General features: G+C 41.3%; 2 protein-coding genes across 2 annotated transcripts; both read right to left on the bottom strand.

Moving 5' to 3' along the window:
- Nucleotides 1–19,374: 19,374 nt before the first annotated feature.
- On the bottom strand, nt 19,375–20,046 carry LOC147419389 (uncharacterized). Its single transcript, XM_086506207.1, has one exon. It carries the CDS (start codon nt 20,044–20,046, stop codon nt 19,375–19,377), a length of 672 nt encoding a protein of 223 aa, XP_086362333.1.
- Nucleotides 20,047–40,624: 20,578 nt separating this feature from the next.
- On the bottom strand, nt 40,625–44,772 carry LOC147419388 (serine/threonine-protein kinase D6PKL1-like). The gene is made up of 2 exons (XM_086506414.1): nt 43,151–44,772; nt 40,625–41,678 (listed from the first exon to the last, which is right to left on the bottom strand). The coding sequence occupies exons 1-2, from the start codon at nt 43,885–43,887 to the stop codon at nt 40,793–40,795; spliced, it is 1,623 nt and encodes a 540-aa protein (XP_086362540.1). The 5' UTR covers nt 43,888–44,772; the 3' UTR covers nt 40,625–40,792.
- Nucleotides 44,773–72,089: the final 27,317 nt, after the last annotated feature.

Raw genomic sequence — 72,089 nt, 5'->3', positions numbered from 1 at the left:
ACATATGTGTTCAAGATGTTTGCTGCTGAGGACAGGTTGGATGGGGACAACTACCCTATGTGGGCTTATATGATGCAACATGTTCTTGTTTCAAAAGGTGTCTGGAACATTGTGCAGGGCATTGATGTACGTCCTGGTTCTGAGGATGTAGGCGATGTTGAGGATGTTGCAGGTCTTGCTGCAAGGATTGCAGCTGTTAGAGTTGTTTTGCCTACGGCAGAACAAGCTCGTTGGGATGTTAAGGATGCACAGGCTCATGCATTGATTGCGTTGTCTATAAAGCGCACCATTGTTCCTCACATCCGTTCAGCAAAATCTGCAAAACAGGCTTGGGATATTCTAGAAGGTCTTTATGCAAGCCGCAATGAGGCTAAAATTACTTTGCTGCGTAAAGAGCTGGAGTCGAAGATTATGCATGAGGAAAATGATATGGACACTTTCCTTGCTAGTGTCAAGGATATCAATGAGCAGCTTATTTCTGCAGGTGAAGTCATTTCTGACAGTTCCCTTGTGCAGACTGTTCTTGATGCCTTACAAGATTCTTACCAGACTTTTGCTAGTACTTGGAGACTGATGACCCAAGGAAATCCTGAAGTTGTCAAGTTTGATGCATTATGCACATTGTTGTTGCAAGAGTCACTTTCTAGAAAAAACAGGACTAGGCAGCGTGCAGTTGGACAGGCCTTTATTGCTTCTCAAAGAAAGGGTGGTAACAATAATGCAGCCACTTCTTATGGTTCTGCTGCGAGTGGAAAAAATTATGTTCCCAATGCTTCTGCTGGCAGTACTTCGTCTGGAAATTCTGGTAATAAGGGAAAAAAGAAGATGCGTTGCCATTATTGTAAAGCCAATGATCACTTGATCAAGTCGTGTCCTAAGTTGAAGGCCAAAGAGGCTAAGCAGAAAGAGGGTGGTTCCACTGCAAATGCTGGTTCCACTACAAATGCAGCCATTGTTGAGTCTTCTGTGAAAGGAGACTGTGTTGCTGATGTTGATGCAGAATGGGCTTTTAGCGCAGAGTGCACTTAAAATCCTGTTGTCCATGATGCATGCTTGTCAGTTGCTGCAGATTCGCATGTGTGGTATTTCGACAGTGGTGCTACAAAGCACATTACCTCACATCGTGAATTGTTCACCTCTCTCGAGTCTGTCCCTCATGGGAATTCAGTCACTTGTGCCAACAACGCCTCTTATGCAGTTCAGGGAGTTGGAAAGATTGTGCTCACTGCTGCTAATGGCAGTTCCTTCACACTTGTTGATGCACTTTATGTACCTGGGATCAAGAAGAATCTCTTGTCTGTATCCGCACTTGCTAGACTTGGACTTGTAGTCAAATTTGTGGATGACAGATGTACAGTTCATGATCTCAGTTTTGGTGATGAAATTGTTGCATCTGGCCTTTTGTGCCGTGGGATGTATAAGCTCACTTTGTATGACAAGTGTGGACAAAATTTTGCAAATGCTGTTGCAGATTCAAGGGCTATTTCAAATGCAAAACTTTGGCATGCACGTTTTGGTCATCTGAATTTTGCCAGTTTGCTGCGTTTGCAGAAATCTGATATGGTTGCTTCTTTGCCGCCTCTTGAAGCACATATCAAACATGTTTGTGAAGGCTGTATTTTGGGTAAGATGCAACGTTCTAAGTTTCCAAAGGATGGTTCAGTTCGGGCCACATGCAGGTTGCAGCTTGTGCATAGTGATGTTTGTGGGCCCATGCAAACTCCGTCCTTGGGCAATTACCTGTACTTCGTGACTTTCATTGACGATTACTCCAGGCATGCATGGGTATTTCCACTTAAAGCGAAGTCCAAAGTTTTTATGTGCTTCAAACAATTTCTGGCTATGGCTGAAAATGTCTCGAAATGTACTATGGGCACCCTCCGTTCCGATCGAGGGGGGGAGTATATGTCTCATGAATTTAATGCATTTCTGGCTAGTCGTGGGATAAAACACCAATGTACAGTGCCTTATACACCTCAGCAAAATGGTGTTGCTGAGAGGAAAAACAGGTCACTGACGGAAATGGCACGATGTACGGTCAAAAGTCAAGCTTTGCCGCATACTTTTTGGCTTGAGGCCATTATGTGTGCCACTTATGTACTTAGCAGGTGTCCTACGAAAGCTTTGCAGTCTATTACTCCATATGAAGCATGGCATGATAGAAAGCCTTCTATTGAGCACATGAGTGTTTTTGGCTGTTTTGGCATATGCTTTGGTGCCACAAGTCAGCGAAGAAAATTGGATGATAAGGCTGTCAAATGTATTTTTGTTGGTTATAGTGCTGAAAGCAAAGGTTACAGGTTGTATCATCCGCAAACAAAACGTATTCTAGTTTCTCGGGATGTAGTGTTTGTGGAAGATTCTGTTCAGCCCTTGTTGTCATGTACTAGAGACAGTAATGTAAGCTCACAGGACATTTATGACACTTTGTTGCCTCTTTTCAGTGGTGGAAATACGAATGTAAGTTCCAATGAAGCAAATGTACAGCCTATGGGGGTTTCTGAAAATGTTTTAGATCAGCCTATTACTGATGCAGATGTACATGATGTACTTGATGAGGAAAGGGCTGAAAATGAGTAGGCTAGAGGTATGCCAAAATGGCTGGTGCACACTTTGCGTGACAGTAAATTGGATGAACCTTTGTCTAGTCGTACTCGTTCAGGCTCTCGCCATGCATCTTATGCATCAGATTGTTATGCTTTGGATGTGTCTAGCTTACATGATGTTGAGGAGCCTCTGTCTTTTGATGAAGCACAGAATTCAAAAAATTGGATGGCTGCCATGCAATCAGAATATGATGCACTTATAGAAAATGACACATGGACTTTATGTGATTTGCCTCCTGGCAAAAAGGCCATTGGTACAAAGTGGGTTTACAAGTTGAAACGCAAGCCGGATGGTGAGATTGATCGCCATAAGGCTTGACTTGTTGCAAAGGGTTATGCACAGCAAAAAGGCATAGATTATGAAGAAACTTTTGCTCCCACTTGTCGTATGACTACTGTGCGTTTTCTATGTGCATTGGCAGCTCATTTTGGTTGGGATGTACATCAATCAGACATTGTTACTGCTTTCTTGAATGGTGACATATTTGAGGAAGTTTATGTAACGCAGCCTCGCGGTTTTGTCAGAAAAGGACAAGAGGACAAAGTGTGCAAATGTAACAAGTCTTTGTATGGGTTGAAGCAATCTCCTCGTGCTTGGTATGAGAAAGCTATCACTCATTTGGTCAAACAAGGCTTTCGTAACAGTCCAACAGAAAGCACATTGTATGTAAAGCGTGAGGGTGATGTATTTCTCGTCGTGGTTCTTTATGTTGATGATTTGTTGATCACTGGACCAAATGAGAGACATATTGCTGAATTTAAGGCTGATTTGAATGCTACTTTCAAGATGAAAGATTTGGGGCTGTTGCATCATTACTTGGGTATACAGTTTAAGCAGTGTGATGGTGGTATTGCCTTGTGTCAGAAAAGTTACATAGAGACATTGCTATGTAAGTTTGGACTTGAGGATTGCAAACCTATTGCCACTCCCATGGAAACAGGTTTGAAGTTGAGTCTACATGATGCTGGCGATCCTGCTGATGTCACTCTTTACCAAACTGTTGTTGGCTGCCTCATTTATGTATGCAACACGAGGCCAGATATTCAGTTTGCAGTCTCACAGGTCAGCAGATTTATGCATAGCCCAGGGTCTAAGCATTGGCAGGCTGACAAGAGGATTTTCCACTACCTTAGTGGCACTTTACATCTTGGTTTGTTTTATCCCAAGGGGGGATCATTGCCACCAGACTTACATGCTTTTTCGGACTCAGATTGGGCTGGTTGTTTTGACACGCGAGTGTCCACAAGTGGTTTTTGTTTCATGCTTGGCAGTTCATGTATATCATGGTTGAGCAAGAAGCAACCTATTGTGGCCACTTCGAGTTGTGAGGCTGAGTACAGGGCAGTCTTCACAGCTACGGTTGAGTGTGTATGGCTTAGACGCCTTATGAATGATTTGGGTGTTGGACAGGACACTGCCAACACTATCTACACTGACAGTCACAGCACATTGGCAGTTGCGAGGAACCCAGTTTTTCATGCTCGCACAAAGCACATTGAGGTGCATTACCACTATGTCAGGGAGAGGCTCTCAGTAGGAGAGATCAGCTTGGCTTATGTGCCAACACAGGACAACCTTGCAGATCTTTTCACAAGGCATTGTCTCATGAGAAGCTTGAAGCTTTCTGCAAAGCTTTGGGCTTACTCCCCTTTACTCATGTGCCAGCTCTCATTCACCGCATCACTCCAGGGGGGATTTGTTACCATATACATGTGGTGGTGATGTGTGTGAACACACTAGGACCACCGGGGCATTTTTGCCCTCTTTAGGAGGTTTTTTCCCCCGTGCATTATATATACGCCCATCACTCTATTACTATCTATCTTTCCATTGCACACTAAGTAATACACTCTCTATTGTGTGCCTTTAGCTTCCTTCGTCTTCTCCAAGCTGTGTGTGTTTCTCTGCAACCCTAATTCCAACATTCCTTACACATTTTCAACCTCTCAGTCTCTACCTCAGCATGAGGATATTTCATCCCACGTTGCTCTAGGGTTTGGTTGGGTTTCAATCTAGCCTCATATGTTTCCAGTGTAGCATCTAATGGCTCTAGGACTTTGTCTACCAACACAGATCCTCCGGAAGACGCCTTCCTTGGTTTCTTATCTCTCACCACCGTTTTGTTTTCCCGTTCTTGTTTTAACTGCTCCTTTGTCTCTTGTAATTCTGTTTGTAGTGCACTTTGATTTGTAATTGTTTTTGCTTTAATTCTGTCTCTTTTGGCTTTCCAGGATTTTCTCCCAGTCCTCACTGACACACTAGTTATTTCCCCTTGTTTGGGTTGTTGATCTTTCTCCTCATTAGCTTGGTCCTCAGCATTTTCTTTTGCTTGGGCTCTAGTCACTACCTTCACAGGAATTTTGGGTTTTGCCTCTAATCCACTTGGAGAGGGTAACACTCCCACAACATTCATTGTTGTTTTCCCCTGTTTGTTTGGGTGTTTTGGACAATTTGGAACAACGTTTGTAATGGCACACTCCACACAATATCCAATTATCTCTACACGAGAAAAATTCTTGGCCCAATGGTTACCTCCACACTTGTCGCGTGGTCCATCTTGTTGAGTCACTGGTGGCACAATTGATGGTTGTTCTTGCTTAGCCAGAGTGGTCTCTGGTCTACACTCTTGATTGGCTATGAACATCAGAGTGTCCTCATTCAATGAATAGAGTTTTCTCGTAGGTTCTTGTCCTAGCCTACGTTGTGATACCTCAGCTCTTTGTAAAGCCCTTGATACAACCCTATTTTGAAATAATGGATGATTTGGTAAAGGCATTTTTTTTTCTATTTGATGTCCAAATAGTGTCCCCCTCATGTAGGTTTGATTATAGTAGCACTCACTCATCTCATGATTGGTCCATTTTTGCTCAATGGCACACCATTTTATTCGTTGTGCTACCTGCACTGCTAGCTCATCTAGGTCTAGGTTGGTCATTAATTGAGACATAACCAATTTCCTTGTGTTGGTTTCACTAGATGCTAGAGGAGCATTATCCATAGTGATCTTTGTATCACCAATTTCCTCGCCATAGGCTTTACAATTGTCAACTAGGTATAACGCTTCTCTCGTGACTTGTGCAAAGGAAGTACATCCTTTTAAGTGCAAATCTTTCTTGAGAGTTTCATTTTTCAAACCCTCTATGAAGAGAATTGACAATCTTTCATCCTGTGGTAACTCGCGTTCCGGACATCTCTCTGTATATTGTTTGAAGCGTAGCGATGCTTCCTTCACTCTCTCATCTTCTTTCTGCTTGAATGCATAGATTTGTGACACTGTGCTATGCTTGATTCCCCTTTTAGAGAACTCCACAACAAATTGCAACAGTTGTTCAACGTTTGAGAAGGCATTTTTGTCCAACGGTTGGAACCAATTCAATGCTATCCCTTCCAAGGTTAAGCCAAATCCCTCATACTGTGTATGAAAATAAAATACTTGTTCAGCTCTTAACACTTGTTTGAACAAGGATGCATGTACGTATGGATCCCTTAATCCATCATACTTCTTCTTGACACATTTGGCCAATTGATATAGTCTCATTGGTTTTGGTTCAACCATGTATCTTAGCGTGTTGGGGTCTCTCACAAAGACATCCTTGGTTCCTTCTTCTCGTCTTGGAGCAAATCCTGGTGGAATCCCCTTTGATATGCGCTCTGGCATCATTTTTGGTTGAAAGTAAGTAGGAATCGGAGTACCCTTGTATATGTATCTCTCTAACTCACTTGGGCTGATAAGTTTGTACTCTCGTCCATACTTATCTACCATTAGAACTTGCACTCCTTGGTCATCTGTGTATGTGAAGGCATATAGGTTCTTGTAGTCTGTCAACTCTTCAATGATGGAATTTAAACATCTATAGAAGTTGTTTTGATCCCCAATAGGTAACCTATAAAGGCCATCATAAGGGTAATCCGTTAGAACTCTCGTGGCTTCATTGGTTTTGATGAACCTCACGTTGGGTTTGTTGACTAGAGGATGCTTCTCCTCTAAGTCTCTAGCAATTTCCACTTTTGCTCTTCCAAACTCCCGCATTTTAGTTGATTGGTTTGGCTTCCAGTGAGCTACATGATCACTTGACAAATATCCATGAGCAATGCCTTGAGGTTTGGCTTGATATGATTGATAAGCCTCATGGTCTTGTCTCAACCCTCTTGTTATAGGTGTTGCAGTATTTCTGGTGGTTTGTGTAGGTGGCATAGATATGAGTTGAGTGGGAAACCCTAATGATGGATGAGTTGTCATGTTTAAGCCTCACTCAATACTTTCATGATGATCCTTGATAAGGACACCTTGGCTTAGTGCACACAATCCCTTTTTGCCCCTGGTCAAGTCTCTAAAAAGGCAGGAATTTGTGACTTTTTGGTCTCTGGAAATTGGTTCTGGGTACCCTAAAATTTTGGATTTAGGAAACCTAGTAAAATTCAGCTATTGCCCACAAGCTTTCTTCCTAGCTATACCTGACTCAGTTTGGAGTTGTGTGTCAAGAGTTTAAGCACTTTTAGTGAACTGCACTTGAAACAGCACTCAAAACAGTCTCAGGACCAGAACACAAGAACTTTTGTGCTTGTATCTTGGCCTCCAGAGGGTATTTTTCACTCAAACTTGAGATTTGGGATGTACTCAAGTAGATCTACAAACTTATGAAGTCAGATACCCTCACTATGTAGAGGTACACCGATCGCGATCGTTGACCCCATGTCACAGATTTGGAAGATTTTTTCACAGTAGCTAGACCTTGATGTCTTGATACCAAGTGTCTTTGTATTTTTGAATTTGGAGATGTTTAGACCAATGAAAACCCAAATCCCATGTGGTTTTGCGGTTATTGGCCTGATTGTGTAACTGGGACTTTTGACCACTTTCTTTTGCTTTTTTGACCTTGCTCCTTTTAGAAAATATGTTGCACTAGCTGTCAGCTACCTACTCATAAATTTTCAGTCCAAAATGTCACTAGGGTACACCGATCGCGATCGTAGTTCCAACCCCTTTTTTGCATGAAATTTTAGGAGTTTATAGACATGGGTATGATTAGTCTATTCCCAAACCCACTTTGCCTTTGGATTACAAAAACTTGAATTTTCTCAAAATTTTGGTCTGAAGGATCAGTGATCAGTGTTTGCCCTATTTGACAACTGTCTTTTGGTTTTTTGACCATGGTTCTTTTGAGAAAGTTGTTTGTCTAGTCATCAGCTACCTACTCCCAAGTCTCAACTCAAAATGTCAGTATGGTACACTGATCGCGATCGTACTTTTGAGCCCAAATTGGATGAAACTTGTGGATATGGTAGACAATGATGTGTATAGTCTACTCCCCAAATCTTTTTGAATTTGGACAAGAAAAAGTCAAGTTTTTACCAGATCTTGGTCTGCTGCAGTGGTTTTCTGTCTGTCTGTTATTTTTGGCTATTTTGGTCACTTTTTTGAATTTTGAAAACTTCCGGTATCTTATATAACCTAAGTGTATGTGTGGGTAAAGTCTAGTCAAAATCTGGGACTGAGGTACACCAATCGCGATCGTAGTTTTGAGCCCAAATTGGATGAAACTTCACCAGCTTGTTCACTAGGCTATTATAAGACTACGTGCCAGACACTTTTGTATTTGGACTCAAAAAAGTCAAGAATTTGCAGTTTCTTAGTCTGAAGTGCCTGATTTCCCTGCATCTGTCAATTTGACTTGATTTTGATGTTTGTTTTTGGATTTGAAAGCTATTTGGGGTTGTCCTGTGTACAGGCTATCCCTCTGTATACTTTCTTCTCAGTTTTGATGTGTTTTGGTCTACTGAAAGTCAATTTCTATGTCAATTTAGCATTTTTTCACTTGGATCTGTATTCAGTGGTCCTTTAGAATTTTATGTTTGTATACACCTGAGGATCCCACAGATGAAATCTGGTCAAAATCTGGCACTTAGGTACACCAAATGCGATCGTAGTTTGGAGCCCAAATTAGACCAAATTTGGCATGCTTGTAGACACTGATGTTTTAAGGCTATCCCCCAAGTCTTTTTGCATTTGGATCACCAAAAGTCAAGATTTTTCACTTTCTGGGTCTGTCAAGCTGGTTTTGTCCAAGTGGCCTGATTTTCTTGTTTTTTGATGTTTTTGGGTGTGGTTGCTTTAGACAAACTTGTTCAGAATACTATCAGGAAGGCACATGTCAAATCTTGTACAGTTCTGACACTGAGGTACACCGATCGCAATCGTAGTACCATCTCCCTCTGACAAGTGTTTCCCAGTGTTTGGTGCTACCACTTTGTGATTTGAATCAATTCCAGCTCTGTTTGGTCAGATTTTCTAATTTCAGAGTCTTATGGCCCTTTTGCCAAAGTTATAGTTTTTCTGGTTTTTTGGCTCTGACTTTTGCCCCAAATCTGACTGGAATGTGATTTACTTATCCTACTCCTAAGTACAGAAATGAAAGAACATAAGAAAATGAATCAAACAAAACAAACGGGATAAAAAACGGATGATGGATCAGTACTCAATCAATACAAAGAAATTTGAAGAGAAAAAATGCTTAAAGCAACCTCACTCACAACTCCCTATATCTCTCAAGAGTAGATCTAGCCAATCCACCAACCCTAGACTCCACTAAGCACTAAACCCCTGTCTAGATGCTTCACTGAAATGTAAATGGAATGGAAATTATCTTTTGGAACAATAAGAAAACTCTGAATACGCACTCGGTCACTCATCACCTAAGATTCATTCCCCGGCAACGGCGCCAATGTTTGCGGGTCGCCGCGACGGACGTCCATAGCATAGCTCTCAAGCATCAACATAAAATTATTAATACAGGGGAAGCGATTCGGATGAGGCATGGAAACTCACTAGGGTGTCAATCCTAATGAAGTGAACTCGAAGAGATGCAACTACTAACTCTACAAGCAAATCGATCGCACTAAAGCCAAGTAATCTGCCTATGTCCTTCTACACAGCTCTACAGTCATCACGCCCGTTCACCATGCAAATCATATCAGAATCGCACGAAACTTGAAGGGAAGCTACAGGGGACTATCATGAACATATCCTATCACTGTCACAGCATTCTGGAGAGGTACAACGATCGCAATCGTTCGTCCCACAGTACACAAAAATAGTAAACGAATGATCCTAAAGGGTCGTTTTTAGGTCCCTAAAGCCTCTCCTAGGGTCAAAACAACATAAAATACGCATATAAACACTCAAAACATCGATTTAAGGCCTAAACGGACGCGTTTGAAACCTTCACCGAATCTTGAATGCTTACACTTGAATGAAAGAGCAGAGTAAGAGGAACACAATGCAAGAAACAATACTGAATTTGGATTACCGTAGCCACAGAAGCGATGATTACAAGTTGGAGCAAAGAGGTAGCTCTCTGTACGTAACGCAGTAGTCCCTTATCTTCAAAAAATAATCTCCCTTTCCCACTAACCTTAGTGTATTATATACATAGGGCTTTCTAAAGTGGCCGGCGGCCAACTTCTCATGGACCTTTACCTACATCATTGGAAAAATTACATCTTTGACTTAGACTTGACATAGACAATTGACATTGGCTTTTACAGGGTTTTATGTATTAAACATCGAAAAAATAATGTGACCACATCAAAACTTTGGCCGGCTGACTCAACGGCGCCTTGGCTAGGTGGGCACTTGTATGTTGTTATCACCTCCAAACACGCAGAGAGAGTAATTCTGATTAAAAAACAGTTTTCTCTACGTGTATTTGGCATTGGGTATGGTTGCCAGGCACTCAGAGCCCCATATTTCATGTCCTACATAGCTCAGGCTCTCATTGCAGGGGTTGAAGACCCGGAAATCTTAGATCCATACAATAAGCGGCTGTTTCTGAGGAAATGAAGACGCATGATGCTCGTAGGGATCTTGCCATCAACAGAGGAACGAGCTCGTCTACAGAGCTTGCACATTGAAGAGGTACAAAGTGAGGAGGAAGGAGGTGCATCGAAGAGGATAAAAACGACGGGCTCAGGTCCATCTTCTCCCGCTCCTGACTCGTGACCGGCGCCACCTCGCATGGCGCTCCGCCGCATTTGAAGCTCCCCAAGCCATCTGTTTCTTCTCTTTGCGGATGTGTTGTAAAGATCGTGTACTTTCTGAACTCTTAAGAAGTTCCTTCTGCCTTGCTCTATGAATTAGTCGTCTATAAGTCCATTGGTGTAACTCTAATAGGCTATTGGCTTTTCTTTTCCTCCCCCATGCCAAGTGTGCTAAGAATAACTTATTCTTTCCATGTAGTGGGTTTTTTCCATGCCTTGTGTGGACCATATTGATAGTGAGCCGTATTTCTTGGCAAAATATGGACCATGGTTGAACAGTATGTGCTGCATTGAAATAAAACAAAATGGTCTGTTGAGTACAATTTAAAATTTTGTTTTGTATACGTAGAATGCCAACCTACCATGTAATGTGTGATATGTTGCCCACCCCACCCTATAAGGTAAGCCTTTTTCCAATCCACCAAGGCTGCTTGAAATGATGTGAGCTTACTTTGGTCCCAAGAATGTTGCTCAAGGTAGTGGAAAATTTTATCTAGTGATTTCCACACGTTCGCTTTGTGATTCTGGATTGCCCCACCACCAGCATTGTCTTTAACCACTTTATGTAACTATTTCCATTTGTTGAACAGGATTCTCCTTTTTTCTCTATCTGAATCTTTGAGGCTAAACCCAAGAAGCCTTCTTTCCTTCACTCCGCCTATCGATGCTTTCCTCGGTACCTTGTACCGACTTTGAGACATCTTAGGGTCCTCTTCGATTTTGACATTGCCTCCATGCAAACCAATGTCTGAGAGCACTCCCTCTAATGCTTTGATCACTCTTTTCGACTCACTCTCTGGCTTTAATGTCCATGCAAAACATATGTACAAATGAACCACCTTTTCAATTATTCGACAAAGTGCATGAAGTGTACAGACGTGAACTCTACTCAGAGGAATATCAAGCATTGGTTTAAAAGTTTTATCTTGAAGATGTCTGTTGGGAGCTCTAATCCATTGCACACTCTCAAGTGATTGTGCATCAGCCATGCAATATAAGCATGGATTTGCCACAGCTACTCCGTGTGTTATGTTGTACATACACTTAAGAGTCTTTAAGTCACCTACCATGTGCCATTCCACTGTGTAGTCGCCAAATCCTTCCACTGAAAGAACGGCTCCGTTTCTTTGTTCACTGATGATAGAAGGAATTTGGGTTTGACTAGAAACCCAATCGACGATTTCAAAATTTTCCTTATCAACCTACAGTGAAAAATGAAAACACAAAATCAACAACCAAATAATCAATATTTTTGTTATCGGAGATTGAACGAAGTATACCTGAAATGATCCTAGAGATAGAATGTTGTTTTCTGATTGCACGCTGAAGTATCGTGGATCCTCTTTCGTTATTGATGGATCCAGAGCTTTGTTCATGAGGGTAATGGTGACTCTCTCCAACTTCTTGTTCTTCAAGACCTCGCACTCGTCGAGCTTCAAAACAAACTTGAGAACCCCACCGCACTCGTCTCGACTGATGTCAAAGAAGTGAACTGCATACCTTTGCAATGCTTCAAGATCAACGAAGAGGTTGTTGTGCTCGTTAAACTGTACCTCTTTGCCGCCCTTGCCTAAGAACGTTGCTTCAATATGGAATGGTGACCCAAGTTTCTCAAACACCTCATCGTTTACGTGCCGGCGAGCAGCCTTTACATGTGATGGCTTTGGCAGCAATGATCCTCTCTGTAGTTTATTTTGAGATTTTTTAGCTAATGCTTTGAAGAGTGCCCTATATCCCATCTGCGAGATGCCACTCTCATCAAGTATTGCTTGCACTTCCATTGGTTCCAGCTGATTCTCGTTCATGAAGGAGGTAAGTAGCCTCCCTTTCAACTTACGAAATTTTTTCTGAGTTATCATCTCTTCAACTACTTCTTTTGGAACTAGACGGCTGTAATGCACTCTGGCATTGAAGCCTGCACCGTTCGAGTTTGGATGCAGTAAAACCTACCAAAAAAGCACAATGCGTTATGATCATGTATAGGAAAGTAAGTGTATCCACTTCTTAATGAAGCACATTGAAGAAACAAACTTTGAGTTACCTTAAAGCTCATATTCGTTTTTTGAGGCCACCACTACCAACCTTCATGTTCTCAAGGTTGCACAGATCTCGTTTTCTTTTCTGACTACCAAGCACGGTGTCTTTCTCTTGCAAACTTGTGATCTTCTTCTCAAGGCCTTGGATTGTCTCTTTGTTTGATGAAATCTTTTGAGAGCATGCTTCATTAAGTTTCTTCAGCTGCATGTTCTCCATTTCCAGGAAGTTTCTTTGCCTTTCCACATTCAATCCTCTCATTTCCAAATGTTCGGTGTATCCCAATAGCCCATCCTTGCCATCACCTGTGAAATGTAAGAGGTTAGTGATATTAGCAAAGGGAGGTGGCGCATTTGTCGTAGGATCCTTTGGATAAATAGACCCATCGGTCCACAAATCCAAATGATGTTCCTTGTTTGTCCTTCTAAGTTCTTTCTCCCGTTGAGATAAGAAAGACTCCCTCCTACGTTTCTGCAACGGTGCGTACTCTTGCAATACATCAACATGAAGGTGATGTGTGTTCTTTCTTTGGGTAGGTGTTAAAGATGAAGGGGCCGAGGATTGTAAGTTCAAATTAGTGTTTTCATCAGGAAAAGATGCGTTCTCCATTCCTAGAGTTGATAGAGAAGAAGACGGAGAAATATCTAAGGTTTTGGGAGGGAAAGCCATATTCTCAAGTTTAGAGTTGATAGAGTTCGTGTGGCTTATGTTTCTAGAGGGAACGCTTGTAAGTTGGCATTTCAAATCATTAGTCATACGGTTAGTTGGATTCTTGACAAGAGAACGAAGGATAAGAATGATAAAGACGGCGGCTACCTACCAAAGAATGTCATTTTGGCTTTTTGTTGCGCAGAAAAGTATCACATAAAATGCACAAGTTAACATTTTCATTTTCTCTCTCTAAGCCGACGTGGCACTTCTTACAGGGCCCAAAAGTGAGTCCAACTTTCTATGTCACAACAATTCAACAAGCATTCGGAAGTACTTTAGGGTGAATGGCATTGATGTGCCTTATCATGTTGCCTTCATCATACCATTTCAATAATAGTTTGGAAATAATTTATCTATGAGTGGCATTGTTATGCCTTCTCTTAATTGTATCTCATGAAGCACTTTAAAGTTTTTGCATTTGTGAGAATTTCTACCATTAACTTCTCGTCATGTTATTTTGTGAATCATAATGCTTCCTAAAACACCTCAGTGACAAGTAAAGGATCTGCAGAGCAAGATTGAAATCTAGCTTGCTCATTTGATTCTTTTGTCTTTGTTTTTGGTTTTGTATATGAGAGAAATGATATTGGCCAAGACCTAGTTGGACATGTGTGTACGGTGTACCATGCAAAGTGATCATAATGCATAGGGGTTCTTCACCAAGCCGTATCATGAAGCAACTTTTGAATGCTAGTTTAAAACATTGGTTGAGCTCAATTGACACAAAATATAATGTAAAATCTCCCCTCACCAAGCATTATAAGAAGGACTCTTACAATCTCATATGACAATTTAACACTCAAGAGTGACATTATGACATAGTACTTGTAGACATAGCATACAATGAGCATTGATTTCCCACAAAATTTCTATAAACAATATAATGTGTTCAATTTTTGCATCCCTTTATTTCTTTGCTCGCTTTTTGTCCCTCGCTCGCTTTTTGTCGCTTGTTAAAAGATAGCACCCCAAAAAAAAGCAAGAATGGAACAAAGCCTTAATTGTCTTAGCCAAGATGTACAAAATTTAACGTGACATGTCAATCTTTTATTAGTGCAGAGGACTCACATAAATCCCATGGTTCTCTATTTGGAGTTAGTCCCTACATCAAAATCATAGGCGTCTTCCTCTTCTCAATGTCCAGTTCGCTACAAAGATTTTGGTGGATGGAGTGGCTTTTACACATTGGCATGTTGCCACTATTATCATCTCATTTTATGAATTAGACTAATGTAAAAGAGTAGCCGATGTGTAATTTATTCTCAAATTTCACAAGGAGTATATTATATGGTGGGAATAGCAAATAAATTCAAGCAAGCTTGACAAATCACCCCCATTGTAATTATAAATCTATTCACTATTGAAGAAGAATACTTGAAACACCACATTTCACAGCAATAGACATTGTAATTTTGCCTCAAATAAACAATTGATACAACAAAAACATGTTCAAGAATATAAGGTCCAATTACACTTTACATTTTCAATGTTAGCTCATCTTATGGTGAATCTGTACAGTCAATATTTTAGTCTGAGTCCGAGCATTGTTTGTTTCCTCTGCTGAATTGTCCATACCTATCATGAGATTCTTTTCTATTTCTGCTATCATACACTGAGACACACCCACATTGAACTCACCTTCATCTTTAATTTGACAATCATAGACCCAACTCGGCATTGCTTCCTTGTAGTAGCTAGCACTTTCAATATTATGCAATTTCTTTTCATTGCAAAATATGTAAAGTAATTTTTTAGCTCTGTCTGCTGCTATACACATACTTGCACATACTCCAATTTCTCTCAGAGCTTGAATTTGCTACACATTGTGCCAAAACTTTCATTTCAAGAGGACATATAGTTGAGTGATGCTCCCCACTATTCATCTTCCACCACTTCCATGCAGGTTGATGTTTTGCCATCAATTGGACAAAATTCATTTGCAAAAGGTCCTTCCTTTAGTCTAAATGTACTCATCTTTTCTATGCAATTAATTTGATCTTGAACATTGGAGTAGAACATATTGACTACCTGATAGAAATTCTTGACCATATCTGTATTTGACATCAAGTCTAAATTTCAATACTCAGGGTCCAACATGTAAGCCACACCATGGAGTGGACTATGATCACTCTTCCACCTTGCATGCAAGTACTTAGACAAAATTATGGTATTCGCCACTCCTTCTCTACACATACTCTTTTAACTCCTCATCCACACTTTGCTCAGATTTGGCACCTTCTAATTTAGTTTTGCAAACCGTAAAGATAACGTGCAACATTACATGGTATGCATCCATTACACTCCTCCACCAAGCAAGATTATTTATGGATCCATGTAAACTCGTAATGTTCTCTTTCACTCATTCAGATTGGTCAAGCTACCATTCTTCAAATTTTGTGCAGTTGAAAGTATCAATGACAACACACTTATTATGTATGAGTGATCCAATGTGTAATAGTGCGTGCAAAACCGAGTATCAACAAATTATTTCAACATAACTGACATGCACATTCTATACAAATCAATCACTCTTTGTGGTTTTCACAACTTGTTGTGCTACATCAATTATTTTTGCAAATTATATAGTTTCTTCACTACTATAACAATCTTTTAGCACCAAGTTGAAACCGCGTGTATTGCAACCGTTGACGTCTCTCTCCTTGGAAAAAGAAACATAACACTAACCAGTGATTTTCTATCAATATTTAACCAACTATTACTAACAATTATGCATCCTAAAAGCGATATATTTCCAAGAATTATTTTGGAAACACGCTCTTTTACTTATGCATAACATTTAGCCAGTAGATCATTTTGTATCGTGTGATACGAAGGGGCTGAAAATCCTAGACTGAACTCACCGATATTTTTCCATGCATGTTTCCAATGGTTTTTGTCAATCATGACTAATGCACTCAAGTGCATTTTGTGCATCTTCTAGCATTTGTTTTTGAAAACTTTTATGCAATGATCTTTGTCGCATTTGCCTAAGACCAACCTCATTGCAGTTAGAAGTAGCACTATTTGGTACTATATCTCCTTGCATATATTGTTGTGTAGTGTTCGTTGGTGTCACCACATGATCACTATGACTGGTAGTTGGCTCTGGATGCTCTTGACATGCATGCATATTACATTTCTCTACCCTTTGTTTCTTGCCATCCTTCTTTGTGATCTCTTCTTTCAAACACTTTGCAACTGTAGGTGCCAGAGGATGAATTTTCGACAATTCTTTTTACAGCTACCCAAAAAATGATCCTTAATTCGTGGAGCCCCATCTAATTTTGTGATGAAGCAAAGTTTACATTATCACTCCTATTGACCACATATGTTGTGAGAAAATTCTCACTCTTTGCCGTTTTTTTACTTTATACCACTTGTGCCGGCATTTTGGTCCATTTCTTGTATTATTAGTTGAAGATATAAGAACTTCATATTCAGTTATGAAAATAATTCTCTATTTTTAATATATATTAAAAGTAAAATCTTTATTAAGAAAAAAATTAAATTTATGCATTATGCAATTTGCAATGTACTCTCTATCTAACATTATGCATAAAACAAAAGTATGAATTTTTCAATGAAATTACACACTGGAGCCTTACTTTTACGTACTCTACGATTTGTAGACAATAAGACACATTTGAAAACATCACATTGTCTATATGTAGTGGTTTATGGTTTTTTCTTTACTTGTTTTCACATGCAACATATAATAATCAACTTTAACATTGGAACGATGATAATCATTTGCAAAACACAAAGAAAAGTAACAATATGAATGATTTCAAACTCATGCACCAATACTCTTTTGCAATGCACAATGCACTCTCTATCTAAAATAATGCATCAAACAAAACTATGAAATCTTCAATATGATTACACACTTGAGGACTATAGTTACCCAATCAATGATTGTAGCCCCCTTATGCATTTCAATTGAAAGAATAAAATCTATTTTCACCCAATTAAGGATTGTAGCTCTCATATTGTGTAGCGACACATAATATACATCCATTAAAACATACGATGGTGTAAAATGCAAGACTTCAGGGATCTTTAGATACCTAGTACACTAGTACATGGCATCCAACCCTTAACTATCAACTCATTTTTGAAATATACTCATCTTCTATAACCAACTTTAGCCCCTTTACAGACTAGTGGCTTTGTCACAATGAGCATGAATTTTAAGAGATTCCATTTTTTTGTCATTGTAGCCTTTTCTTTTGGTTAAGTATTTTAAGTTTTGTAAGAAGTGGTTACCGTATTAAGAATCATGCTTCACCCAGAAATATGACGTCTTGTGACTCAGGAACCTTAGGTCAACTCACCAGGAGAAATAATTGTACCCGGCTTACGATACACTCCCTAGGGATTTTCCTAGTCAAAATTCCATAGTAGAGTTTTTACTATATATAGAAGATCCTACTAGGATTTTGTATTTTCTTGGTAGGCTTGTTCAGAAAATAAAAAATCATGATGAATTTGCAAGGAAAATAAAAAAACCCGATGGGTTTACTAGTGTAAAGGGCTTTTGCAGGTTACCAAGAGGGTTATATTAATATTTAACACAATCACGTGATTTTCATGTGTGATCACTCAATGATATTAACGTGTTTATGAGTTTGTGATCACGTTAATGAAAAGTTACTGCTACCAATCCATGGAATCTTCAAACCCACCTACTTTCTTACGGGACAGTTTTCTTAAGGTTTCTACAAGTGTTAAGGTAATATCTACCTTGTTTCTACCACTTGTCATTTTCTTTCAAGTAGCTCATAATGGTCTCTTCCAACAATTAGATTTCTACCATGTCCAAAATGGTTTCTATTGGTTCCAAAAAACAATGTCTTGGTATGGTTCCTAGACTAGTTTCTATGAGATTACTGGTTTTTACCCTTTCCTTCACTACTTTTGTAGTGCAAGGAATTGTGGTTTCTAGCACATCTGTTGGTGCTTTCTACTTATACAAACCTTATGGTTTATCATCCCAAGGATCATTTCTAGCAGGTCCAATGTGGATTCCACCAATGCCATAATGGTTTCTACCATTGCATGGGTGGTTTCTACCAATTAAAAAGTGACTTCTATGTCATTAGGTGCTCCCCCCACTAATTTTTAGGTGCATTCTATTGGTTTCTACCATTACAATGGTAGAAACAATGTCTTAGTATGGTTCCTAGAGTAGTTTCTACCAGGTCACTGAACTTTAACCTTTCCTTCACTGCTTTATAGTGCATGCAATTGTGGTTTCTAGCAGGTTTGCTTGTGCTTTCTACTTATCCCAAGTTTATGGTTTCTCATCCCAAGGATCATTTCTAGCAGGTCCAAGGTGGATTCCACCAATTCCACAATGGTTTCTACCGCTCCATGGGTGGTTTCTACCAATTAAAAGGTGATTTCTATGTCACTAGGTGCTCCCCCCGCCAATGTTGAGGTGCATTCTTCTACCTTTTAAAGCAAGACAAGTTTGCAATTGAACGTACTAGTTGAGACTTCTTGGCAATTAAGGGTGGGCACATTTATCGTGCAACACTTGATTGCAGCTACTAGACATGGACGTATCTCAATTTCCACACATATGTGCAAAGCATAAGAGGTGGTAGGGTGTTTGCATTGAAGCATACAAACACCCACTTTACCTCATTGTTGTGAGGAAATCCCAAGCCACATGATGCACAAACATCATCGATGATGAGACAACTTGAGTTGTGACTGTCAGACAATGGAAATGGATGAATTGTGTATACATGATTTTGCCTTAGCTTTTTAAGTATGTCTTTGCAAAACTCAAGCCTACGGACATCCTGCTCAAGCAATTATTACACCCTATCCGTCTCTATCTACACATAAGAAACCACAATATATGGAAGTACTTAGACCCCCTTGAATACGAACAAAGCATTTTTCAAGAACACGCAAGCAAATGTGGCAAGTTGTCCCACGCTTCTCATAGTCAGGCAACTTTAAAGCTCCTAGAAGCTATAGAACTTCCTTCACATCTTTAATGTCAGCATAGAGTCTTATGATTTCCTTCGTGTTTGCAATTTCACCCACTGTCTGTATTGCTTCCAATTGGCACTGAGAATCTGCTAGCTTCTTTTGAAATATAGATCCTCCATTTAAGAGACCTTCCTCTCTGCACACGTCTACCTCTGCTGCCTCCAACTCTACATTCATTCTCTGCAGCTGCTCTTTCTTCTCGTGAACCCTCTCACTGAAGGTGCTAACCATTTTCTTTGCTGCCAAGATATGGTCGTGCAAATCCACATTTACGATGGAAACTTCTTCTACCTCATGCTTCCCTTCAAGCTTCACATTGAGTAGAGGTGATGCCACAACGTGTGTGGCCCCATTGGCCTCTCTCCACCTATCAACTTTCTGGGCAAGAGTGTTTTTTTTAATGACATTGGCCACATATTCTTTAGTGAACATGGCCCAAGCAATAGGTTTTCTTTCCCAGTCTTTATTATTTGTTGGGCTCTTCCGAGTTGTGTTATTGGCTTTACAATTTTCTAGAACAAAAGCACGGGCATAGGCAATAGAGACAATGTAATTTATGGGAGGCTCCTGGTATACCTTATGGTGTTGCAGCATGAATGCCTCATAGTACTCTGGCTTCAATGCTTTATTACAATGTACCTCTTTGAACATTGTAACCCATAGGCCATGTTCCTGATGGAACTGTTCCTTACTGCAATAAAACGTTGATTGGCGTGAATATTCAATTTTGGGGGCATGCCAATGACCACCTGCTTCACACACAAAATACCTCACATGCAACCCGTAAACTTGCACCACAAAGTCACAAAATGATCCATGTAGATGTCGACGTAATGCTCTTCTTTATTATGATAGTGGAATTTACTTAACCCTAAATCTTGTCTCCCCTGTTGTTCAAGGTCCTAATGTTTTTTGCACCTCAGCGCCTAATTCTTTAGGCAACATGTTTCTCAACATCCATGGTGATTTTGTTCTTGTGAGAGCCATCTTCTTCAAGCTTGCAAAGATCCTCTCTCTCGCACTCTGTGGTTCTCTCTCTCTCTCTCTCTCTCTCTCTCTCTCTCTCTCTCTCTCTCTCTCTCTCTCTCTCTCTCTCTCTCTCCACTAGTGGCATGATAGTCGGGCTGCGTCCCCTTTCGTCTTCATTGTTTTCCCTCAAACCCTACAATATTCTCCACATTTAAAATTTTCAAGGTTTGCAAGTGCTAAAAGAACAAGCATTCCCACTTTGGTTTTAACCACAAAAAGTGTACCACCTTAGCATGCATTGACCCTGCTAAGGTCCAACATGTCCTAAAGAACCTCCCTTCCCTCCATGTTGTCCCATGGAGTGCTCTGACTATAAGGTATGCTCAGAAGGGGAAAATTTCAAGGGAAATAGGCCCTAGGAAGTTTTGAATGGATCTAGTGCATGGTCTTGTTTGAATCAGCAATGCCTACTTAAAGCATATGTTGTGATTAGTGCTTACATATCCTAATTTGTAGTGTAAATTTCCCGGTTGAAAATGAAAAATATCGGTTGTAATATGGTGGAACCTTTATTCTCAAAGTAAAATATTGGGCATTTTAGTTGTGAATTTTGGTGAATATCCTATATTTTGGCATAAATCCAGGTTGTCCAACTAGTTTTCCCTCAAACTAGTTTGAAATCCACATGCATCCTTGAAAGGCAAAGATCCTTATAATCTTTATTATAACATTGAGAGGGGCAGTAAAAGAATCTAGATATTTAATGTACTCAACCAATGATACTTAGTGTTGCCTTGTACCACCAAGGGTCCACTACACTTGGATCCTTAGTCCATGCCTACACAAGGCTTATTCAAAAATGGTTATCACGGTTGCACCATTTATGGATATGGAGGCTGAGTGTTGTTATTTTCAAAAGCCTACAATGTGTTGAGCTGCTTTCTAAGCAAATTTTGGTCATTTGGAGCTCAACTTTGAGAAAGATGGTTCGATGCAATATGAGGGCTTCCCATGCAAATGTACCTATGAAAGTGGCAAAAAAACTCATCAGAAGGTTGCTAGGGCACATGAATTATTGCCAAAAATGACACTGTGTTTGGCAATTTGTAGACATGGATTCCATGTGTTATTCTTGTAAAACCATTGAAATTGCAAGCTTAGGAGTCTTAAAAGCTAGAAAAGTGTAGGCTACAAAAGATATTAAACATATAATGGGATTCATAATGCTGAGAGGTATGGTATGTGTATATTCTGGAATATCAACTCTTGGAGTGCATTAATTGTAGGGCATATGCCCGACAGGAGAACGATCGAGGAAGACTTTCCACCACCGACTAACCAATTGGCCATTTTCCGACCACTTTTCGGCCATCGTCCAGCCATAATATTTTGGTAAAAAGGAATATCTTGGGAGTGCATTGATTATAGGATATGGCCGGTAGGGTTAGGCTTAGGTTTTAGTTGCCAGGTTGCTTTTAGATGGTTTTAGGACAATGCAAAATGAGGGCTTTTAGTTACCTATGCTTGCGTTGTGTAGGCATTGGCTTACATAGAAAAAGACATGGGGAAAGATTTCATGAGAAGATTGCTAGTCCGGGGTTGTTGGTAAGAGACATTCTTGGCAACCAAATTTGGTAACCTTGTAGAAGCATTAAATGCTATTGACGGGTTGGCATGTAGAGCCTCAAATTCAAAGACATTCCTTACAATAGAAGTCAACGGATTAGTGATGGAACCTTCTTCAAATAAAAAGCAAGCAATTCAGTGGAAATTCCTTGAATGAAAAATAGAAGGTAGGCGGCTTCATTATGGTAATTTCCTAGTATTTGCATTCAAAAGGTGATATTTTTTGAGTAGGAGTGACGTATGTGGCTCCAGCGAATGCCCTTGAAGATTTGTAACATCAAGGGCATTCGCTAGTGCCACGTAGGCACTAGAGCTTGAAATTTAACCTGATGAAAGAATTACCATGCTTAGAACCTTGTCACACTTCATGTCTGGGATGTCTTTGCTTGGAGTGCATTGATGATGGGAAGGCTAAGAAGCTCACAGCTATTTTTAGCAAATGGAGGGGGATTTAGTCTCTTGTAATACAATTAGACGGGTATATGCATCTCCTCACATGTAATCACTCTGACTAAAGTCAAATGTAATCACTCCTCACATGTAATCACTCTGACTAAAGTCAAATTTTGTGGATGAGGGCCAAATGTAATTTGATGACAGGAGCGAAAATATGGCTTTGCACTTGGACAACAGTAGTTAACTTGCATGATGGTTGATCTTTTGCACATTTTGAAAAACCTAGGAGAGTAATCCGGATGATACCAACATCTCATTATCTTCAAGTTGGGTTTGCTTTTCTAGGTGCTTGTCCAAAATGGGGAAATGTGAAGCTTGGAGAATTTGCACCTTTTTGCCGACTCCAAAAAGGCCTTGCTTTCAAATCCCATCTAGCCATTGAGATTACTCAAGTGACATGTTATGTACCATGCAAATCCATGCCATGACCTATGATCCTCATTGGAAATTCTCTTGAATGGATTTTGTCAAGAGAGCTTAAGTTTGGAGCGGCAAATGAGGACGCATTCATGGTAAAAAGGTAGGCAACCTATCTTAATATATGCATGAACATTGCCTCATCTATTTGACTCATGTTATGGGTATGACATCAGTACTCTAGATTTCACTCTCCAATAAAAGCATGATTGTGCTGGATGAGTTACAATACAGCCTTTTGAAGAGCTGCATTTGATTTCAGCAATCTAGCTCTGTTGCGCGAAGCATGTCATACCCACACTTTGTAGATGGTTTGATGATCATGTAACATTTCCAATGAAGAAAATATTGAGCTCATTTCTCAGATACAATTTCCTCTCATAAGGTTCTTGGTGTAAAAACCTTGTTAGTTTGCAATATGTGGGAAATTAGATGTCTAATCAGTAGTAATTATAGGCTCAAACTACAAGAAAACCTCAACAAAACCCCTGTGTACCTCCTGCCCACCCATAGTTTATTAGCTTAATTGAAAAGGGCATAGTGCTTGTTTCATTGGTAATCAAAAGTTGAAAGAGGAACGTTGAAGTCTTCCTTGAGGAAAGAATAGATCCTCTGTTCAGCAACCGCATCATCATTTGAAGATATTGCAAGCTACTTAAAAAGTCCTTTGGGTTCCTTCTATTCTTAAATTCTCTATTTGCTAGTCTATTGAAAGATCCTGTAGAGGTAATGGATGAGGAGGATCTACCACCTAATGAACAAGATAATGAGGGCTTGGAGTCTAATGAGGTTCCTGAGATTGAGGAGGATATTAATCTTGAGGTAGAGACTAAAGAGGTGCAACAAAGCAAAATACTTACATCTAAAACATCTGATATCAAACTACCTTTAGATGTCTCTGGCTTTAATGAGAAACAAGCCACATTGATGCTTCCTGGACTACCACACTTCAAATTTGGTGAGAGATCTTACATTTTCCTCCATGACATTCAAAGTATATTTTCTTTAAGGGCGGACTTTGCACTTGCAACCCTCTCCAAATTTTAAGAAGGGAGAAGTGGATTTGTATCTGATGACAGTAGTGACGACAAGGCAATGGAAACCTCTAGTAACCCGATGGAGTGCCTCAAGCTTTGCTTTGAAAAGGTAGAAAAGTATAGAGAGACACTCCCAGATGAGGCCACATTCCAAGCTATTAGAAACAACCTCATGCCATCAACCAGTACTCAGGAAGTAGAGTACTGGTTTACGCATCCCGCACAAGGGTCCACGAGGTCAGTGGACCTATGGAAGGATGACTTATATATGAAATATGAGAGCTACATGGTAAGCCCCCCGGCCCCACAAAATTAAAAAATTAAAAATCTAGCTATCATTATCTTTCTCTAACTCATTCTTTTATGTACAGTCATGGATTGCTGAAAAGGATGACTTTATTCGCCATCTAACAAGAGAGTATCGTGGGAGGGATGCAGCACTAGGACAATACTTTCCCAGACTATGTGAGGCACCCATACTAGTATTTCACAATGGAATGTCCCAAGAGGGAAGTACTACAACATTTGCCCTCAAGAAGGTCATGCTTCCTAGGTGGACCAATGCTACCACAGAATGCAGACAAAGTTATCCTCGTCGACGATAAAGTTTTTGCTACAGAATGTTTTGGATATTGTCCGGGGTACACTAGTGGTCGTGGAGCCTATTATTACACATACACAGCAATGGCACTCACTTTGGGGAAACAAAACCCAAATGAACTATTAGATTATGGCAAACATTTAATGATCTGATAGAAGGGTAATGTGCCAAAAGATATCCACAATCTGTCATCAAGTTGAGAGGCTTGTGACTTGTATTGTATCTAGTAGCTCATTAGGCATCTTTTGCACATGTTAACCTAAATCAAAATCTCTTGATCCACCTATGGTTACCATATTGCATTGTCTCTGTCCACTTTCTCTAGCCTTCACGAGCATTGGAATTGTTGAATGCCTCTACTCGTTTCCGTTTCTTTTGTTGCAAATGCCTAATTGATTGTTTTGTTGCCAAACAGTTTAATACATGTTTTTGCTGCATCCGATGAAGGATTCTGTGATAAAATTATTGGAGCAAATCTTTCAAATTTTTTGCCTTATCTCGAGAGCCTCCATTACGTGTGTATCTGAAAAATGTATTCCTAGCCATGTAATGAGACTTTTCCAACCCTTGGGTGTTCCATATGCCTGGGTTTCCATACTTTTGAATGAAGCATGGTAAGTGTTTGAAAATGATGTGTTGCAAATAAAACAAGTTGTCAGGAATTTTAAACAACCTTTTAGTCCTTATCATTTAAAAGGTTTCATTAACAATACCATGTAATGAGTAATCTGAGTTTTAGTCCAAGCTGACCTAAATGCTTTCTTTAGTAGCTGAAGGATCTCCTTAAATTTGTTTAGATCATTTTGTGTCCACTCATCTTTGTCACACATCTGAAAGATCACATCGATGGAACGCCACACTTCACCCTTGGCATTGCGAGTTGTGGGTTCCCGGTCCTTCACTGCCATATGGAGATTTTTCCATTGTTGAAACTCAATTTTGCTGACATAAGTAGACTGATATATCCTTCCACGCTTGGTTAGCTTTTAATCTTTGACGCTTGTTGGATTTGATAAAAAACAATGTGCCTTGACCCCACCAATAGATGGTTTGCAAGGTACATCTTTATCATTGGTTTACCTCTTCTCATCCCGCTGGATTTTCACATTGCCCCCATGGAGACCCATCTCTGACAAAACTAGTTTGGGCGCCACTACCGCAACCTTCTGTTCTTTTAAGTTCTTGATTTTCCAAGCAAACCCAATGTACGGATACACCAACTTCTCCACAATTCTGCAAAGAGCATGCATTGTACAAATGAGGACATTGGCTGTTGGTAGAAGTTTAGACTTGCTGCAAAAGGGTTTTTTGGTCATTACAATGCCAAGTAGAAAGTTGTATAATCTCATTTTCTTGATGGTGAACCATGCTTTTCTAAATTTTTGATTTTCCAATTAGAGCTTTGTAGTAGCCAAGTAAACCATTCTGTCTGTCACCTGCAAAGGTCAATAAAGTAGTCGGATTTACAAATGTAGGGGATGCATTGGTCATAGGATTCAAAGGATAGAGGGAGCCATTTGTCCATAAATCTATGTGTTTTGCTTCTTCTACTCTGAGTCTTGCTTTTTGTGTTTGTGTTACTGTTGTGTTTGTTTTATTTTGCTTGCATAGAGGCTCATATTCAGGACTCAAATCAACGTGTAGATGATATTTATGATGTTTAGTGAGAAGGTTTGAGGTGGTGGATGAAGAAGCCATGAATACACAGTCAAGAAAATCAAGAAACGGAAGAGTATAACACCATTACTCCCTAGACTACCTACTGCATACATTGTATAGAAAAGAAATTCCTTCCTATATGACGAGGTGCATTCAATATAACTGAAAAGGGACATTCTACCAATCATTACGGCCATTATGACTCTGTGAAAAGAATCCACTTTGAAGTACACTTTTGAACGGTTGATGAGGACACCTTTTCTTTTACCACACAATTTTCTAGAGAGAGAAGGAAAAAATTGTATTATTTTAGAAGGCCCTCCAAATGACCTCCCAAATTTCCTAATGTCTCTCCTCTAACTGCTTCCGTCTCTCTCACGTTCTCTCTCTACTAGTTTTCGTAGAAGAAATCATTGGATTGGAAACACACGTCATACATATTTCCATTTGAATATCATCAAAGATTTGCAAGAAAATAATTGCATGAGTGCCTTAAGAAGAGGAGGATTTTAGGGAAACTTTGAGATCATGGCATACCCAGTTGACAAGGGGGGTATTTGATGATGATTCCTTTAGTGAGAAGGATGACACGATGACCGTGATGAACATAGGAATGGTAGGAATGGGGTGGATCTTGGAACAAAATTCTACCATATATATGTGGTAGTGATGTGTGTGAACACACTTAGGACCGTCGGGGCATTTTTTCCCTCACTAGGAGGTTTTTTCCCTTGTGCATTGTATATATGCCTATCACTCTAGGGCTAACTTATCTTTCCATTGTGCATTAAGAAATATATTCTCTATTGTGTGCCATCAGATTCTTCATCTTCTCCAAGTTGTGTGTTTTTCCTTGCACCCCTATTTCTAACAATTGGTATCAAAGCAGGTTGCATCCTCCCGGGCATAGTTGCCAGCATTGCTAGCACATGCCTACTTACTTTCTTTAATTTTTACGAGCTTTGGTGAGCATCAGTAGGTTGACATATACCTCGGGAGATCTTGTACAACTTGGTGTGCTCATAATTTTCATTCTTGGCTCATTTTGGCCTCCGTTTCCACTACAAATAGTACTGCACAAGCAATTTTATTCTTTTGTGCATAATTTTTGTTAGTGTATTTTTTCCCAAAATAGGTTCCTTACAGTCCTCTTTAGATTGTGTTGCATAGAATGCGTTGGTCCTACTTTGTTTTACCTCTTTTTGGGTAGTTTCACATCAGATGCCATCACTTGCCATGGCTGACAACAACATAGATGTTTTCAAGATGTTTGCTAATGAGGATAAATTGGACGGGGATAACTACCCAATGTGGGCTTACATGATGCAACATGTTCTTTTGTCAAAGGGCATTTGGAATGTTCTACAAGGCATTGATGTGCATCCAAATTTTGTGGATACAGACTTTGTTGAGAATGTTGTAGGTTTTGGTGGTAGGAATTTAATCCCAGAGCTGTTTTGCCTACCGCTGAGCAGTCTCATTGGGATGTTACAGATGCACAGGCTCATGCATAAAGAGCTGGAGTCAAAGTTTATGCATGAGGAAGATGACATGGACACTTTTCTTATTGATATCAAGAATATTAACGAGCAACACATTTCTACAAAATGAAGTCATTTTTCATAGTTCACTTGTGCAGACTATTCTTGATGCATTGCCAAATTCTTGCCAGAATTTTGCTAGTACTTGGAGACTTATGACCTAGGGAAATTCTGATGTTTTCAAATTGATGCATTATGCACGTTGCTATTGCAAGAGTCACTTTCAAGAAAGAACAAGGCTAAACAACATGCAATTGAATAGGCTTTTGTTTCTACTCAAAGAAAAAATGGCAACAACAATGTAGCCACTTCTCATGGTTCTTCCACGAGTGAAAAATCACATGTTCCTAATGCTTCTACTGGCAGCACTTCGTCTTGGAATTTTGGTGAAAAGGGAAAAAACACAAACACAACCAAAATTAGATCCATATCTACAAACCCAAACAAGAAAAAGGGAACCACCTAGTTAATGGGTGCAAAATAGGACACAAGAGACTTTCCCTTTATGGAACACAACCAAAAAAGACACAACAAAACACACACACACACACACACACACACACACTCTTGGTCATGACATTTGACTATGATAGCTACATCTAGCTGCATTCACATCTATACTTAACCTACTGGGGTTGCTACTTGAACTATTAGCTTCATCCAACTTCACACACACACACACTCTTCTGGCAATTGAGAGGCTATGAAACTATTACAACATGCTTACTTCAGGCTATGAGTGGCTTATTCTGAGCATGATAGAACTGGTTGTTATATTGTTTTGTAGGGTTTACCATGAGTCTCGTCCTTTTACTTCCCTCAATAATTGATTGCTATGCATTATTGAGCTGGGGAAGTTATTGATTTATAGGCGTTTACCATTTGTCTCTACTTTGCAATCCCCTCCCGGGTAACTCTACTCTTGGCATGTTATTAAACTCCTATGGTTGCTTGTGGGATCAATGATTTCCCTTAATTGGGTGACTCCCCTCCTGCCCCTCACTGAACTCACTTTTTTAATGAGTTGGACTAAACCAAATTAGTATCATTATATGGTGCTCTTCCCTCGCTCTCCTATCTTATTGTATCGCATGCACGTGTGGTCAAAGTGTGTCAAATACATAAATTCTTTCTATGAAAATGTGGTGTGCACCATGAGGAAATTGAGCTGATAGGCCATCGTTGCTACTGTGGGTGATCTTCAAGGGTCTGGGGGCATTGTCGACTGGGAACTACCTATCTAGGGGTGTTTCACATGCTAGAGATTTGGCAAGGATCTCTGTGTTGGTCGAGCCCGAGGTGCATGTATGTGAGTATATGGTGATTTCCGAGGTTTAGTGGGTTGTGTCTGGGTGGGGGTGCCCTGAGCCTCATCAACGGGATGTTGTGTTTGTGGAAGACTCTGTTCAGCCCTTACTGTCATGTACTAGAGACAGTAATGTAAGCTCACATGATATTTATGACACTTTGTTGCCTCTTTTTAGTGGTGGAAGTACGAATGTAAATTCCAATGAGGCAAATGTATAGCCTATGGGGGATTTTGGAAATGTTATAAATCAGCCTATTACTGATGCAAATGCACATGATGTACTTGATGAGGAAAGGGGTGAAATTGAGCAAACTAGAGATATGCCAAAATGACTGGTGCATACATTGTGTGATAGTAAATTGGATGCACCTTTGTCAGGTCGTACTCGTTCAGGTTCTCGCTGAAGAGCACGTGCAAGAGTGTGTGTGTGTGTGTGTGTGTGTGTGTGTGTGTGTGTGTGTGTGTGTGTGTGTGTGTGTGTGTGTGTGTGTGTGTGTGTGTGTGTGTGTGTGTGTGTGTGTGTGTGTGTGTGTGTGCGTGTAGCAATGGAGAAAAGAGGAGACACAGGTTTGGGTGGACTCCAAACACAATAGTGTTAGGGTTATGAGTCCTTATTCTTTTATGTAGAATGAATGGTCAGTGTTAGTTCTCGGTAGTCTCAAGCCGCCCAACACTTAGGCGTGGCACATTGGGCTTTACCACCCCAACAACCTCCCACTTAAAGGACAATGTGCCTTTAAGCTAGGGTGACAATGTATATATATATACAATACAGGTAGACAATGACCATGATCATCTACTCAATGCCCATGGATGCCCGAAAATGTGCAAACTGCTCTGAAGATAAGCCCTTTATTAGAAGATCAACAGGGTTTTTAGTGGAGTGAATCTTGGCAAGCTGCAATCGCTTGTCCTCAAGCACCTCACGAATGAAGTGATACTTCACATCCACATTCTTTGTCTTTGCATGAAACACTGGATTCTTTGCCAATTGTATAGCACTTTGGGTATCACGATGTAACACATACATCTCAACATTGATTCCCAAGTCTCACACCAGTCGACCAAGCCATATAGCTTCCTTGCAAGCTTCTGAAGCTGCAACATATTCAGCCTCTGTAGTAGACAAGGTAACACAATCTTGCAAACAAGATCACCATGAAACTGCACCTCCAGTGAATTCAAAAACATAGCCTGAAGTGGACCTTCTCTTCTCCAAGTCTCCTGCATAATCTACATCCGTGTAACCAATTATACATGCTTCCTTTCTTCCAAACCAAATGCACATGTCTTTTGTACCATTCAAATATCGCATAACCCCTTTCGCTGCCTCCCAATGTTTCTTGCCTGGATTTGACATATATCTGCTAGCAACTCCCACTACGAAAGCAATATCAGGACGTGTAGCAATCATAGCATACATCAAACTCCCAATTGCAGATGAATAAGGTACTTGTGCCATTTCAGCCTTTTCCTCTTCAGACTTGAGGCAATCATTTTTAGAAAGTTTCACATATGGAGGCAATGGAGTACTCAATGCCTTCCCCTTCTCCATATTGAAACGCTTGAGCACATCAGCAATGTACTTAGATTGAGACAAATAGACCAATTTCTTGCATTTGTCTTGCTTAATGCACATGCCAAGGATATGGTTTGCTTCACCCATGTCTTTCATTTCAAAGTTTGCATGTAACTTTGACTTCAAGGCTGAAATCTCATCCCTGCATTTCCCGAAAATTAACATATCATCCACATAAAGGACCAAAATCAGCAAACTACCATCATTAGCTTGCTCAGTGTAGAGGCAATGGTCCATATCGCTACGTTTTTATCCTTGAGAGCATGAACGATTAGAATTTATGATACCACCCCCTTGATGACTATTTTAAACCATTCTAACTGACACACCAAGTCTTCATTGCCCTTCTCAACAAAACCTTCTGGCTGTTGCATATAAACTTCTTCTTGAAGATCACCATGCAAGCACGCTGTCTTGACATCCATTTGGTCAAGTTCCATGTCGTCTTTAGCAACCAACGCAAGTACACACCACAGAGTAGTCTTCTGGACAACCGGAGAAAAGATCTCATCAAAGTCAATACCCTGTTTGCTGCTTAAATCCTTTAGCAACAAGTCGTGCCTTGTACTTGGGTTTATTATCATGAGGTGTAATTTTTTGCTTGTAGGGGCAATCAACCAACTTCCAAGTTTGATTCTTATGCAACAAGTCCATTTCTGATTGCATAGCTTTCTCCCACTTTGCCTTGTCATCCAGTGACATGGCTTCCTTATAGCAGGAAGGCTCTCAACAATCTGTCAACATAATGTAGTCCAATGAGGGAGTAAATCTATCAGGAGGCCTTGAAACTCTTGTAGACCTTCTAATAACTGCTTGAGCCGGTTGTCCCTCAGCAACATCTTGTACTGCAGGAGGAGTTTGTGCTTGTTGTCTGACATTAGGCACTTCAGCTGTATAGTGGACAATTCCATCTTCTTGGAAGATAACTCTCATAACCTCCACTGTATGCACAGGCTTCTTATGCATCTTTTCCTCATTGAAGTATACGTCATTACTGCGAACTGTCTTTTTAGCTTCAGGATCCTATAACCGAAATCCCATCTTGCCAGGATTGCCATAGCCAAGAAATGTGTATTTCTTTGACTTAGGAGCCAACTTGCTTCAAAATTCCTTTGGAACATGGCAATACGCTTCACATCCAAACACTCTGAGATGCTTGTAAGAAGGTGGCTTCCTAGACCAAAGCTCTTCAGGTACCTTCAGGTACCTTCTCATCTAAAGCCTTGTTAGGATATCTATTAATAAGATGGACAGCAGTTGCTAACGCTTTCGCCCAAAATCCATTAGGCAATTATGCATTGGACAACATGCTACGTAACTTCTCTTGTATGGTACAGTTCATCCTCTTAGCAACACCATTTTGTGGAGGGTTATATGGAGCAGTCAACTCTCTTTTGATGCCTTTGGAATCACAAAAATTTTGAAAGGCTTTAGTGACATACTCACCACCATTGTCTGACCTCAAGCACTTTACTTTCTTGCCAGACTGATTCTCCACTAATGCCACAAAATTTTGAAATTTTGAAATAACTTCATCCTTCTTCCTGAAAGGATATACCCACACTTTCCTTGAGAAGTCATCAATGAATGTAACAAAGTACAATGAACCTCCCATGGATACGTTAGGCATAGGTCCACAGACATCACTATGCACTAACTCTAATGGCTCACTTTTTCGAGTGCTTCCCCTTTTGTGTGGTGATTGTGTTTGTTTACCATAAAGACAATGCTCACAAACTGAAAAGTCTGAGAAATTGAAGCCAGGCACATAACCAAAACAAGATAATATTTTCATTCCCTTTTGAGACAAATGTCCTAACCGGCGATGCCACAAAGAAACACTTGGCTCCTCAGTTACACAAATTACATGGTTTTTAACATTGGATACATGTAGCATGTACAAAGTCCCAGATTTTGAACCATGTGCTACCACTAAAGAACCTTTGGTGATCTTCCATGAACTATCACCAAATGTGCAGTAATATCTTGCGTCATCCAATTGTCCTGTACTAATCAAGCTTTTGGTAAGCTTCGGCACATGTCTCAAATTCTTGAGCATGATCGAAGAACCATTCTAAAATTTCAGCTGCACATCGCCGACACCAACTATGTCGCAGGCAAAATAATTGCCAAGACGAACATAACCTTTACGGGCTGCATCATATGTACTAAACCATTCTCTGTGAGGAGTCACATGAAACGATGCACCTGAGTCAATTACCCAATCCTGTAAAGCATAGTCATTAGTGGCAACCAAAAATGTTGAATCCATGGCAGATGTGAGATAAATATCTCCATCAGAATCTTCAGCAAAAACATTGTTGATCTCTTCAATGTTTATATTGCTTTCCTCAGTCTTGCCTTCTTCTCTTTACCTTTCTCTTGTTTCCACTTTCAACAGTCTTTCTTCATATGACCCTTTTTGTGACAATGATAGCACTCAATGTCTTTTCGGCCACGTGATTTGCTACGAGATTTTCCTCTATGATTTTGCTTGCCCTTTTCTTGTGATCGACCACGAACAATGAGAGCATTGCTAGTACCACGAGAAGTATCAAGATTCTTCGTGCTAACCTCTTCAGTAAGCAAACTGCCCTCAATATCAACACATGTTAAACCATCAGGAGGTGTTGAGTTACTTATGGTTGTGTGAAAAGTATCCCAACTTTCTGGCAGCGTAACTAGCAAGAACATTGCTTTGATCAAATTATCAAAATTGACTCCCTGCGCAGAAAGCTTACTGAAAATTATGTTGAACTCATTTAGATGGTTGCACATGGGTGTGCCCTCATCCATCTTCAAATCAACTAACTTTTCCAGCCAATAAACATGTGATGCTGCACTTTGATTCTCATACAGGTCACATAACTTCTTCCACAGCTCATAGCTAGTATTTTCCATGTTCACATTGAAGTACACATTCTTTGACAAAGTCAACATGATGCTGCACTTTGCTTCTCATACAGGTCACATAACTTCTTCCATAGCTCGTAACTAGTCTTTTCCATGTTCACATTGAAGTACACATTCTTTGACAAAGTCAGCATGATAGTGGACCTGACAAGCTCATCCAACTCTTGCCAATCATACTCATCCATATCCTCAAGCTTTATCCCTTTCATCTTTATCGGCCGGATCTGCTTCTTCTGTACTAAGACATTGTGAATTTGTTCCTTCGAAAATGGGAAGTTAGTGCCATCTAACTTCTCGATGTTGAACAAATTGTTCTCCGATGATGAATCCATCACTCGACAAGGAACAAAAGTGATAGATCCGCTCCACTAAAGAAGATGATAGAAAACCTGAAAAATTTCAACAGAGTCTCCCCTGCAAAACTGACTTCTGAACCCAAAACAAATGTGTACAATGACTGAAATGTTGATCAAAGTGGCTAAACTAGCAAGATAAAATCTCAAAGAACTGTCACTTCAATGTCTTCGACTCTAGAAGAGTGTCTCTGACCAACTGAACACTGTCAAAGGCATACGCATAAAGATGACAGCAATGCCAACAATGGCGGGTCAGCAGATGCACACCAATATTGCACTAACCGCATAAATGTACATCCTATGTCGATGTCGAAACTATGGGGATGTCGGGGCTCGCTCCAAAACCCTGTATCACCGAAAGGATCTCCACATTTGAAAATCCCCCAGCTCAATAAAACCTTACCACGACCCTCAACAATAGGCTTTGCATATTTCCATCATAATACATAAACCGCATAAGATCTTACATCAACCACAAAAACCCTTTTCTGTAACCGTTGTGGCGGTTTGTCTGATATAACAGACCCTCAAGACTTTACACCAAATATGCATGTGACAGACATTGCAGAAAGAGTCTGCAACAAAAACTTGTACGCATAAGAACCGACGAGGGTAGACCACCCTGCTATCTGAACTAAGTATCTCTCAAATTGTGCAAAATTTGCAAAAACTTCCTTCTGCAAAGTTGTATACCATGAAAAAACAATAGGGGATCGTGAAAATGGACTTGAAATAAGCTGTTTTTACAGATCAAAACAGATTTGTAAACATCTACAGCTTCTACTTCATGACCTACAGGCAGTCTGAGTGACATATCTCAAAATTGGTGAAGATTTTGAGAAAACTTTCTTCTGCAAAGTTGAAGAGGACAAAAAACCGGTCGAGAACTTAGAGAATCGGCTTAAATAAAGACGTTTTGATAGGCCAAAATAGATCTACAAAAACGTGCTGCAATTTTTAATGCTTCTCCGCTTGCCTCCCCGCTGAGCTCCAATGGTGTTCCCAATCCTTGAGCTCTAATACCAGTTGAAGAGCACGTGCCAGAGCGTGTGTGTGTGTGTGTGTGTGTGTGTGTGTGTGTGTGTGTGTGTGTGTGTGTGTGTGTGTGTGTGTGTGTGTGTGTGTGTGTGTGTGTGTGTGTGTATGTGCAACAATGGAGAAGAGAGGAGACATAGGTTTGGGTGGACTCCAAACACAATACTGTTAGGGTTATGAGTCCTTATTCTTTTATGTAGAATGAACGGTCAGTGTTAGTTCCTGGTAGTCTTCGGCCGCCCAACACTTAGGCGCGGCACATTAGGCTTTACCACCCCAACACTCGCCATGCATCTTATGCATCAGATTGTTATTCTTTGGCTGTGTCTAGCTTACATGATGTTGAGGAACCTCTATCTTTTGATGAAGCACAAAATTCAAAAAATTTCATGGTTGCCATGCAATCAGAATATGATGCACTTATAGAAAATAACACATGGACTTTGTGTGATTTGCCCCCTGGAAAAAAGGCCATTGGTACAAAGTGCGTTTACAAGTTGAAACGCAAGCCAAATGGTGAGATTGATCATTATAAGGCTCGACTTGTTGCAAAGGGTTATGCACAACAAAAAGGCATATATTATGAGGAGACTTTTGCTCCCACTTATCGTATGACTATTGTGTGTTTTCTATGTGCATTGGCAACTCATTTTGGTTGGGATGTACATCAGTCAGACATTGTTATTGCTTTCTTGAATGGTGACATATTTGAGGAAGTTTATTTAACGCAGACTCGTGCAAGAAAGGACAAGAGGATAAGGTGTGCAGATGTAACAAAGCTTTGTATGTGTTGAAGCAATCTCCTTGTGCTTGGTATGAGAAGGCTAACACTCATTTGGTCAAACGTGGCTTTCATAACCGTCCAACAGAAAGCACATTGTATGTAAAGAGTGAGCGTGATGTACTTCTCATTGTGGTTCTTTATGTAGATGAATTGTTGATCACTGGAGCAAATGAGAGACATATTGCTGAATTTAAGACTAATTTGAATGCTACTTTCAAGATGAATGATTTGGGGTTGTTGCATCATTACTTGGGTATACAATTTAAGCAGTGTGATGGTGGTATTTCCTTGTGTTAGAAAAGTTACATAGAGACATTGCTATGTAAGTTTGGACTTGAGAATTGCAAACCTATTGCCACTCCCATGGAAACAGGTTTGAAATTGAGTCTTCATGATGTTGGTGATCCTGCAGATGTCACTCTTTACCAAATTGTTGTTGGATGCCTCATTTATGTCTGCAACACGAGGCTAGATATTCAATTTGCAATCTCACAAGTCAGCAGATTTATGAATAGCCCAGGGTCTAAGAATTGCTAGGATGTCAAGAGGATTTTCTGCTAGTTGAGTGGCAATTTACATCTTGGCTTGTTTTATCCCATAGGGGGATCATTTCCGTCAAACTTACATGCTTTCTCAGACTCAGATTGAACTAGTTGTTTTGACACGCAAGTGTCCACAAGTGGTTTCTATTTCATGTTTGTTACAGTTCCTGTATATCATGGCTAAGCAAGAAGCAACCTACTATGGCCACTTATAGTTGTGAGGTTGAGTACAAGGCAGTCTTCACAGCTACGATTGAGTGTGTATGGCTCAGACGTCTTATGGTTGATTTGGGTGTTGGACAAGACATTGCCAGCACTATCTGCACTAACAGTGAGAGCGGATTGGTAGTTGTTAGGAACCCTGTTTTTCATGCTCGCACAAAGCACATTGAGGTGCATTACCAATATGTCAAGGAGAGGCTCTAAGCAGGAGAGATCAGCTTTGGCTTATGTACCAACACAGGGCAACCTTGCAGATCTTTTCACAAAGACATTGTCTCGTGAGAAGTTTGAAGCTTTCCGCAAAGCTTTGAACTTACTCCCCTTTGTGGACTGATCATGTCCTCAGGGCATGGCACTTCCCTTTACTTTATGTGCCAACTCTCGTTCACCACATCACTCCAAGGGGATTTGTTACCATATACTTGTGGTAATGATGTGTGTGAACACACTTAGGACCGTCGGGGCATTTTTTCCCTCTTTAGGAGGTTTCTCCCCCCGTGCATTGTATATACTCCCATCACTCTAAGGCTAACTTATCTTTCCATTGCACACACTAAGGAATACACTCTTTATTGTGTGTCTTGAGCTTCCTTCGTCTTCTCCAAGCTGTGTGTTTTCTTGCAACCCTAATTCCAACAATGTGTACTATTTGGGATATGCAATTTTGGCTTGGACACTGCAACTTTGAAAGAAGTGAGAATTACTTAAGTTTTGCTCATACTTTGAAGTAATATTTAGGACAATAAGTAGTCTAATAATTTTTAAGTTTGACATGAATTACAACTAGGTTTTCTGAAGCCTGTTATATGTAGTCAAGTCTAACATATCTATTGACTTGTCTATATGGATGCAGATAGGAGTTCTATCTTGACTTAAAAAGGTTTAGCATGTTGCAATCTAACTCTGAAAAACCTTGATGATTCAATTGGGATGACCTCAATTGTTCTACTACTTTTGTATAAAATCATTAGGATGATACCTCATTCTTATTATGCTTTACATTAATGTATCAAAGACTTAGTCATTTTTGTACAAATCCTTGCCTCATTTTCTAAATCGAGTTGTCTTTTGAACGTTTCTTTTGTGTGTATGTATTTAATTTAATACCACAACACACACACAAGCAAAAAAATCTTACACTCATCAAAGTGAGGTAATAAGAGGTGCAGGGAGGGAGAGAGATAGAAAAATGGAGCTTGTGCAAGACAATCTTACACTCATCAAAGTGAAGTAATAAGAGGTGGAGAGAGAGAGAGAGAGAGAGAGAGAGAGACAGAGAGAGAGAGAGAGAGCTTGTGCAAGACTTGTATTATTGTAACTTGCTAAGTGTTTATACTTGTTCATACACTATCATCAAGCTTGCATGAAGACTACATTGACACATGCTCAATGCAACATTGCCAGCCTGCACACTCTTTTAGGGTTGGAAGGAGCCCTCTCACCACACTACCCTCTTACAATGTTTTAACTAGGCAATGAAACACATGTAAACCACTTCTTCAAAAACACTTAGATGGCATAACTTGAAAGATACATATCACCTTGCATCCATTGAATTGTGTCGCACAATTGGATGGAGGAAAACATTGCAAAAAAAAATTACACTTTTGGAGCACCAAACCCTCAAATTTATTGATGATGGTAAAGCATGTATAACGTGACTTCAAGATATGGTACTCACACTCTCTCATATACAATATTTAACCAATCAAAGCTTACACATACCAACGTGTGAAGTCGACAATATGATGATTACACCTAAATCTATCCTCTTGCATTTAGAGTTGGGTTGCTTTGTATGAGATCATTTACATAAGAAAGAGAAGAGACGATTCATAGATTGGAGATCCTTCATTAATATCATTTGTTGCAAATCTCTTTTACGACCTAATAATCAAGCTTAGGGTTTTGTGTATTATGAATATAAAGTGGGCCTCTCTGGTCCCCTTGAGTCACATGGGTGTGGACTCAATAGAACAGAATTAATGGTGGTGAAACAAGATGAAATGAGAGAGAGAGAGAGAGAGAGAGAGAGAGAGAGAAAGAGAGAGAGAGAAGTGCAATTTCTACTACTTTGTACATCTCTCGAGGTTTCGTGGTGAGGTGTATTTTACAATTAGGGTTAGCACAAATGAAATCCAAAATGTCGGGAAGAAAGGCACTTCAATGTCTCAAAATACTCTCATGTCCAATTGCAAATCTGAGTTCAATATCAACATGACTAAGAGACGAGATACATTGTAAACCACAAGAAGTTGACTCATATGAATCACAAGGGTGCATGCATTGCGAATATAGGCAAATGTGTTGCCCTTGGGAGCTCGAAAAGCTCCATAACTTTCGAAAAGGTTCAAATTTAAGCTCCCATAATTGAAACACTAAACCCACTTTAGTGAAAGTTAAGTTCCTTTCTCCAAACTTTAGTTCTACCTACCTTAGGGCCTTGGAAGATAGGTAACCCGTCCGGTATCCAATCCCAAACTCATATCAATTTTGTCCAAGACTCGTTAGATTTATGCATGAGGGAGTTTCATTTTGTTATTCTCATGTTAAATCCAAAGGTAAGTAGAAGTTCAGAATTGGTTCAAAACACCTGTACAACATTCGTAATGAATGTATGACTCATTAATCTGAGAAAGGTGGCTAGAGCAGAGGTCAATCTAAATGGCATACAGAGTTTAGAGAAATTGTGTAGTAAACTCCATATATAGTAAAATACCTCAAATTTTCTCTAGGTTTTCCAAACGTTTATTTTGACCACTGTTGACGACTTCAGGTCCAACATACATAGTAATGACTAAAAATGCTACATCCCCACTAATCTAATAGAGGGTACAGAGCTAGGCCAATATATGCTTATCACTAAGGAGGTGGAGGAAGCGACCTTTCCTTAGGGGGTAGGGAGAGGAGTCTGTCCTTAAATAATGAGGCCAAAGAAAGGCTTGACCCATAAGGACCTTGAGGAAAAGAGGCTGGATTCTGAGTTAAAAACCAATCTCTGCAGAAGACAAAGGAATTTCTGCTCCTCAGCTACATGCTCTCAAAGAAAGGCCCTTCAAAGGAGGTACATTTTCATTCATAAATGTGAGGTCAATAGTGTAGTCATTCATAAAAGATGCTAGAGTATAACCAAAATACCGACACATGAAAGCATAACAAATGAGGATGCTTTGTGCACCATTGTAAATGTGTCTAAATGATTCTATAATCACTTTGATTCGGCACACCACAAAAACACATGAAGCTTGGAAGTATACTGGCAACCTCTTCAATATGAGGCTCACAATCACACCAAAATTCAAAATCTAGAAAATTAGCTAGGCGCTAAAAAGCTACCTCGACTTGCAAGCACTTGGTATGTCACCAACCATATCGACTGACATCATTTCAAGAAAGACTTCACACTGTCAGATATGCATGTGTGCGAATGTACCTTAAGTGCACGCCTTGAAGAATGCTCCACCGAATCAATGCAAGACATGTCCAGTCATCTTTGGGGTAAAATACGAGTTATAGACTCATGATAGTTATTCACAGAAACTAACCATGAATTCCATCAACAGTAGTCATCAACACATGCATCTGGCATTATTGTCAGGTTCTAATAATAACAGATGTTTAACATCATAGAGTGGCCATCATGCCTACATTTCAACTGGCCAAATTTTCTGAATCATAAAATCAATGTACTTGAACTAATCCTGAAGTCATTCAAGTGAAGATAGCCAGCGCTCAAGTAAAGGAAGCACAAGCCTTGCTTCAATCGTTAACCGAACATTAAGGGTAACAATCATTGCTCATCAAATACTGGACCTAGCTTAAGATCAGGGACCTAATAAGCATTTAATGAGTAATTAAAGAGCATTTAATCAGTAATTAATGAGCCTTTACTGAACTTTAATGGCCCCAGATCTTGCCCTAATATACAGCACACAGCCAGAGTCTATTTATGAGGTCACATCTTGCATGAGAGACCATAAAAGAACAGCAGAGAGCACTATCACCAAACCCACTGTTAAAAGCTCAGCATTTGCATAGGATCAAAACTAGCGAAGTATGATAGGAGGAGGACCACCGATTCTTAAGCATCCGATCTCAGACCTCAGCAATTGCACATGCCTAAAGCTCAAAAAACAAAGCATGACTACAGCTAACCCTACCTAAAGCTCCCAAATTGCGGTGATGAGGTGCAAATATGTTACACATGTGAATCTAGTCAAGAATTTTACAAGAGAATTGCATGAAGACAACTTTGATGTCGCCTCCGAATGGAAAAGAGAAAGTTTAGTTCAATCCAAAATGCTTGGGATATGGGGGTAAAAAAAACCCACAGAATTATGGTCAAACCAACCTAGAAGAACTCAAAATCAAGGTAAGTACCTTGGGCCTTGGGATCACCCTCAACAAGCTTTGGTGGTTCTGTCGATGACGCCATACCTGAAGCCGCTTTACTTAAAGATACCTCTAGCTGAAATGGCTTCGGAACATGTGGGGGCGACATGCTCCTTATAAGCGCCCAATTCACACCTTCAAAGAAAGGGTGCTGTTTAATCTCTGTGGCACCCCTCTTATAGGCCAATCTATGTTGAGGGTCCTTAACAAGAAGACCTCTGATAAGGTCACGTGCCTGGTAGCTTATCGACGGTGCTTCAGGAAACTTGAGAGACTGACCAATCACATTAAAAAGGGTTGCTCTATTTCCAGCCCCTTTAAAAGGAGTCTTCCCTTGAAGCAACTCGTACAGGAAGATCCCAAAAGTCCACCAATCTACAGCACTTCCATGCCCCTCTCCTTTGATAATTTCTGGGGCCAAGTATTCATGAGTGCCCACAAATGAAAGCGACCGTGCTGCTGTCGGCTCTGCAATGAGCTCGGGAAGAGGCCTTACTTGATTCCCAAGCTCATTCTTTTTCTTACTCTTATTCTTGCTCTTTGATCTAAAAGATGGAAGAAGCTTTGGCATGAAGCATGCAGGCTGAACACATACAGGAGCAGCGCATGCTGGTTCTAAGCACGCTGGCTGAACACAATATGTTGAGCCCTTCCTGGGATCCATCTCTGCTGCCGCAGACTTGACTAGAGTTGGGCTCACTACGCATCGCAACGAGAGATCAAAGTCCGATAGCATAATGTGTCCATCTTCCCGTACGAGCACATTCTCTGGCTTCAAATCTCTGTAAATCACTCCCATCATGTGCAAATACTCTAAAGCAAGGAGCACTTCTGCTGCATAGAATCTGACAATAAAAATCAAGGGAAGAGTTGCTCTCTCTCTCTCTCTCTCTCTCTCTCTCTCTCTCTCTCTCTCTCTCATGCACACCCAACTGCCATCATCATCTCCACAATCTTAGGGTGGGTTCAGACTAGGTGGCGGAAGAGAAAAGCAAAGGGGCGTTCTTCCTCCATGGAAAAATTTAATTGGTTGGAGTTGAGGCACTCTTCCGCCAGGCCCTCCATTTTTCTTCCGACCCCCCCCCCCCCCCCCCCGGAAGAGTTGATGGCCTCTCTCAGCCCCCTTCACTTTTTCACTTTTCCTCCTCCACATTGTTCACACTAGGCGGCGGCACATTTAGGAAGGCTTGTTTCTTCCGCCGGTTCAGTCTGAACCCAGCCTTAAAGCATCAAGAACCTCTGATCAGCTCACTATGTCGAATGTTACATGTTTCACTTGACCCTATAGGTCATTTTTGACCATTGTGGATAATGATAACACATTGTGCCCAGATGTGGGTATGTCAAATACGTACTCATACTGAAGGTCAGACTTCCCAGGTGAATCCAAATGGATGTCCGGACTGTATACTACAAAGGGTGAATGCATATGCACTCTGCAGCAATTGCTAATTGGAGTGCCTCCGCAAGGGTATTCAGATTATGACTCCTCCAAAGGCACATTTGATGACTCACAAAGTTTTCTCCATGTCCACAACACAACCTGAGGAGTCTCTTCTGTATAGGTCGTTGTAACAACCTGAGTCATAAGCATCCCCGAAGAGTTATTGAGAGCTCTCTGACATAGCGCAGTGACGTAAGCTCACCATCCAACTGTAGGAGTCCCCTTCGTATGAGCCTGGTTGTCCACACTTGGAAGACTCTCTGACACAGGAGCACTAAAAGCAACCGTAGGAATCCCCTTTACATAGACTGGTTGTCCACACTTGGAAGACTCTGACACAGCACTAAAGCTCACCACCCAACTGTAGGAGCCGCATTTAGATAGACCTGGCTGTCCACACTTGGCCGGACACTAGCCGAGCGTGGCCAAATCTATCGGGTGCCTGGCTACTATGGCCGCCAAGGCCTCCTTGAATCCTGTGTGCACTGCACCCTTGAACCATGTCACCCGCAATGTGCTTTACGAGCACTTTCCACGCCTGCCATCTGTGCTCCCTGCTCCCACTCATATCGATGACATATAATAGACCTGTATACCATACTCTACCTATGGCCGTCTAGGCCTCCTCAAATCCCGTGTGGATTCCACCCTTGAACCACCACACCCGCAAAGTGCTCTAAGCATCCTACCCGAACATGCCATCTGTTCTCCATGTTCTCAATCCAATAGATGACACAACCATAGACCTGAATACCATATGCATCTCTGCCTAGTGTGCATAAATGTGCAAAGAATCTGAGGCACGTGCCTCATACACACAGATAGACCATCAAACCGACACAAACAACATCAAAATAACAAGGTCTAACTTACTTAGCCGCCATTTCAGTAAAGTGTTTCCCCGGTTGCCTCTGTCGAAGCATGTGAAGGTCTCCACCAGAGCAAAACTCCATGAGCAGACATGAGAATTTGTCGGTATCAAAATGTGTGTATAAAGTCGGCAGGAAGGGATGGTCCAAGCATTGGAGGATCTCACGCTCTGTCTGTGCCCGGAGGAGCTTCTTTCGGCTTGCTAAAGATCCCTTGTCCATCACCTTCATTGCAAAAAAGCAATTGCTGTTACCTTTAAGCTCTGCAAGGTAAACACTGCCAATGTCGCCACATCCGAGCTTCTTGAGCAAGCGAAAGTGATTGAATGTGAGAGTTCCCTCTTTCACATGTGCCGCTTGGATGGCAGCCCACCGTGGATCATTAGCCTTGTGTGGCTTGCTCAATGCAGTGATAAAGCTTGTGTAGAGACTATCATTGCTGACATCGCTCTCTTCGGAGCTAGTGCTGGACTTGCTTACACTGCTTTTGCTGCTGCTCTGGCTAGGCTTGGCATTTGACAGAGTGGTACTAGAGGTTGCCTGTGAGCTTTCTGCCTCACTTAGTTTCACATCCTCGCAAGCACCCCCTGTACCTGTGTTTCTTGTAGTACTGGAAAGCCCAATCTTGATGCCGTTCAGATCCATTGAAGACAGGCTCTGTTTCTTGACCCTGCTATGAGAGGAACTCCTGTCATGGGAAAGCTCAGCACGTGCAGATGAAGGGATTTTACGAGGTTCCATAGCTGCCTCTCCGCAGAGGTATGAAGTACAAAGCTCCTTGTGGAGGATGAAGGGGACCCTTAACCTGGCTTAACGAGCATTTCCAAATGCCCAGGCCCTGTTTGATTGAAACCCATTTTGCGTCTTCTGCTTAGATGTCCGTGTGAGTGAGTGTGAGTGTGTGTGTGTGTGTGTGTGAGAGAGAGAGAGAGAGAGAGAGAGAGAGAGAGAAAGAGGGAGGCAGAGAAAAAAATTTATATAATGGAGGAACAGAAACCCCAAGCAATGCAAGAATCTGCCGTTACATGGAGGCAAGAAAGCAATCAGGGGCGGGAAAGGGAAACAGGGGAAGAGCAGAGACAGAGAGAGAGAGAGATAAAAAACGAATATGCGGGGACACAGAGAGAGAGAGAGAGAGAGAGAGAGAGAGAGGCAAAGCACGAACCTTGAGTCTAGCCAGCAATAGTGGATCTTAAGCTGGGGCAGGGGGGGACACACGCACTCTCGCACTCACAAACTCACACAACAACACGCAAACACGAATCCGCCACTCTCTCTCTCTGTATCCGATTTCTCTCTCCCCCCCCCCCACCCGACACTCTCACACACCTTGCACGCAGCAGCGCAACCGCCAATACAAGATCTGTACATGCAAAATGCAAGAGCTCTGAAAGAGATCTAAGGTACGATGATGGAGAATCCTATGTACTCAGCCTCCAAGAGACAACACAGAGAGAGAGAGAGAGATAGAGAGATATGGGTGCAGCAATGGAGCATGAAAAAAAAGCACCAACCAAAACAAGCTATGGCGGGCTCATGTATGTGCAGACTTGGGCGATGTAACCTATGGGAGACCACTATCTCCACACACACACACACACCAGCACCTGCCACCACCACTTTCTCTACTTTGTGTGTGTGTGTAATCATCTCTTGTACAAACTCCCCCACACGCCCAATATAAAAGGGCCTTCAGGCCCCACATACACACAACCACACTGGCCACACCTCCACACACACACACACACACACCCCAACGCACAAACACACACACACACGAGGATCGAGATGGACAATAACAAACCTGGGCCCTTTCCCAAGGTAAGCAGCTTGGTTTTAGAGCCCCACATTTCCCCAAACGAGGAGAGAGGACACAAAACGTTGAACAGTTGAAGACTGTGAGTCCGTGTGTCTAGTAGACAAGAACTTGGAAGCGCTTCACACGAGGTGCCATTGAGCTTAACCGGCCTCTCTTTTGTCTCCATGGTTTGGTTGAAGATGTATGCGTAATTGAGTGTAGTTCGGTCCAATTGCATGCAATTGGGACTCAAATGGGTGCAATTGAGATTCAATAAAAGTTTATACTATGGCATTGGTCACACAAGGCTAGTCATTTGTTATTTTGAAAGATAGCATGTCTCCATCATGGTCACGCGAGGCGAACAGCCAGGCACAGTAGAACTATGCGGGCAAGTTTGTGATTGTACCGTTTTGGCATATCATCATAGTTGCTCTTGGTAACCCTATGAAGCTTTATGAATGAAGAGGCAAGGAGGCGGTGCTTTTTTATGGCAACAGCAGCAAGCAGCGTGGCTCCACCTACTAAGAGGGAAGGAGACGGTGCTTTTTGATGGTAGCAACAACAAGCAATGTGTCTCCACCTAAGAGGAAAAGTAGGTTGTGTTGACTATGGGGCGCACAAATAGGCTCAAATCTCTCTCTACCAACCCTACCTGGTCATTGAACTCGTGTCCACCTCAACGTGTTAGTATTTTTGTGAGCTTTGTAGCGTGTGACCACGCCGAAGCATTAGCTATGCACTCAATAATGCAAGCTTAGTTTTCCTTAGTTTACTTGTGATAGAAAAGTAAGCCCCATGTGACCACACTCTAACTCTGAGGGGACAAGGGAATGATGATCTAGGCACTCCTTCCATTCAACAAGTATATATAGGGGGCTCCATGCCATTGTTCTTGAGCCGTGCTCTATAGGAACTTTTTCCTCATATTACTCCCTCCTTGGAGAGAAATTTTTATCCTCAAAACCAAGGTGGGAAATTTTCTCTTAAAACCATCTATTAGCAGGTCGCCGCCAAGGACGTCTGCAGCATAGCTTTCTGGCACTAACATAATGTCAATACTCAGGGAAAGTGACTCGGATGGGGCACGGAGACTCTTTGAGATCGTCAATCTCAAGAAGTGAACCTTAACAAGCAAACACAACAACTCTACAAGCAAACCAACACTCAATGATCAGGGAAATTTCCTTTCTCACAACTCTAGGTCATCACGCCATTTCAGTACTCGAACGGACTCAAAATGCAACAAAACTTCATGAGGAGGTCTAGGACACCTAGGGGCACTATCCTAGCAAGTCTGGTCGCAATCCGACAAGGTACCAAAATCACGATCCATTATGAAAAAGGTCATGAAAACTGCAACAGATCATGCCAGAAACGTTGTCCTATGGTCTAAGAACACTCTCCTATGGTCAAAACGACTAAAAACGATGATTTAAGCACTCAAATCTGCAATTACAACTCACAAACACGTAGTCGCAATTCTCAAAAAAATTGACAATGCTTACACTTGAATGAAAGAGCAAAGAGAGAGGAACACAATGCAAGTTTCTAAAATGAAATCTGATTACTCAATCATTAGCTGCGATGATTACAAGTTTGGAGCAACTCGTAGCTTGAGCGTACGTTTTCAGAGCTCCTTCTTTTTCTAAAGATAAAACCTTCTTTCACGTTAAGGTTATTGACCTTTATACCTAGGGCATTCTAAATGGCCAGTGGCTGAATCACATGGGCCTTTACAATTGTCATGACAGCGTTACAACTCAGGGAAAACTACACTAGCTCGAAAAACTAATAGAGTACAAATGTGAGTACAAATGTGGTGTCCGACTACGTGTCCGAGCAGTTGGGCACCCGTTTGATCTGTCCTCAAACATTCCCCCCTTCCTAATTCGTGTCGTCCCTTGACACGACCTTGTGCAGTTTTGTCATAGGGTTGTCTTCAGTTATGTCTTCAAGGTTGGACTTTAACTTGGGAAGTGCTTTGTTGTTGATGACGCTCCCCCCTTCCTTGAGTGATTCATATCTGTCGTGTTCTTTTTGATGCGTGTGTTGGACTTCAATTGTCGAGGGAATTTTGCATATGTTGCTCATTCTTCTTATTGGTGTCTTTTTGGTCGTGAAGATTTCTCTTGATGTGTTTGCCTTTGTGGTTGACTTGAAATACTTCATTAGCTGCAACATTGGTGATCTCCTTATGGTTTGTTGTGGAGAGATCTCTTGTTGGGGTCATCATTGCTTGGCATTGTATGCCATTTGTTAGCTTGCCATTTTTTTATGGAGCTTTGTTGTCGACCTTGGAGATAAAAGGTTCCCTTGATAAGCATATGGAGACCTGCAATTTTTGCTCCAAGTCATCGTCGATTGATTTAGGTAGCCATTTCCTTATTGTTGATGTAGAAGGAATATATACAAGAAGTCGATGATGAGGGTTTCTAGATTAGGGTCTTAAAACCTGGATGATCAAAGGGAAAAAAAACCCGGTGGGAAAAAAGTGCCTTTGGTATACGCTCTTATTGGAGTTGAGCATTTAGTCTTGAAGTACCTGTCATGCAAGGTGAGTGCTTAGGAGAAACAAAGAAAGAGTGCCTAATGCAAGTGCCAATTATGGGACACTCTATATGCTTATGAGAAATTTTCAAACAAAAGCATGCAGTGTAAGAGATGAAGTTGATGGGTGCTTCAAGGAACAAATGTAGCACATGTGACATCAAAAGACGTCTCAATAGCTTCCACGTTGTGATGTGTTTTTACGGAATGATGCAAGCCACCCCAAGAGACTTTGGAAAGGGTTTTTTAATGCTTTTAGGTCCCTTATATGTAAATAAAGCATGCTTGTACAAAGTGTACAAAGGCGGTGTGTGCCAGCTGTCTCTACTCATGCGGGCCAGTTGTGCGGGGTGCATAGTTTTGTTGTTTTTGTACATAGACGTGTTGAGACTTGAAATAGTCACTTAGTACTTGAAAAATATGAACAAAACTAAGTTTTTATCAGCTTGAGATCATGAGTGAGTGGGGAATTTGACAGAGGAAGATCTAGCAGCAAGAAGCCCTGATTGTCGCGAGGGATAGAGGCGTTTGGGAGTAGAGCAGCCTGTCTTGCTAATCGAGGGCCCGATGTGGTGAGTTGAGAGTGTGTCTCTCCTCAATGGGCTGATGAAAGTGGGTGCTTAGCTCTGCATATTGACCTCTCTTCATCTTGTTTTGAGGTATGGTGGCTATGGTGTGTGCAGCTCCTTGTGGTGCAGCTAGTCGAGGGTAAACTATGTGCTGCCATGCCTTGCTTGTACATATATCAAAGGGCAAGGTTTCCCCCAAGTTTTCCATCACTTTTTTTGATTTTTTTTTCTGAACTTTGTGGGTTTTCAAATTAAGCTTGATTTGAGTGGGTTTTGGTCAAGCTATGTGTATATATGGGAGCGCCTATGGAAGCCCTACTAGCACATGGAAGGGCGTTTGAAAAGAAGTGAAGCTCTTTGAGTTATGGTAAAAAGTGAAGAGATTTCCATGGTTTTTTTCTCACTTTTTTCCTTGATTTTATTGCTTCCTTGGTGTCTTTGAGTGCAATGGAGTGTAGTGGGAGTTGTAGAGGTGTAGAGGGAAGCTAGTCGGAGCTAGTCAAGGCTAGTCGAGGTTGAGTGTGTGTGAAATTGAGAAAATTAGTGAGAGAAGATCAGCCCATATTATCTCGAGAGAGCTATACTCTTCATCCTCTTTTCTTGGTGTTGGTTTGAGGTGTTGTAGAGGCCAGCCCCCCAATCCTTCACAACGTCTCCAAGAAGGGTTTTCGATGTAGAAGCTTCTCCACTCATTCCTCACTATGATGAGTACGTGAGTGTCTTTTGGACTTCCTCCTTCACTTACCACTATACTACAATGACTTCGACTCTTATGCTCACCTATGCCAACATGAGCGACACAACGTAATTATACTCAACTCTTCCAGCTTGAGCAGTACCTAAAATAACTAAGACGCTTAGATCATAGAGAATATTACATGAAGGTTTGGGACTAACGCCTCGCTCATTTAGTGGCTTAGCTGCCCGACTGTGACTTTTATGCCATGTATATTTAATGGCGACTTGGACTTACCTGTTCAAGGCCAGAAACCCAATTCCATAAGTTCCGGAAATTTAGGCCTCTTCGATTATGTTGGTCTTTTGATGCCACCATTTTGTCAAGTAGATTGGCATATTTTGGATCCTCTTGACTTGCTTGTCGAGTGACTGATGTAGTGTTTGCTATATCTCGCATGAGAAGCGGTTGTCGAGATGTGTGGGCTCTCTGTGATTGATTTTCCACTATTGATTTTGCAACCCATCTTGTTTTTTGTCCTTGTGTAACCGTCTTTGGCATTTTACCTACTTCTATAATTTGATGGATGTCATTAAATATCTAATATCTAACCAACCCAAATAATTTTCTCATATTAAAATGATTATTTAATATGGGATAATAAACGGAAACAAGGGTTAGAATATAGACATGCGCTTACGGATCTATCTCAATGCGGGGTCAATGGTAAAGGGGCCCAAATTAGAGATGGTATGTCAAAAAGCAAGGTTAACTTAATGAAGCTTAAAAGACCTTAGGGTTAGCTTCATTAAAAACCTCCAATGATTAGTGTTAAAAGTCCTTTGACCTTAAGCAAACTAGGATTGAGCTTGAGGTGGGAACCCGATCTAAACTAGGGATGTGCTCGAGGTGGGAACCTTAAAGAAGCTAGGGCTATGCTTGAGGTGGGAACCCAACCTAAACTTAGGCAAGCTAGGGTTGTGCTTGAAGTGGAAACCTGACCTAAACTTAAGCAAGTTAGGGCTGTGCTTGAGGTGGGAACTCCAACTAAGGTGCTTGTCATGCTTGATGACTAAAGTCCTTGAGGTACTTGTCACATTTAATGAGGCAGTTACTTGAGAAGCTTCTTATGCATGGGAGGTAAGATGCTTGAGTCAAAAAGAGTTCGAACCTACACACTTAATGAGAAAGTTTCTTGAAAAACTTCCTATGCATAAAAATCTCAAAGATAGAGGAATTCTAAAAGAGCACATAGGACACATGTCAGATTCTCACTAAGCTTAACCACATGGTGTGCTTGAATGTTTTTGGTTGGGCTAAAGAGGGGTCCAATGAGCTTCTACTTCCATCTAACAAATATTTAGATATTTTCAAGCTCTCTCTCTCTCTAAGGGGTAAGGAGAACACTTATCAAAAGACTACCCATGTACTTGACTACATGCTGCATGTGATTGGATACGGGAAGAGGGGTCCAATGAGCTTGCAACATGTAGAAAGGTCACCACTCTCCCAAAGCAATGAGGGGGGGTGCTAGGGGGATATACTCCACATACACACTCATTTGCAAGGCGATTCTCACTTGGTGAAAGTTGAGGAACACCACCCCCTTCTCCAAGCTTGTGAGAGTGAAAGCCTACACCAACACTCTTGGCTATGGAATGCAAATCCAACCAAGAGTCATGATTCAAGGCTTAAGCTTGCTATCTTCTCCATCTTCATTACTATGCTATTATGTATGCTAGCAAGAAGAGTAATGATAAGTGAGGAACTATTTCTTTCTCCTATGGAATGTTTCTTCTTCCTCTTCCCTATCCTCACTCCCCGCTAGCTCTCTCCACCTTCGAAGGTGTTTGAGGCCTTGGGACTGAGGCTTGGGATAGTTAATGCTTTCTTCAAGTTTATGTTATGCTTGTGATGCATGAAGCTTTCCATCTTCATTGCATCACCTAGGTTACAAGGAACACAAAGATTGTATTGTACCAAGTCTCTCTTAATGGGAGAAACTATAATACATATGCTATTGGAGGGGGGACCGGCTCCTTATGAATCCGGTCCTCAACTATTGTCATGTTCTCTAAACTCTCTCTCTCTTGCAAAAGTATTCACTACAGGAGGTACTTCACATTAGCGACGCTTAAAAGTGGAAATTCACGACGTCGGTAGTTATGTGTAACATAGCAACGCTCATAGCGACGCCAAACAGGGATAATTAAATAAATCGAGAGTGCCTAAAAACTCAGATCTCAGATCTGAGTTTTCGACGCTCAAGCAAGCAAAGAGGTAACCCGCACTCTCCCTCTCTCTCTCTCTTTCTTCTCAACACACACACACACACACACACACACACATACACGAGGAGAGGAAGGAGAGCCAGGTATGCTCCTTCCCTCTCCTCTCTCTCATGTTCCCTTCCCCTCTCTCCCTTTCTCTCTCTCAAAAACACAATGTGTGTGTGTGTGTGTGTGTGTGTGTGTGTGTGTGTGTGTGTGTGTGTGAGAGAGAGAGAGAGAGAGAGAGAGATATCGGGGAGAGAGCACATGCATAAACAAAAAACTCTCTCTCTCTCTCTCTCTCTCTCTCTCTCTCTCTCTCACACACACACACACACACACATGCATAAACAAAGAATGCATACACACACACATTGAAAGAGGAAGAGAGAGAGAGAGAGAGAGAGAGAGAGAGAGAGAGAGAGAGAGAAAAGAGAGAAGAAGAAGAAGAGAGTTTTAACGTCGTAGGAAACTATCCCAAGAGACCTTAAAGATCTAGCCGACGAGGAGTTGAAATCAAGACCTGTTATTCAAGAGGGAAATGGCATAACCAATCTACCACACTTGGATGATAGAAAGGTTATACCATTTTCCTCTTTTTATTGGCACACACACACACACACCCAAGAAGAAGAGAGTTTTAACGTTGTAGGAAACTATCCCAAGAGACCTTAAAGATCTAGCCGATAGGGAGTTGAACTCAAGACCTGTTATTCAAGAGGGAAATGGCATAACCAATCTACCACACTTGGGTGATAGAAATGTTATACCATTTTCCTCTTTTTATTGGCACACCCACACACATACACACCCGAGAAGAAGAGAGTTTTAACATCATAGGAAACTATCCCAAGAGACCTTAAAGATCTAGCCGACGAGGAGTTGAACTCAAGACCTGTTATTCAAGAGGAAAATGGCATAACCAATCTACCACACTTGGGTGATAGAAAGAGTATACCATTTTCCTCTTTTTATTGGCACACACACACACACCCCACACACACACACACACACAGCCAAGAAGAAGAGAGTTTTAACGTCATAGGAAACTATCCCAAGAGACCTTAAAGATCTAGCCGACGAGGAGTTGAACTCAACACCTGTTGAACAAAGAGAAAGAGAGAGAGAATAAAAAACCAAAGAGAGAGAGGGAGAAGACGAAAGAGAGAGGTAAGGGGAGAAAACAAAGAGAGAAAGAGATTACGTTAAAATTTAAATTAGATTAGGTTAGATTACATTTAGATTTATGTTTATGTTGAGTTTAAAATTAGGTTAGATTTAGATTTACGTTAGATTAGATTTAGGTTTATTTAGGTTAGATTAGATTAGATTTATGTTTATTTTGAGTTAGATTTACGTTAGATTAGATTTAGGTTTATTTACGTTAGATTAGATTAGATTTAGGTTTATTTTGAGTTTAAGATTATATTAGATCTAGATTTGTGTTCGATGGACTAGCTTTTTCTAGATTTAGGTTAGATTTTAGTGCACGTCAATGAAGGTGCGCTCATGATGTTAAGCATTGTATGAAAAACACTTGCTCATATGAAAAACACTGAAAAAGACTCTGTTTTCCTACATGAGAAAATTTCCTGCGCTCACAGCCTCGATAGTCCATGCGGACCAGCAATTCCACCTGCATGTTCAATTGTTGTTGCCACACGATAAGCCGTCATGATCAGCCAATGGAAGAGAAAATTGAGCCTACACAGAAATTAGTGATGCAAGATGACGATTCCAAGGGTCACACACACACACACACACACACATTACACAGCCCGTCAAATCTAGAGTAAGAATTAAGTGCTTTGAGCAGGCATCAGCTACATTGCAAGAATGGCATACCTGCATGCTACAGACAAAGATCTACTGTGAAAAGATGTTAAGATGCTGTGAAATGCTACAGCTAGAGAAGAGGCAAAGGGGTTTTGTCCACTACATGCACTATCATGTAGACGTGGGTGTGTAGATTTCTTGTACCCACAAATATAGACATTGACCAATAAAAACGAGATTATAACCTGGTGGTTCTGATCTCCGTGCACCTCTAGACCGAGGTGCGCGGGGATTGGACATGACTAGAGAATGTGAGGTAGTTTACAGTGTGAATAGAGAGAGAGAGAGAGAGAGAGAGATAAAAGATGGAGGATGCCAATAGAATATTAAATTTATGTCCAGGTTATAAGGTTTTCACCCTTATTATGAGTAGTGACAAGGATGTGGGGCCGTCCAACAGAAACACCTATCTCTCAACGAGGATCTTATGTCCCTGTAATCAATGCAAGCATGCTGTGCGACGGACAAGACGCATTAAGTTTGCAGCACGTTCACGAATTTGGTGATTTCGATCCATCTATTATAGATCGAATTGTTGCCAATTATAACTCGTCGGACTCTGACGCTGGCCAACAGGCAGCAATCTTGCAACCAGTAGACGTGTTCTCGCAGGCGCTTTGGTCAAGCAGCATATGTGAGGCCACAAGATGTAGCCTCTGACAACTCGGGGGATGATCATGAAGACCACATTCCCAACGAGGCAATGTTTGAGCCCAAGATCGATTAAATGATCGAGACGATCATGGATTAAGAAAGGCTTATCTATGATGATATGAAAAGTGAAGCCGATACGCCATTGTATGATGGAGCACATGTGTCTAGATTGAAGGCGCTCCTGGTTCTTCTCAACATGCAGAAAAAGTTTGGATGGAGTAACACTAGCGTCATAGCGCTTTTCAGGTGATCTATTACAATGTGTTTACTTTAATAAAAAACTCTAGATGTATAATGATCTGATATATTTTTACACAATTGTACCAAATTTTTTTCGTTGTGTAGATTGCTCAAAGAGCACATACTGCCAGCTGATAATGTGATGCCAGATTCCAGAGAGGAAGCAAGAAAGATCTTGCGAAACTTGGGAATGGATTACATTTCAATCCACGCTTGTCCTAACGACTACAATCTTTTCAGAGGGGAATACATAGACATGGAGAAGTGTCCGAAATGTGATTCCGAGAGATATCGAGTAGATCTCCACGGAAAAAAAATTATGCAGAAGGTTTTGCGACATTTTCCTCTGCTTCCTCGCATCAAGCATTTCTTCGAATGTAAGTCCATGGCTGCCCTAGCATCATGGCATGAGGAGAATAAATCTTCGGATGGTGTGCTACGGATTCCTGCAGATTGCACAGCCTGGAAACATATAGATGAAACATGGTCGGATTTTGCCAGGGAAGCTCGAAATTTGCGTCTAGGCCTCGCTACGGATGGCATAAATCCATTTGGTCAAAGATCAACATCTTTTAGTGTATGGCCCATTATCATCGTCAACTACAACATTCCCCCGTGGTTGACTACGAAGAAGGGGCACCTATGGCTAAGCTTGATTGTGCCGGGGCGGTATAAAGTGAAGAATATGGATGTGTATCTTCGTCCACTATTGGAAGAGCTACAACAATTGTGGATTGGCATAGAAGTGGTGGATATGAGTCGACACACAGGTCGATGGAATGCTTTGATCAGAGGCATTCTAATGTGGACCATGCGTGACTATCCCGGACTAACAGAATGCTCAAGTGACTTACACTTAAACTCAAACACTTTAAATCTTGGTTTTTCTCAAGCTTATCTATTATCATGTGTATACATGCAGGGCTTCAAACAAGCGGATACAGAGCATGTGTCACATGTGGACCTACACTGAATGCACGTCAGGCGTCCTCATTGAAGAAGCAAATCTACGAAGGTCATCAAGCATATCTTCGAGAGAATCATGTGTTACATGACATCTTTTTGGGAAGAGAGCCATCGAGGATGTCTGCACAAGCATGGTTAGAGCAGAAGGAGATGTGTGATGACGGTTTGCCCCCAGGGATGAAGAGAGTCTCTCTATGGTACGAGTTACCATATTGGCCCCGACTCATGATCAATCACTTGCTCAATCCAATGCACATATTCAAGAATGTGGGTAATCTGCTATGGGACCATCTGACCGGCAAGAAAGATACTTTGGGAGCCAGGGTCGACCTTAGAAATGTAGAGCAATATTGGTCTCGCAGACAGTATCCGATGGGTCGATAAAACTCCCTAAAGCTCCATGGATTTTCACAGGAGCCCAAGAACGCAAAGTAAAAGAGACCATTCGATCTGTGCGGACCCCCATTGGCGTAATGCACTCGCTCCGAACGTGTTTTACTAAAGAAGGAAAGCTTATCGGTTTGAAGTCACACGACTGGCATAAAATGTGTCAAGTATGTTCATAGTGGAATATATCATAGTGGGAATTGTGTAACAAATTTGTGTGTGGACTTTAATATCATTGATGCACGTGTTTTGCAGTTTATTTTATCGGTGACCATTGAGGAATGTTTATCTGTTAACGTCCCTAACACAATCTGCAAACTTGCGAAGTTGGTGTAATGGATCTCACAAAAGGAGATCAACGTAGACTCCATACCATTCGCCAAACTAAACAATGTGGAGGTTGTGTTTGAGAAACACTTTCCTACTACCATGCTAACCATTCAAGTGCATCTTCTTGTTCACATAGTTGATGAGGTACTACCCGAGCATTGTGAACAAGTAAGTATGTAAATAGTTAACATCCAATTTTAGAAGTTATGTGCTTGGAAGCTCTCATGTAAGTTATGTGGCTCTGGCAGGTGATATTTCATCCTAGAAATTTTGCATCAAACTGGGTGGTACGTCATAGAGGTAGCCCCTCGTAGTGCACGATGTATGAAGGCTACCATGTGCCAATCACAGCGGCATCAATGGAGGAGATCGGATCAGAAGATGCTCAGTCAGAAGCTATTGAGGTGGTGCCAGACGAGCATCAAGCTGCTACTCTCTATGGGGTGCATGCAGAGGATCTACAAAATGAAACGGAGGACATCTGTTTAAACGGAGAGCTCTATATAGATATAGGAAGTTATGCTGAGCTTTGTGAGGATGACAGAGAGACCTCTTAAAGCCATAAATATTGTATTTGAACAATTTTGCTCCGTTTTATAATATATATTGTATCCACATGGCTTTTTATCCATTTTTGTCTATATGCGTCATTGTATTTAATGATCTTTGCATCCACTCCAGGTACGTATGCTCTAGGTATGTTCTCACAAGTAGGGACGACGAGCATTGCGCTCCGAGTGCGATGGAGACTGAAGCTGCAATCGCAAAGGTCTGCTCAATATAGATGCTGCTCGTCCCACCGCTAGATCTAGTTGATAGGGTGAAAGAGACACTAAGAAGCACTACTACTACTTCTCAGCGTCTCTTTCACCCAATCAATTAGATTTAGTGGTGGGGCAAGCAACTTCTATGAGGAGACCTTCGCGATGCAGCTTCAATTTTCATCGCACCCGGAGCGCAAAGATTTTACAAATTCACATAAATTCAACGAAATCTCTCTACACAGGAATCCCTCCCCCTTTATGAGTCCTCTCTCTCTCTTTCTCTCTCTCTCTCTCTCTCTCTCTCTCTCTCTCTCTACTTGTCCATGTTTTCTTCTCCATTCATTCAATATTAAGATTAAATGTTCGTGTGTTTAATGCAGGTATGGATGATGATGAGTTTCTTTCTTCTTGTCACCCCAGCAGAGACAATGGTACGTGGAGCGTCATCGCTCTGGAGCACCATCACATGTTCCTACTCCTTTAGTGTCTCCCTCTATTTCAAAGCATTCAGCGTGCTCCGAAGCTTCGGTGTCGACGAGATGATCTTCACACTCGTCTATCCATCGACGCTCTAGTGGTGGCGATGGCGGTTGTTGTGGGGATGCCACCGCCGATGCCTTGACACCGCCTCATGTTCGACGAGGCTCTTTATCCTCCCCTTCTTTGCCCGCCCCCACACCAGCCACGACATCGCCATCTACACCAAGTTTTGCACGGCTCACGGCCGTTGCTAGCAGCCACACACCACATTTGAGGCCGATTTTGTAAGTGTTTTCACATTGCTCTTTAGGTTTGATAGTTTAGGGTTTAGGGGTTTTTAAATCTAACATAATGGATTCTTTGTATGCTTTGACAGTGGTCGATGACAGGACGTGACCCCACACCGTACGAGAGCAAGTACGCAGGTAGGAAGGGCTTAAACGCCCTGATGGACATTTTGAGTTCTCGCGGCGGCATGGTTAGTATTAGGGTTTACTCTTTTCTATTTGTTGTATTGTTTTATAACTTATGTGTTTATACTTATAGAAAGCTTGTCTTATTGTTTTTTTTTGCAGAATTTGACAGATACACTGCTTGAACGCGATGAGACGTCTGACTAGACGACGTCAGTCTAGCTGTAGCTAGATAGCATTAGTTTCCTTTTGTCATAGCATATGTATCATTAGATGACGTTTATACGTCTTTTTGTAACTATTGGAAAACCATGTATATTTTTTCAATAATGACAATGGTGTTGTAACTATTACATTTGCAAAATTCAACAATCAAGTGATTTTGCCTATGATGTGTACAATTGTCATTGATTTACTTTCATCAATTTACTTTTGTCAGTTTTGTATCTTTACTCTGCAAACAATACTATGGATGATGAGTTAATGGTTATATTGTCTTGTGGGTGACTACTTTGGGTCTATATCTAAGCTTGCACTTTCTTTCATGTAAAGAAAGAGGATGCAAGAGAGCTACACAAGATAAACACACACCACACAGAGATGGAAAGCTTCTTCTTCTTCTCACAGAAAAGAGAGTACAAAATGACTAAGTCCTAAAGCTGAAAAGTAGCACATATGTACATGCGGTCACTAAGTGTGAACATGCTAGAAGCGTACTAGGCTGGCACTATAAGTGTAGTCTAGCTGTAGAATCACTGGCAGAGATCCTCCGTGTCGGTCACCTAACGCGCCAGTGAGTAAATGTCGTAAGCGGCCAAGACCCGTAATGGATACCAGCTCAAGATGTAGAGCTCGACATCTCAACACTCCCCCTCGAGCTCTGCATGTCACAGAGTCCAAGCATAGTTCAGAAACGTCGAAGCTTCTCAGCTCCGAGGGCCTTGGTAAAGATATCCGCCATCTGCTCCTCTGTGCTGACATAGACCAAGTCGATGTCGCCCGCCAACACTCTCTCTCGAACGTAGTGGTAATGGACCTCTATGTGTTTGGTCCTGGCATGGAACACTGGGTTCCTAGCCAACTGCATGCTGCTGAGGTTGTCACAATGGATGACAATCTGCTGGTCCATCTGTACTCCCAAGTCCTCAAGTAATGTGCGTAGCCAAGCTACCTCGCACGCCGCAACTGCTGCACCTCTGTACTCGGCGTCCGGAAACGTCGAAGCTTCTCAGCTCCGAGGGCCTTGGTAAAGATATTCGCTATCTGCTCCTCTGTGCTGACGTAGACCAAGTCGATGTCGCCCGCCAACACTCGCTCTCGAACGTAGTGGTAATGGACCTCTATGTGCTTGGTCCTGACATGGAACAGTGGGTTCCTAGCCAATTGCATGCTGCTGAGGTTGTCACAATGGATGACAATATGCTGGTCCACCTGTACTCCCAAGTCCTCAAGTAATGTGTGTAGCCAAGCTACCTCGCATGCCGCAACTGCTGCACCTCGATAAAGCAACCGTAGGCTGCTTTTTGCTGCTCCAAGTAACAGCAACACTCCCAAAAGAGAGCATGAAGCCACTCGTAGATCTCCTATCAACAATGCTACCTGCCCAATCTGCATCTGTATACCCATACAATGCTAATGGCGCATGTGCTGCATAGAACAATGCGTAGTCAAGAGTCCCTTGCACATACTGAAGTGTGCGTCGTACTCCATCCAAATGTGGCTTCCTCGGAAGCTGCATGAACTGACTCTCCAAGCCTACTGTGTAGCTCATGTCTAGCCTCGTGATAGTCAAGTAGATTAGACTACCCACAATCTTCCTGTACATATTGACATCCTCAACAACATCACCCTTCTCTGCACTCAGCTTTGCATTCACATCTAAGGGAATAGAAATTGGCCTACAATCAGCCATACCATACTTTGACAACATGTCCAAAGCATATTGTCTCTGTGACATCCATACACCCTCTAGAGTCCTGATCACCTCAATGAAAAGAAAGTAGCGCAACTCGCCCAAATCTTTCATTTCAAACTCCTGTTTGAGAAGACCCTTCACATGGTCAATCTCCATAGCATTGTCACCCACAATAATAAGGTCATCTACATATATGGTCATGACCACAATCCCCACATCACTCTCACGTACATAGAGTGAATGATCAGCATGAGCTCTCCTAAAACCAATACTGACAAGATACGTGGCAATCCTATCATACCATGCTCTAGAGCCCTGCTTCAAACCATACAAAGTTTTGAGAAGTCTGCATACATAATCTGGGTAACCTAGATCGACATAACCAGGTGGCTGATCCATATACACTTCCTCTTGCAACTCACCATTCAAGAAGGCATTCTTTACATCCATTTGATGCATAATCCATCCTCTAGATGTAGCCACTGCTATGATAGCTCTCACGGTCGTCATCTTTGCCACTGGAGCAAAGGTCTCCTCATAGTCTATGCCATACGTCTGTGCATAACCCTTTGCGACCAGCCTTGCCTTGTGACACTCAATGTTACCATCAGCCTTATGCTTAGTTTTATACACCCATTTACAGCCAATAGCTTTCTTGCCACTTGGCAATGGCACCAACTCCCATGTGTCGTTTGCTTCCAATGCAGCCATCTCTTCATTCATTGCATCATCCCAATGCACATTTCCAACTGCATCCTCAAAACATGTGGGCTCCACATCCTGTATCACCTTAGCCATGTAGGCTTGGTGATGCGCTAGATACCCATCATAAATCAATCTCTGAACTGGATTTTTGACTCTGTTAGATCTGCGCGGTCTTGGGTCACTCCTTTGCCCTCTAACATCTTCTTGTACTTTCCTTACACCAGGTGTCCTGACAGACGGAATTCCAAATTCCTCATCAAGACTTTGTTCAGAACCATCTGAATCCATGTCTACATGTGAAAAACCTGATGATGCATCAACCACCATAAAGGGAGGTTCATCAACCTTTTCCTTTCCTTTTCGTGATACATTCCCTGTACTTGCTGGTGGAGTAACCTGTGTACGTAGTCTACCATTCCATGGCTTCTCAACAGAGCCACGAGAAGAGGACTCTTGTGGTCCACTCAAAACCTGTGAGTGTGGCCTCACATTTTGTACAACCACATCATCTTTTACATCAGCCCCAATAGTGCCATGTGCATTACTGTACCAGCTGCTCATCTCATCAAAGACTACATCTATGCTCACTTGTAATTCTCGTGTAGTAGGATTTTAGCACCTGTATCCCTTTTGTTCAAGGGAATATCCCACAAGAATACATTTCTCTGCTTTAGGATCCAATTTCCTACGTAACTCATTTGGTACATGCACGTAAGCTATGCAGCCAAACACTTTCAAGTGTGCCAAATCAGGCTTTGTACCTGTAAACTTTTCCTCAGGCGTTACATCATGCACCGCAGCTGTAGGTGTCCTGTTCATAATGTACACAGCTGTATTTACAGCTTCAGCCCAGAAATGATGAGGCATGTTCTTCTCATTCATCAATGCACGTGCAACCTCTGCAATGTGCCTGTTTTTCCTTTCTGCGACCCCATTCTGCTGTGGAGTATATCTGCATGTAAATTGCCTGCGTATACCATGCATTCGCAGAAAATCTGAAAAATCATTGGAGAAGTACTCTCCCCCTCCATCTGACCTCAATGTCTTGATTTGCATATCTGTCTCCTTCTCAATCATGACTTTGAAGTCCTGAAAGTGACCAAACACTTCACTTTTGTTACGCATGAAGTAGACCCATACTTTCCTTGTATGGTCATCAATGAAAGAGACATAATACCTGCAACCATGTATACTTGCAGTATCGGTTGGACCCCAAACATCTGTGTGCACCACCTCAAGTGGATTTTTACATACATTGCGCTCATGTGGAAATGAGCCCTTTGACTGTTTTCCAAACTGGCATGCTGCACACACTTTATGCATACCATCCACCTTGAATTTGGGCAAACCTTTTACAATCTGTTTTGATTGCATGCTGTGCAATGTCTGCTCATTGACATGGCCAATGCGTTTGTGCCAAATGTCAACATCAACCACAACACCTGTGCCCTGTGAAAATAATGCAGCTTTTACCTCAGGCATGTCTACATTCAGCGTAAACATTCTGCCCACACATTTGCCTTCTGTGATCAGCTTACAACCATTCTGGAAATCTTCTACATAACAGCCATTGGGATTGAAGCGAACCTGCAAACCCTGCTCAACCATTTGTCCAACAGAAACAAGATTCTTTGTAATGTTTGGGACATGAAGTACATCTGCTAAGTACTTTGATTTCCCACTCTTCGTATTTAGAGGTATGTCCCCTACATGAGCAATGGGGTGAGCTGTGTCATCTCCTGTCTGCACATATCCTGACACATCTGGTTTGCGCATATCTCTAAACCACTCTCCATGAGACGTCATGTGATTAGAGGCACCTGAATCCACATACCAAACATCATCTTGGGTGGAATTCTCTACAGTCATTGTATTCATTGCATGCTGCATAACAAACATGCGCTCGTTTTTGTTGTCATCTGCATCTCTGCTAGTAGATGCATAGTTGCCCTGTTCTCTCTTTCCACTTGCTTTTTCCCTTTGGACAGTCACGTGACATGTGACCTCTTTCACCACAAGTCCAACATTCTCTGCTATCTGCAGTATGTTGCGGCCTGCTTGATCCTGCACCACGACCTCTTTGGCTCCCCCTGCCTTGAGACTGGTTTCCCCTGCCACTTGTATTGTTTTGATTTGATTGACCTTCTTGAAATTGGCCCCTACAACCCCTTCGGCCTCGACCACGACCTCTACCTCTACCTCTATTGGAGTTAGAATAGAAGGCCTGTTCAGAATTATTTCTGCCATGAGAAGAAGATGTGTCAAGGTTCTTCTCCTCAAGAATAAGCATAGAAATCAAATCTTGGAACACGGGGATGTCGTCTCTTGTATTCATGGAAGACCTGAAATGTACATACTCATCTCCTAGACCATCCAAGCATGCATGGACAATGTCATCGTCTTCCACTGAGACTTTAATAGATCCAAGAGCCTCAATGATACTCTTGATCTTCAAGGCAAAATCATTGATGGAGAGGTTGTTCCTCTTAACCTGATTTACCTCCGACTTTAGTTGAAGCTTCCTGACCTTGGTGTTCACCTCGAACACTCTGCCTAAGTTTTTCCATGCAATGGCGGGGGTTTCAGCATCCTGTAGATAGCCCATCATGCCATCTGTGATGCTCATAGAAAGCCAATACATCACTTTGCTCTGGCCTTGTTGCCAGTCCCTCAAAGCTTTCCTTTGTTCTACTGTAGCATTTGCCTCGGGAATCTCTGGTTCCTTTTCATTGTCTCCTTCTATATAGTCCCAATAACCTTTTCCTTTTAGGAAATTTTTTATTCTGAACTTCCATGCATGGTAGTTATTTTTCTCAAGCTTCTTAGTAACAATCTGACTGAAACCGTCAGACATCTTGAAGCACTAAGACAAAATAGCTGCAATCTGCAAAAACTTGCAAATCTGCTGAACCTGCTGTCGTGGTACCTGTAACGCTTTCTACACTCAACGAGTGTCCACAATCAAGTGTACATACAACGACTGTACTTGTACAGTAAATCCCTGTGTACTGCACTTTGGAGACCTGTTCAGAAGGGATTGTGATGCTCTTGCTCTCTTAGCCTCTCTTGCCTGCACCAGGCTTTGATACCATGTAAAGAAAGAGGATGCAAGAGAGCTACACAAGACAAGCACACACCACACAGAGATGGAAAGCTTCTTCTTCTTCTCATAGAAAAGAGAGTACAAAATGACTAAGTGCTAAAGCTAAAAAGTATCACATATGTACATGCGGTCACTAAGTGTGAACACGCTAGAAGCGTACTAGGCTGGCACTATAAGTGTAGTCCAGCTATAGAATCACTGGCAGAGATCCTCCGTGTCGGTCACCTAACGCGCCAGTGAGTAAATGTCGTAAGCGGCCAAGACCCGTAGTGGATACCAGCTCAAGATGTAGAGCTCGACATCTCAACATTTCAAAGGTGAATCTGGGATTATCTTGGATTCATTTAGGTTTACTCAATTATTGAAACATTCAATATGGTTGATGGGTGGCAGGGCATTAAAATGCCCTGCCACCAAATTTTTTTTCTCTCGGGCGTTGCTATGAGCATCGCTATATAAGGCTGTGCAGCGTCGCTATAAACGTTGCTATAGGTGGCCTATAAACGTCGCTACGATCGTTGCTATAGGCGTTGCTATATAGTGACGGTTATAGCGACGCTCATAGCGACGTTCCCGTATCGACGCTGTTAACGATGGTCTTAGCGACACCGAGGAGTATAAAAACCCAATGTATTTCCGTCGCTAACAGCGTCACAAGTGCACACAACCTCTTGTAGTGATTGTTCATGCCAAGTTAACTAAGTACCATGTTTATGTTGCTACCATCAATTAAGTTCAACCGCTATGCTCACAAAAATCTCTCAAAAGTGCTTCACCTAATTTATTAATTCCGCTACTCTCAAAGTTCATATGCAATTTCCATTACATTGGTATCAGAGCATTTGGTTTCTCTTTTATTGCTTAAGAAGAGAGGTCCTTAAGTAGCCTATTAATGGTTGTTTTTGTTAATTATATTAGGGTAAGTGGGTATGGGATCTATTATCGGTTTTGTTGAGCCCACTATGTGGGATATGGTGCACACCTCGGGAGCTTTGGTCTTAATAATGGAGTCTTTTTAGACTTGCCTACGGCTTTACCATTATTGAGCCATAAGAAGTCCAAAAGGAGCTATCCCTTGACAACTTTGCTATGTTAGACTCACTCCACTACTCTCTATAATTAACCAATTCAAGCCGTGGGTGTAGATACTTAAGTGCCTATTTTCAAAGGCTAAGAGGAGTAGCAGCTAAGGTTTTGAATTGCCAAAGCATACACTAAGTAAACACATAAGTTTTAATTAGCATGGCTGACAATAACCAAGAGAGGAGAATGAACATTGACAACTTTGATTTTGCACATGAAGGTGCCAATGATGATGCCCCCATGTTTGTTAATTATCTTGTCACTAGGTTGCAACAAGCTATGGGCAATCCCACTTTGCAAGCCGAAGTTACTCAACAACTTCGTGCTTATGGGATTTGCTTTCCTCTCCAAGAGGAGAGAGAGCTTACGAGGCCTCTTGAAGAGACCCCCAAAAGAAGACTCTCTCCCATACGAGAGGAGGAATCCAAAGATCAAGAAAGCAATGAATCCCTAAATTCCTCCGAAGATGTGGATCCACGAAGAAGGAGGACTAAACAATTGCCAACTCCTCCCAAGAGGATACAGTAGACCATAGTCCATAGTCCTTCTCCTCGTCACTCCAAAAGGGAAGAGAGGAAACCAAGGACGAAAAGGGCAAGAAAGAGGTCACCCTCTTCTCCTTCTTCTTCACCTTCCTCCTCTACCGATGAAAGCTATGGCTATTCTCCTACAGAATATAAGAGGGGAGGACATCGCAAACCTTACCCTTCATGGCGAAGGTCACAAAAGCTCAAGAAGTTCAAAGATGGAGGAAAGAGTATCTCTTTTCTCACCTATGATGGCACCTTTGGTGCTACCGACAGAGTTGGCCTTCATCCAACAATTTGATGCGGCCTTTGGAGACGAGGGCTTCACGGAGTCCTCCAAGCTACGCCATGTAGTTATGCACTTCCAAAAATCGGCTCATCAATGGTGGGCTAGCCTTCGAGATAATGGCGAAGCCCCAAAGATATGGAAAACTCTACGAGTTTCCATCATGAAGTAATTCCTTGCAAGTGATGCAAAGGCCAAAGTTCTCACCGAACAGCGGAGTTTAAGGCTTCTCTCTCATGAGTCTATCCACAAATATGTGGACAAGTTTTGGGATTTACATCTCAAGGCTACTGTCTTTCAAAAGATAGACTTTGTTGAGCAATAACAACAATTCTGTGCGGGATTACCTGAAGAGATGGCCGAGTATGTCAACTCTCAAAAACCTGACTCTATCAGCGAAGTAATCCACCATACCATGGTTGCTTCACGCATCAATTTCCAACAAGGGGTTAGATGGAATGTCAAACCCATGGAAAATAAAGACAAAAGTGATGCAAAGGGAAAAATTAATGTCCAAAATTTTTTCCACGGCCATTCCAACAACAACAACAACAATCGGTCCAAGGAGAAAGGAGTTTACAAAGGTAAAAATGAACTCTCTCCTGAAGAGCTTGAAACTTTTCGCAAGGATCAAAAATGTTTTAAGTGTGGGGAACAAGGACATGGCTATCGTTCTTGCCCCAAAAGAAATGCTCGCAATGAGACTCCTAGAGCTTCCACTATCGAAGCTCCAAAAGAGGATACTCATTGCAAAGGATCACCTCTCTCCTATGCTTGGGGAAAGGTAAGGGAGCATGATGCTTTCATCTTGTTTGACCCTGGTTCTACTCTTAACTTTATATCAATGGAGTTGGCCACCAAGTTGGGCCTTCAAGATTTTGAGATGGGAGATGATGTAACTGTCGATACTGCTTTCAAGGGACAACAAGCCTCCATTACTCCCTTGATTGGGAAGTTGAGGCTTCATGTCCAAAGCTCTGTCGACAAAGAAGACTTCTTCATCTCTCCTCTCCAACATGAGGATGCTATCCTAGGGATACCATGGTTCAACTGCATGGCTGCCAACATGAAGTTCCCTGAAAGGAGAATCTACTTCACCTATAGGGGAAAGAATATGTATATAGATGCTAATGAGTCTGGTCGTACTATACCACTTGTAAATCCTCTCACCCTTGATAAATCAATGAAAAGCTCAGTTTCTGTGTACATGAATTTTGTCGAAGAATCCCTAAAAGGTCCTAATGTTTCATCAAAGGTAAATGGTAGGAATCAAGAAGAGCTAGACTTGTCTAACTTTCTAAAAGGATTCCAAGATGTGTTCATTGATGATATCCCTATGGACTTACCTCCAAAACGAGGGGATGATGACCATCGAATTGAGCTCCTATCAGGAAGCTCACCGCCTAACAAACCTCCCTATCGAGTTTCACAAGCTCAACAAGAGGAGATCATGAGGCAAGTACAAGTATTGGTAGACAAAGGAATGATGAGGCCTAGCTCCTCTCCCTTTTGCTCTCCAATCCTTTTAGTGCAAAAGAAAGATGGTACATACCGCATGTGTGTGGACTATCAAAAACAGATTTCTCGTACCTCGAGTAGAAGATCTGTTTGATAAGCTACAAGGCTCTACCTACTTCAATAAGATTGAACTTAAAAGTGGCTACCATCAACTAGGGATAGTGAATGAAGATATCCTAAAGACCGCGTTTCGTACAACGTTTGGCCTTTATGAATATCTAGTCATGCCTTTTGGCTTGACTTATGCACCAACTACATTCAATCAATTAATGGAGAAAAATTTTAGACCCTACCGCAAATTCGCTGGAGTGTTCTTTGATGTTATCATCATCTACTCCAATTCCTTGGAGGAGGAACACAAGCAACATCTCCAAGTGATTTTTCAAGCATTAAGGGAGAATCCGTTTTTTCTCAATCAAAAGAAAGCGAATTTTTCCTTCACTCAGAAAGAAGGATGAAGTTCGTTCAAACTTTCAAAATTTTGTGGCATTAGTGGAGAATCAGTCTGGCAAGAAAGTCATGTGCTTAAGGTCACACAATGGTGGTGAGTATGTCACTAAAGCCTTTTAGGTTTTTTGTGGTTCCAAAGGCATCAAAAGAGAGTTGATTTCTCCATATAACCCTCCACAAAGTGGTGTTGCTGAGAGGATGAACCATACCATACAAGAGAAGTTACGTAGCATGTTGTCTAATGCAGAGTTGCCTAATGGATTTTGGGTGGAAGCGTTAGCAATTGCTGTCCATCTTATTTATAGATCTCCTAACAAGGCTTTAGATGAGAAGGTACCTAAAGAGATTTGTTCTCGGAAGCCACCTTCTTACAAGCATCTTAGAGTCTTCGGCTGTGAAGCGTATTGTCATGTTCCAGAGGAGTTTCGAAGCAAATTGGCCCCTAAGTCAAAGAAATGCATATTTCTTGGCTATGGAAATCCTGGTGAGATGGGATTTCGGTTATGGGATCCTGAAGCTAAAAAGATAGTTCGTAGCAATGACGTATACTTCAATGAAGAAAAGATGCATAAGAAGCCTGTGCATACTGTGGAGGCCATGAGAGTTATCTTCCAAGAAGATGGAGTTGTCCACAATAGGGCTGAAGTGCCTAATGTTAGACAACAAGTACAAAATCCTCATGTAGTACAAGATGTTGCTAAGGGACAACCGGCTCAAGCAGTTATTAGAAGGTCTACAAGAGTTTCAAGGCCTCCCGATAGATTTATTCCCTCATTGGACTACATTATGTTAACAGATTGCGGAGAGCCTTCCTACTATAAGGAAGCCATGTCAATGGATGACAAGGCGAAGTGGGAGAAAGCTATGCAAAAAAAAAATGGACTCGTTGCATAAGAATCAAACTTGGAAGTTGGTTCGGTTGCCTAAAGGTAAAAAGGCATTACCATGCAAATGGGTGTATAAGCAAAAAATTACACCTGATGATAATAAACCCAAGTACAAGGCACGACTTGCTGCTAAAGGATTTAAGCAGCAGCAGCAGGGTATGACTTTGATGAGATCTTTTCTTCGATTGTCAAGATGACTACTCTGTAGTGTGTATTTGCGTTGGTTGCTAAAGACGACATGGAACTTGACTTGATGGATATCAAGATGGCATTCTTGCATGGTGATCTTCAAGAAGAAGTTTATATGCAGCAGCCAGAAGGTTTTGTTGAGAAGGGCAATGAAGACTTGGTGTGTCAATTAGAAAAGACTCTTTATGGTTTAAAACAGTCATCAAGGGAGTGGTATCATAAATTCTACTCATTCATGCTCTCTCAAGGCTACAAACGTAGAGATATGGCCCATTGCCTCTACACTAAGCAAGGTAAAGATGGTAGTTTGATGATTTTGGTCCTTTATGTGGATGATATGTGAATTGCTGGGAAATGCAGGGATGAGATTTCAGCCTTGAAGTCAGAGTTACATGCAAACTTTGAAATGAAAGACATGGGTGAAGCAAGCCATATACTTGGCATGCGCATTAGGCGAGATAGATGCAAGAAATTGGTCTATTTGTCTCAATCTGAGTACATTGCTAAAGTGCTCAAGCATTTCAATATGGAGAAGGGGAAGGCATTGAGTACTCCATTACCTCCATATGTGAAACTTTCTAAAAATCCTAAGTCTGAAGAGGAAAAGGCTGAAATGGCACAAGTGCCTTATTCATCTGCAGTTGGGAGTTTGATGTATGCTATGATTGCTACACGTCTTGATATTGCTTTTGCAGTGGGATTTGTTAGTAGATATATGTCAAATCCAGGCAAGAAACATTGGGAGGCGATGAAAGGGGTTATGTGATATTTGAATGGTACAAAAGACATGTGCATTTTCTTTGGAAGAAAGGAAGCATGTGTAATGGGTTGCACGGATGCAGATTATGCAGGAGGAGACTTGGACAAGAGAAGGTCCACTTCAGGCTATGTTTTTCTGGAGGTGCAGTTTCATGGCAATCTTGTTTGCGAGATTGTGTTACCTTGTCTACTACAAAGGCTGAATAGTTGCAGCTTCAGAAGCGTGCAAGGAAGCTATATGGCTTGGTCAACTGGTGGGAGACTTGGGAATCAATGTTGAGATGCCTGTGTTACATTGTGATAGCCAAAGTGTTATACAATTGGCAAAGAATCTAGTGTTTCATGCAAAAACAAAACATGTGGATGTGAAGTATCACTTCATTCGTGAGGTGCTTGAGGACAAGAGATTGCAGCCTACCAAGATTCACACCACTGAGAATCTTGCTGATCTTCTGACAAAGGGATTACCTTCAAAGTGGTTTGCACATTATCAGGCACTCATGGGCATTGGGTAGATGATCATGGTCATTGTCTACCTGTATTGTATGTATATATATATTGTCACCCCAGCTGAAAGGCACATTGTCCTTTAAGTGGGAGGTTGTTGGGGTGGTAAAGCCCAATGTGTTGCGCCTAAGTGTTGGTGGACGGAGTCTAACCGAGAACTAACACTGACCATTCATTCTACATAAAAGAATAAGGATTCATAACCCTAACCCTATTATGTTTAGAGTCTACCCAAACCCATGTCTCATCTCTTCTCCTCTCTTCTCCATTGCTGCCACACACACTCTTGCATGCACACTTCAACCTCTTTCTTTTTAAAGAAATGATGGTTCTAGGATTGAGCTTGAAGGGTTGAGCCTTTTAACTAACCATTGTAAGTGAGTATTGGGATCTATTATCCCGTGCATTGTGCAACTTAAACATCCTCAGAGCTGTCGTATTAATAGTGGACCATTACGGGGGGTTATCGTTGGGTTTACCACTACTTAGCATACAGAAATCTTAGAAGGATTTTGTTCACTCAAAACAGGAAATGTTATGACCATGCTCTCTACTTTGATTAATTAAGAGATTTTAAACCAAGTGTGTGTAGGATCCAAAGAGCTTTCTCTTGATTTCTAAAGGGGAATAGTCGTGATTGTTCACACGAAAGAATTCTCTCACAAGGAAATTTTGATTCGCAAAGCACCATCATAATGTTTGAACACAATCAATAAGAGAGAAGAGAGTGATTGAATTTATTAGTTTGGTCTTGCACAATGACATTACCTTTTTTGGTGGAGTTTAAACAATTGATTTCCTTACTATAAGTGACAAGAGGCTATGGAAAATCACAAGATCCAAACATAGCTACAAGCAGATAATCTTATTGTCCTTGATCCCAAAGAGGATTCTTTTGTGAATTCTTGCAAAGAGACTTCAAAAAGAGGAAATTATATCAAGTGGAAGAAGCTCTCATCTGCTACAAGAAGAGGAAGAAACCCTCAATGTGAGGGAAAGAGAAGTAAGAAGCACAGAGATACAAGCGAGAAACCTCCAATGCATGAAGAAGACAATCCTTTCCTTTTGGGAGGAGATCTTCAAGCTCTCATTCCTCTCATTTCTCTAAGGAGAATGAGAAGAATCCTGAAAAAGAAGCGGACAAGGAAGAAGCCATTCAACTCTTTGTCATAGTCAAGCTAATCTCAATCGGAGATCTTCTCCTATTCAAATATCAAATTTTTCAAAGCAGCCAAGTGGAGAGGCCATTGACGCTCTCATGCAGACTAGAAGAGATCATCTTCCTAAGAAAGTCCAAGGAAAGAGGTAAAAGCATAATTTTCCTCACCTTCAATGGAACTTTCAACAATGTGGACAAAGTTCTAGGTTTTATCTAGCAATTTGATATGGCCATTGGGGATGATTCTTTTTTGGAGTGATCGAAACTTTGACATGTTGCCATGCATCTCTAGAAATCAACTTGGCAATGGTGGGCAAGCCTATGCTCCAAGGGAGAAGCTTTGAAGACTTGGAAAACATGCCAAGCTGCTATCATGAATAAATTTTTATGTAGTGGGGCTTCGACCAAGTGCTTACAACATGGTAAAGCCTAAATCTTGATGATGGAGAGAACATGAAAAAATATGTGGAGAAGTTTTGGAATCCACACCTCAAAGCTATGATGTACAAGCACATCAACTTCTCACAACAAATGCATAAATTCTGTGTTGGGCTCCCTTGAGTGGGCTCCTTGAAGATTAGAGAGACTATATCAATGCACAAAGAACCTGGACCATTTTGAAAGTTATTCACCACTCAATGGTAGCCTCCAACGTCAAATTTCAAGATTTTGACAAGGGTTCAAAACTGAAGAATGGGAGAGACAAGCCAATTGAGAAAAAGAAAAACCACAGTCAAAATGTTTCTACCAAAAGTGGGAATCCTAAAGACAAATTTGGCTACCAAGGTAAGAATCAATTATCTCTTGAAGATCTAGACCATTATCGTAAAGATAAGAGATATTTTGAATGCGATGAACAAGGACAATCTTACCATGCATGCCCTCAAAATCATGCAAACAAGGAATCCCTTAGAACTGTAATGGGATTTGTTCAAGAAGAGGGCAACCACCTGGAAGTCCTTATGATATGCATGGGGAAAAGCGAGAGTGGATGATGCACCCATCCTCTTTGATTTTGGTTCCACACACAATTATATATATGTGGGATAGCATCAAAGTATGGATACATGCTCATGATATGAGACAAACATATGCTACCAAAGTACACTTTGAAGGCCCAAATACTCTAGTCACACCTTTGATTGCAAAGCTAAGGCTTCATGTGCAAGGGTATGTGGACAAAGAGGATTTACTCATCTCTCCAATCAAGAATGAGAAAATGTTGCTTGGAGCACCATGATTTGACCATATGGATGCTTCCATCAAGTTTTTAAAAAAGTTGGCAACATTTCACACAAGGGAAGAGATATCACTTTGCAAGAGATATCCTTTGACAAATGAGTAAAGAAATCTTTTTTGCTTATATGATATTTGTCAATGATGCTCCTAAAAATAATCTTGCCTCTTCCAATGGTTCATTAAAAGTAGAAGATGATTCCATTCTTTTTTAAATGTCTCTTCTAATGGTTCATTAAAAGTAGAAGGTGATGTTCACTCATTTCTAAATGAACATGCTGAACTTTTTATCAATGACATCCCATGAGAGTTACATCCTAGAAGGGGGGATGATGATCATAGAATTGAGCCCATACCACGAAGCTCTCCTCCTAACAAGTCTCCTTATCAACTCTCACTATCTTAACACGAGGAGATCATGTCACAAGTCAATGAAATTCTACGAAAGGGAATGATAAGGCCTAGCACTTTGCCATTTTGTTCTGCTATCTTAGTAGTGCACAAAAAGGATGGTACATATAAAATGTGTGTAGATTATAGTGTACTAAACAAGTTGATAGTAAAGAACATATTTTCAGTTCCAAGGATTGCGGATTTGTAAGCTGCAAGCTCTATCTACTTTAGTAGAATAGACCTTAAAAGTGGCTACCATCAAATACGAATCATACCAAAAGATATTCACAAGA

Source organism: Adiantum capillus-veneris, chromosome 29 (genome assembly GCF_014529385.1).
Source record: "Adiantum capillus-veneris isolate H3 chromosome 29, ASM1452938v2, whole genome shotgun sequence".
NCBI lineage: Eukaryota > Viridiplantae > Streptophyta > Polypodiopsida > Polypodiales > Pteridaceae > Adiantum > Adiantum capillus-veneris.
This window is presented reverse-complemented; position numbering and strand designations above follow the sequence as displayed.

What these genes read in the sequence shown, in the direction of transcription:
- LOC147419388 (XM_086506414.1), bottom strand. Translation starts at nt 43,887, where the DNA reads ATGGAACCTCGTAAAATCCCTTCATCTGCACGTGCTGAGCTTTCCCAT. An exon ending in TTTACTGAAATGGCGGCTAA is followed by an intron (nt 41,679 to 43,150) that starts GTAAGTTAGACC and finishes TTTTATTGTCAG; the next exon opens with ATTCTATGCAGCAGAAGTGC.
- LOC147419389 (XM_086506207.1), bottom strand. Translation starts at nt 20,046, where the DNA reads ATGTTCAAAGAGGTACATTGTAATAAAGCATTGAAGCCAGAGTACTAT.